Source organism: Xiphophorus hellerii, unplaced genomic scaffold (genome assembly GCF_003331165.1).
Source record: "Xiphophorus hellerii strain 12219 unplaced genomic scaffold, Xiphophorus_hellerii-4.1 PGA_scaffold_83__1_contigs__length_249999, whole genome shotgun sequence".
Classification (NCBI taxonomy): Eukaryota; Metazoa; Chordata; class Actinopteri; order Cyprinodontiformes; family Poeciliidae; genus Xiphophorus; species Xiphophorus hellerii.
In genome coordinates this window covers 1-72089 of record NW_022587658.1, presented here as the reverse complement: position 1 = coordinate 72089, position 72089 = coordinate 1, and the positions used below count along the sequence as shown (strand labels likewise).

The 72089-nt window shown below is 38.9% G+C and overlaps 1 long non-coding RNA gene across 1 annotated transcript; it reads left to right on the top strand.

The window, feature by feature from the left end:
- Window positions 1-49097: 49097 nt before the first annotated feature.
- Window positions 49098-59222, top strand: LOC116716721 (uncharacterized). The gene is made up of 3 exons (XR_004338606.1): window positions 49098-49601; window positions 58199-58275; window positions 58399-59222. It is a non-coding gene; the product is annotated as an uncharacterized LOC116716721 (long non-coding RNA).
- The last annotated feature ends 12867 nt before the right edge of the window (window positions 59223-72089 follow it).

Here is a 72089-nt window from a genome sequence, read left to right as displayed (position 1 = left end):
TGGCTTATCAACAAATTTGTGAAGGATTTGACCAAGATAGCAAAAAAATGCGAGTCTTAGAAAAGTTCCTAGCTTCGGTTCAGAGGAACGGCCACACTAATTTAGATAATTGGGATGAACTATAAGAGATGTACCGGTTAAAGACCAGAGAGACAGACATCGTCTGCCCAATCTAAGGAGAATTTGTTATACTGAATCTGGCTCCCTGTTGCCTTGGCGGCTAACTCAAATCTCCTGGAGTTATTGTAAACAAACTGCTCACTCCCATCTCCTCACCCTCCTAAAGTCACCTGTGGAATCTTATGGCTGAACTCTCATGGTACTTCTCTTGATTTTTCCACCTTTATCAGAGACTTATTTGGGAGAACAGGCGGTGAAAGACATAGGCTAATCTGCAAGCACGTCATAATTACAGACAAACACACACTCTTTGACCTCAACGCCTTTGCCAGCATGTCTTTGATTTTGTCTTGCTTTATGTGCCATATCCTACCCAATGTTGTCTTTTCATCCTACTTATTTTTATTTTTATTCAATTACTTTTTAGATTACTTCTTAATTTATTATGCAGAGAGACTCCTATTTTTGCAATTCAGAAAAGGAATTAGAACAAACCTAGGATCGAGAAAAACTACTTCTAGAACTGGAACATTTAGTCTTTATTTTTACTTAGAATTTGTAGTGTACTCACTACTTTTACTAATGTAGAATATAGTTAGAGAGCCCAGAGAATACTTATTTTACTTTTTAGATTACTTTTTTGTATGGTTATGCAGAGAGACTCCTATTATTGCTGCACAGAAAAGGAATTAGACCAAACTTAGAATACAGGAAAACTACTTCCAGAACAGGAACATTTAGAATATTTAGTTTTTATTACTACTTAGAAATTGTAGAGTACTTATTACTTTTACAAAATTAGAACATACTTATAAAGTCCAGACAATACCTACAGTACTCACTTTTACTTTAGCAACCCAGAACAAGGACTAGAACAAAGTTAGAATCCAGAAGAACTACCTCAGCAACTCAGAACAGGAATGGATTATCAACATTATTGTCATGTTCCGTGTTTTTCTGTGTGTTTATTTTGAGTTTCCTGTGTCTCTGTGTTGTCCTGTTCTCCCCTCGATTACTCCCAGGTGTTTCTAGTTTCCCTAATTACCTCCTGTGTATTTAGTGTCACCTGTGTGTCTGTGTCTTTGTCGGGTCCTCGTCTCATTTGACTGCTAGTCTGTTGTCTGTGTACCCAGTCCTTCGTCTCGTCTGTTTCTATTATGGTTGCTACCGGCGTTGAGCCCTGGCTTCCGCTCGGCCATGCTGCCCGTTTGTTTTGGACCATGTTGGACTGTGTTCTGGACATTCTTCATTAAAATCATTCATTTACTTCAACCTGGGTCTACAGCGTCTGCCTCACCACCTTCACCACCACACCTCATGACAATTATTAGATTCTCTTATTTCCTTTTTAATTCATTTAAAGCACTTTGAATTGTCTTGTTGCTGAAAATGTGCTATATAAAAAAATTACCTCACTTTACCTTATTCTTGCATTACTTTGGTGCGTATTCTTGTATTCTTATTCTTCTGTTGCAGTGCACATCTTTTTTCTCCACCAGACTGTGATGGCTCTACTATAATGATATGACATGAATATACAAACAGATATTGGACTGCCCTGCAAACATAGTCAGAAGCCATTAAGTAAGAAGTTTTGTTTAGGGGTAATTCATGATCATTTTTATGTAATGTAATATGAATTGTTCCACAAAAATCTAAACTTACACTATATAGTTATACCATAGCCAGTGTGTCCTGAGTTTTCTATCTGCCTTCTGTTCCCTCATGGCTGTCTCCTTGTCTTCATCTAATTGCCTCTGTATTTCCTGTTCTTTCCATTGCCCTTATTTCTTTCCCTCTGGTCTCTCAAGGTATTTTCCATTCATACAGCTGTCAGAAGGTCACTTGACTTATTATCTTGATATGAGATATGCCATGTCAGCCTTGGGTATCTTCCTCACCCACATAACATCAGCCTTCTCTTTCCTCATCACTTTCTTCTTATATCAGGTAATGGGTGTATTGATCTCTGGCCACCTCAGTGGCAAAGTGACAGCGGGGTTAGGAATTAAGTGATCAATTGGCATTATTAGCATGTTTGTACTTTTAACATCCTCTAACTCAGTGGTTCCCAAAGATTTTCTGGGTCCCCCTATGGATTACAATGAAATCCCCCCCAAAAAAGAAGAAAAATCAACTGGGCTCACACATCATTCAACCAGACATAAACCTATACACATATTTTGTTTTCAAACTATACTAAAGTTTATTTCACACTTCAGGTTGCAACAAAACACACTATCTATACACATCGTTACAGCGAAACACTTTTGTGTAACTATTTTTTTTTTTTTTATTCATCCGTACCGCTTCCTGCACCTCCCCCTCCCCTGCAATGGCCCACATTTTGGGAACCACTGCTCTAACTGGTTTGAGATTATACAATTATACATCTATACAGATGTTTGTATGTACTTTTTATGTACAATCTTTAGAAATACCTTAAAATTTGTACATTGTTTCTATTCAACTTTCCATATGTGAGCTGAAAATAAATAACAATCAGTCTGAATTATTGGAGCTGGACCTTACTTTAGTTCACATTGTGTGGGACAATTTGAAGAGATGGAAAACAACAAAGGTTTGCCTCAGATGGCAACTGTCTTCACCAGGGAGGCTTTCATTAAGCTTCCTTTTATTCCTCATTGTTAACTGAGGAAAGGACACACTGATGGCAGTTCTGAGGTCTAAGTGTGTATTAGATTCAGGCTGCCAATGTCTAAAAAAAAGAAAAAGTCTAAAAAAAAAGAAAAAGAAAAAAATAAATTCAGCTTTAAGAAAAAAGTGTGCTTTTTCAAGAGGCTTTCAAGAGTTGGCGTGGAAACAGTAGGGACGATGACAAGTGCTTCCCCGAGTGTCTGCTACGCGCTGGGAAGGAAAATGGTGATGCTTTGCAAATGCAGGCCCTCAACGAGAGAGAGACGCATTTCCAAACACAAAGTGCAGGCCAGTCTGCCTTCTTGGATACAAATGCCACAGGTTTTGTTTTTCATTTTTTATATAACTGTTGCTATTTAAATATTGAAAATAGCGGTTTGAAAACGAAGGTGCTCACTCCCTTTGAGCATTTCCAAGAATGTTAGGGTCTACTGACAGCAAATGGCAACAATGGTAAAAAAAAAAAAAAAAAAAAGGAATAGACCAATCAGCAAACAGAAGAAGTTGTGAATCATGATGTTAGTTTTCTGCCCTGTTTTAGAATTGTACTCTGCCTGTAGTTTTAGCAATGGCAGCGGAGGGAGAGAACAAAGCCAACAGTCCATGTTGGTCACGCTTCCAAACATTGAATTAATATTAACAGCCGCTTCGTTTGGCTCTTTTTCCACTGTGAAGAATGATTGTTTACAGAGCAAGCAATATCCGATAAGTTTCACTGCGTCAAACTGGATAATTACATATGTAACAGGCAAACTTCAGCAACTGAATAAAATTTTAAATGTCAACATGGTCCACGTCTCCAGGAAGCTGAGAGCCGAGACCCTCTGAGCGCAGAATAATGGACTGCTTTTTATCAAAGTACAGTGGAGGGCTTGTGGTCACTGAATAGTGCGCACATGGCACATTTTTTGCACACATAAGGATAATGCACACATGAGGTGAATTAAAATATTGCTCCTGTCAAGTTTGGGCATAAATTACTGAGACATCATAGTGTAATCTTTGTCTCAACCTGTTATTGATTTCTCTTAATCTGCCACTACAATAAAATGTTTTTTGCTAGTCTGTTGTTTTATTTTTCTTCTAATTATGTAAAACACTTTGAATTGTTGCTGACAATGTGCTATACCAATAAAATTGCCTTTCCTTGACTTATTTCAAAATTAAACCTTTTCAGATGATTTGCCTGTAGTTTTAGCTACAGGCAAATCTGAGCAGGACTCTTGACTCTTAAAACATACCAGACATGACATGTCTGGTATGTTTTTTGGGATGCGTCATCTGATCCTTTTGCAGATAATATGACATTTTATGACATAGCAAAGAATTTATGTGTACTTTATGCACTTCTGAAATCCATCCCCTGTTATTTCATAATAAAAACACAAGTGAAACTATTTATTTTTTCTTCTTTTTGTTTAATTCCCTGGAGAAAATCAATAGAAATGAGCATTTCCCAAACGAAGGGATGATTATGTTTCCATTCTTTGGCTTCCTAGATCCTGAACAATACAGATTCCAGTGAGTTGTTACAATGTCTATCAACAGCTTACTCTGTGAAAATGGCAGTTAGTTTTCCTTTTCTGCTGGAGCTTTTGCTAGAGCAGTGGAGCTTAGGTTCACCATGTGACATGTCATGCAGGCTGAAAATACCATTCCAGATTGCTTCAGGTCAGTCTGAACATTCCAATGTTGTATTTGGTGCTTTTCTGAATCAGCACTAACCTTCATATCAGAGAGTTCATTCTTCTTAGTGCCAAGTCCTCAAAGCAAAAGCTAAACTATTCAAGAAGATTATTGTCCAAATTACTGTTAGAAATTGGGATTTCAAAACTGTTGAGTTTTTATTTCACATCATGTCATTTTGAATTTAAGTTTGTCTGCAGCAATTATATTTTTCTTGTTGCCACCATTATCTAGTAGAAACTAGAATTGGTTGCCCACTTTATACCGAAACTGTCATGATGGACCAATCAGCAGACAGGAACTCAGGAGATGCATGATGGAGATGGAATTTAATGAAGCATGTTAGTTAATGAGAACTGACAGGCTTTATTAGGTGCTGTTACGGCCAGTGACCTTGTATGTTTTCTTTTTTTTTTTCTTTTTCTTTATGGCTGCAGCTTTTTCTGCCAATTGACTCCACTGGGAACTGGATGCAGCCCTCCTCCTCCTGTGTCCCTCCCTGAGGCCTACAGCAGAGCTCATTGGCTCCACCTGATGAGGCCTCCCCTTTTAAATCCAAAACTTCCTGGGAGAAGGCGCAGCTGGTACTTTGTTAAGACATCTTGCCACTTTGCTGGGTGTTTGACTACTGTAAATAGCATTGTCTTTTTTTGTGACCTTCTGTAAACTTTGTTGACAGCTACTATAGCTTTGTCCCTCTGGGGTTTTATATGTAAACTTCTAGTAGCCTACTAGAGTTTTGTAGTTTGATTGTTTTTGTTTAACTTTAGACATTTGGTCCAGATTTAATTGGTTAAGATCTTTGGTTTACAACCAAATTGTTCTGTGGATTTTGTGTTTTATTTAGTACTTTTGGTTGCAAGTCGATAACTTTTAATTGTTTTTTATTTTCACCTTCTTTGTTTTGTTAAACCCAAACAATAAATCTTAAACTGTTAAACTCTTAACATCTGGGTTTCTTTAATGTTACTTTTCCTTCCTCCTGGTTGAGTTGTGTCGTAACAGGTGCTGTAAAGGTTAAAAATGGACCACATTTTGTCATTTTTCTGAATTTAAACTTCCAAAATCCAAAGTTTATTGCTGGACTTAAATGTTGAAATATTCTAAAATAATAGAAAACAAATTATTTCACAACTGAATTCTGAAAATCTTTTTTTCTGTTACTTAAGCATGCCTATAACTCTGAGCAGGACTGTATCCATTTTATTCTCTATCAACTCTGACAACAATCCCCTCACCCACTTTCACTTTGACATCCCACATGGCAATCGCCTTGTGTAATGGGAGACCCACTCAGCCAGCAAATGGGGCTCCAAGGAGCTCTTAGCACAACAAAAGATGGCTGGTGTCATTTCAGAGACCATGTCTCCAATGCTGTCAGTGTTTGCCCATTAGAAACCTGCTAATGCCAATACATCCACCCACAAAAACATAATGGAGAATGTTGATGTATGGAAACTTATGTATTTCTGCATCTGTATTGCTGGGTGGTGCAAAGGAATATTTAACCACAGCGGCTCATGCATTAAGCCTTTAAGTTCCATGAAGTGAAAACCACAAAGAGTGACAGAATTCTGCATTTACTCTTTCACTGTCATATTAGATCCACGTCTGTACTGTCTCTTCTAATCAAGATCTACAAAGGCATTCCATAATAAGCACACATACACACACGCCTACACACATGACAAGTGAAAACAGTATATGCTGCGGAACTTTTTGGTGTTCTTGAAAAGGAGAATTTCTGCATTTACTTAAGCATTTTTTTTCTAAGTATTATAGTAAAATTTAATAGATTTCTTTATCTGCGATCCCTTTCTAAAAGTTTCTTAGTCAAGTGCTTTATAGAAAAAAACCCAGAAAAATTAACATACTTCTCAGACAGCAATTTTTATTTTATTTTCATAATTTGTGAACAGTCATCTTTGAAACTAAATGGTCAGAGATATATTTCTTTGGAAATAAACATCAGCAGTAATGATTCAAAGATCTAGGTTTCAGGTTGATTTGTTGTCTTCAGTAAACTCGATGTGGGGTACAGCCTTACATGTTTAAAACTGATTTGGACTTCTGTGATCCATGATGGATGCTAATAAGGACTTTCAGGCTCAAACAAGTGACTACGGTATACAGTAGATTGCTTCAGCAACTGACAACACCATTTTATGTTTCAGGATTCAACTCCACAAACCACTCAAATATTTCCCACACAAAGAACAGAACATTCACTCTGTTGCACTAGTATGGTTTTAGGCTTAATGTTTATTTTTCGATTATTTATAAGTGATTGCTGTGGTAGATTATAGCTACCGCTGCTATTAGCTACGCTAACAGCAGTTTGCAAGTTATGTTTCTTTTCTGCGTTCTTTACAACTGTAGCCCACAAAACGCACATTTCATTTAAAACTATGTAACCAGGTGAAAGAATGGGTACATGTCAGAACTGTATTTTGTAAACGCTGTTTTGCTTTGTTTTGCCAACTGGTTGCAATTCTTGTTTTTGCCAGCATGTGGTGCTGCTTTACAGAGAGGTCAAAAGATTTCAGGAAGTAGAAAAAAACCTCTTGTGTATGTATCGTGGCATTCTTAGAAAAGCGGAAGAGAAGGACATTTTTGTGTGCCGAGACCTGGTGAAAAGGATGACTACATGGCCACCTAAGCCGAGAATCCAAGTGTTCGGTAATGTCGAAGCTGAATTATCTTCCGTGAACAAAGTTAAGGAGAGGATGTTAATGTTATGTTTTTCTTTGTTTGTCCTCTAGAAGTGCCACTGCCGTTTATTACACCCTTTGTAAGAGTTTAGTTTTGTATATGAAGCTACGTTGCTACATGTGAGCCCGCCATTTTCACCGAAGCTGAGGCTTTATGTTGACAGAATACGGGTCATTTACATTTGTTTCTTTGCAACTCAGAAAGAGAGAAAATGTGTTTTTTTTTTCATTTAAAAAACAATAAAGGACCCATTTTATTTGAAGCTCCGTGTGCTGCATTACTCCCGGCTTCAACTAAACCAAAAAATGTTATTGCCATCTTACCTTTACTTATAAACTTAGTTCATGCGCCGCTCATTCTGCACAAAAATATCCGTTCATCCAAATCCAAGTCTATTCTTGACACAAATTGAGAAAAGATGGCAAGGAAAGCAGAAAAGGCAGTTTCTAGCAGGACTTCCACAAAGCCAGTCTTTTCTTTCCATTTGAAAAGAACGGGTATTCTTCTGTCTCATCTTCTGTCTTAAACCAAAAGTTTCAGCTCGGGTGTTGGCCTTCCTTTAGTATTAGGTCCTGCTTCGATTGAAAATCCAGTTTAGAAAACTATTTAAGTGTAAACATGTACTCATCCATGTTGACGTCGGAAGAGAGGAGAAAACAATAAATATATCACTACACTTGATGTCATGGTGGGAGCAACTCACTTGACCCACATACAGAACACATACAGGCAGGGCCGGCCCAAGGCATAAGGAAACTAAGTAGCTACTTAGGGCCCCAAGGCTACTAAGGGCCTCCTCAGTGGAGCTAATTTTTTATTTATTTATTTTAGTAATAATTTCTATGTCATTATAATATAAAAAAACCACAAAATGTTACTATTAAATGATTTGTTTTTACAATAACACATTTGATAATGTATGTAGAAATCATTATTTTATGGATAAAAAGAAAAATAAATTGCTCTTGGGGGCCCCTGGTAAGTAGGTACCGCACATTTCGCCGGTAACATGAGCTGCTGTGCAATGTGCAGAGCTCATCCAAATGTCCAAAACTCTGGTCAAAAGTTAAGTTAGCAAAACAATATCTCAAAAAAGGACTTATCCTTCAGGGAGGGAGAAAAGAAAGAGGAAGAATAGAAAAAAGGAAAGATAAAGGTTTGTTTTAATGTGTCTTAGTAATGTAATGTAAGAGATTTGTAAAGCTGCTAATAGAAAACTAGCTTGATAGCGACCTGGAACGGTTCAGATCAACAGCCAAACATTTATGCTTTGTGTTTGTGTGAAACTGAGTTTAAACTTTAAATGAGTTGATTCTCATGGTTGGCTCTGTATATTTCTGAGGTATTTTTAGCTTCAAAGCGCCATGTTTGATAATGTTTGATAACAATAATTAAAACGTCTCAATGTTTGGCATTGTTTAGCAAAATGTTTTTATGTCAGGCTACTTAGCTGCTACATCGACGAGCTATGCTATGCTGCAGTTGAGGATATGTTGTTTACTCCTGAGCAAAATCATTTTGTGGCAAAACGAACATTATTTTACACAACTTCTAAGTTAAGTGAAACTTCTGTTAAAATCATTTGAAGGCTCAGAATCAACCCGGTACCTGTACCGATCCACATTCTCAGGGGAGAAAGACTCACCTGGTATAAATTAAATTTTTAGCTATTGGAGTAAAGATTAAGAGAAATTTATTTAATCATAGAATGTCATGAATATGTGTGTAGGGCTGCACCGACTGCAGTTTTCTGGCCGATCCCTGGCTACCGATCTTTAAAAAGCCTGACCTGCCGATTTTGATTTTGGCTGATATTCATTTTTTTGTCTGAAATGTTGCTAAATATAGCAAGAAAGTGACACAGTTGGCAACAGTGGGGTGAATATTGTTAATTGTAAACGTTCAGACCTGACCTGGTGGGCTGGTCTGTCAGTCAAACCTCTCACTGCAAAGCAGAAGAGGACAGAGACTGATTTTTAAAGCTTTGCTACGAAGATAAGGGATCGGCCAGATAAGATTAGGGGATAAGATCAGTCTCACGTGTAAGTATCGACCAATCACGATCCCCCAAAATTAGGGAAATAGGTCTCAGAAATCAACTGGTCGATAAATCAGTTGGCCAATAAATGTATCCTAGTATACATGTATATAATGTAAACAGCACTGCCAGAGATTCAATAAGTTTATAGCAGGTGTGTGAATGATCTAATGATCGGACTGCTGTTTGCAGCCAGTCCACATTGTTAGCAGAACTAGAGGGCCCCATTTCGCTTTGGGCCCCATGGAGGCTTGGGCCGGCCCTGCATTCAGGAGACCATAAAATCAGTTAAATAAAGTTTACTTTTGAACAGAACAAGGGAAAACCTTCAAGGAGGTCAGAGTTAAATTCAGGTTGCAATAACACTGAGAAGAAAAACCTTGAAGACAAAGTTCAAAGAGGCCCTACAAGGCCAAGACTCCAGTTCCCAACACTTGACTTATTTACTGTATGGCTTGCTCGCTGTCATTTAATCTGCAGAAGTAGAGTCACAAACCAACGTTTGGGATCATGAGCGCCCCCTTCCATGCAGCAAGAAAACTGCCTGCCTCACCTCAAGTGTGTTCTCTGCTGTTTATGATCGCTCCTTAGCACACGAAACACGTTACACACACACAGTTGGTGACAAAACACACTGTACATTATATACATGAGCTAAATAATGGAAAATTCCATTATTTTTAATGTTTTTTAACCATTTTATTGGCAACATAAAACAGTCCAGGACAGAATTGACAAGAGCTCCTTCGGTTCCTCTGCAGTTTGTTTTGATGATTCGCGGGGACTATCTTCGGCGTCAGAACACCGCAGAAGCTGTTTGCGCCTCCAGCTCGACATGCGCATGGCATAAGCCGTTTCACGCCTGTTTCGGATCTTTTCCCCCATGACGAGGAGATACCCGTTGTTGTTGTTTTTTTTTCCTACCTCTGTCTGTTCGAACCTCTCGCCAGCACAGCTAGCGAGAGGTTGCTCAATCCAAGGCTCAGCTCAGCTCGCTACACCTGTATGTTTAAAGCATTAGATCAGCCAGTTTTCTGAAATAGCGCAAAGGTGCATCTCAACTGTCACCCACTGTCTCTTTCATCCGCCTTCACCTAAGCATACGATCTTGGCCTGAGTCCTGATATGATCACAACATTCATGCAAGTGTTTTGTTTATGCATGTGTTAAATGATTGTTTTCAAAAAATCATTTCTGATCTCCCAAAAAACTGAATCCTAAATCAAAAAATACCTCTGCCTTTACACCTACGTTTGATGTTCATAGATGTAACTTCACCCAATGGAGGATCACAGACTGATTTTCCAAACTGACTGGATGATCAAACTCCTGCTAAGGCTCCAGTCAAAAAGGCCAAAATTCCAGTGGGTGATAGTAGACTACAAATTGGTGCATTGCTAACCACCAATAAAACATTAACAGATTTTACTCTAAAAATGCAAGCTTGTTTGATTGGCTGTGACCAAGGTGGGGTTGGGTCTGTTCCCTTTACACACATGCAGATTTTGTATCTTCATCTCTGTTACATCTAAAAAGGGCACAACATATTTGAGGACACAGAGGCAAAAATGAGGGTTCAAAGATTATTTTATTTTAAAACTTTTCTGAAAGAAAGACTTTTCTTTTGGTTCAGCTGCTTTGATTTTCTGTGAAGAAAAAAAAAAAGAGAGAATTAAATACACTCCCCTGTGTCCCAAAAAAGGAGAGGGAAAAACAAAACCCCAAAAGTATTAACAGAAAGTTGGACCTGGTGAGCCGATCAAAAAGGACAAAACAATACAGCAGGGGGCCAACCCAATACAGGGTCGTCGAAGCCCCTACTAGTACTGGGCTAAAGCAAAGAGATCTACTGCAGAAGATTGAAAACAGGACAGCAGGTCCCACCAGGCCAAAATCACAACCAAAAAGCAAACAAACAAAGGCTAACAAAAACTATCGCATGGCAGACTGGAGACGTCAGATGTGGCCTACAACTACTGGAGACGTGCGCACAGCGTCAGGACACATGCCCAGTGGTGATGGTGGAGTGAGCGGAAGTGAGCGGAAAGGCGGGTCTTTTCACACACGTCGAAATCCAGCCTAGGGTTAGGGTTAGGGTGGACCAATAGCCACAACTTAACATAATCAAATTAATTACCAAAAATAATAAATTATCCAAACTCCAAAATAGTAAGGAAAACAGAAAGTCACTCAACTAAAGTCTATAAGCAAAACAATCTAGAAAAATATACAAAAATAATTAGAATGTGCCGGAAGCACATAATCTCTCACACAACAATTGATGTGTGTGCAGACAAACTATGGTGACAATCCACAACTATTGCAGACTGGTGCAGAAACTGCCAAACTGGTAATATTGGGTAAAATCTGGCAAAAATCTTTCAGTCTTCAGAAAGAGTTTTGAGAACTATCACCAGGTGTGATCATCATAAACACATCATAAACTTTGCAAATAATGAAAAGCCTTGTCCAAAACGGTTTTTTAAATGATGTATTAAAGTATATACAGTTGCCATTCAAAGGTCTGTTAAAGATTTCTACTGACACAATTTTACTTCTATACTGCCAGCACAAACGAATCTTTACTCAAACATAGCCCTGGGCTAAAAAACACAAGCAAGCTGTTAAGCAGAAAGGATGGAAGTGAATGCTGAAGAATATTTTTCTGCATAATACTGTGAGCAGACTAAACCAAACATATAAACTGACTTTTTATTGTTCCTGACATGTTCTGATCTTTTAGTATATTTACTAACGAGCCTATTTAATTTCTTACACAATAACCCTGACTGGCTGTGGATCAGTTGTCTTGCAATCAAAGTTGAAAGTAATTTTTTCTACTTCATCTTCCTCCTCTCATGCGTTGATGTTTCATTTACTGAAAGGGGCATGTTAAAAAATAGCAGTGCTGAGATCAATTAGTGAGGTCATTGATTATGTGAAAAAATAGATGTTAAGCAGGTGACCTTTACTTAAGGATCAAAGCTACTGACATTCCATATACCAGATGTGCATTTGTCCTTGAGAAACAAAACTCCTTCTGCATGGATTACTGCGTCATTGCAACATGACATGGAGGAGAACTGTCTATGGTTCTCCTGGTTTCAGGAAGCCCAGATGGCCTACCGCCTGTCAACAAATTACAGTAAAAATATAAATGTGAATCTTGTCCAGTCTCGTCATTGAACCCCCACAATTACAATTCTTGTCATCTAAAGTTTAGCTATAGTTTACAACAAAACACTGCTATATTGACAACATGACCAATCAATTTAACTGTCTTACCCATACGCAAACAAACATGGACTTGTCTTTCAGAGACACTGATACGGTAACTGAATCATTTATTTGCTTTTGAGAAATGAACCAAGAATTTTGAGAAAGAAACTGGTTTTTGCAGGTAATTCATGCGGTTATGCTGTTTGTACCATTTGTTTTGAGAAATTCACTTTCTGTTTTGATAATGTCAAAAATGATTTGAAGATATGCACCAAAGTATCTGGGTATTTCTATACCTTTTGAAGTTTTTTCCCCCAGTACTTCTCCAACAGTATAATTGACTCTGTCTTCTATCTGTGTGCTGCCCCCTCTCTAGTGATGATCTCTCCTTGTTGTAATCTCACCCCTAACCTGATCACTGAGAGAGCAGGATTAAGCCCCTCCTCCTGGCTCTGATTGGTTGTTTTTGGTCGTAGCGGTTCATTTCTTCAGACAGGAACAGCAGCTCAGGGAGGAGGTTGTGGACATCCATCTTTTCAGATTATTTGTCTCATATTGTACTGTCATGACATGGTGACAGGTTTAATATAAAAATATATTCTATATTAAAGTTATGGACTGCACTTTTAAGAGGGCATATTCCGTAAAACTGTCTTTTCGGAGCTTTAAATAATGTTACTATGTTACTGCCTCATCAAAAATATATCTGGATATTTCTTTTGATTCAAGGAATCATTGAATCTCCAGTGGAAACCATTCAGGGGTGTCTAAACGCTTGCTCTTACAAAGCCATGTCCACAAAGCTCCTCCTCTTATTGTTCTGAAGTAAAATTCTAAGTTTTTTGACACTAAATTTGGAGTTTTCGTCAACTGAAACCATAATCATCAAAAAACACTAGAAAATAAACATCCAATATTACTCTGAGCATAATGATTCAGATTTTGAAATGAACTCCTGAAATAAATGAGCTTCTTGAGCTATATTCTAATCTTCAAACAGACATCATTTGCTTTATGCTGTGTCGAGTGAGATTTTGCTGACCATTTTTTTCTCTGTCATCAAGGTAGTCTTTATTGCTAACTGGCTTTACTGTCTGTTATGTATCGCTGGATACCATATCAGCACCGAGGACAGTCATTAGTGGCATGTTTGTAGTACAAATGGACACATCAGCAGATGGAGCAAAGTGTGTGAATGAATATTGGTTAAAGGACTTCACCGCAAACTCTGTCTGCACAAATAGATTTACTGAAGTGTTAACGGACCAACAAGGGGAAGTATGTCTGACTGTGTTCTGTTCCTGTGAAACTTACCCCTTTCATGGATGAATTATGATCCTTTGTGTCAGGATTTTTTTTTTCCAAATTTTTTTTAAATTTTCTTAAGGCATAAAAAAAGCTAGGAAAAACAATTTTGTAAAAAAAAAAAAAAAAAAGAAAATATATATATATATATATATTTTAGGTGATCAATTGTAATTTCTCCAAATACAAAGTTGTTATTTGAAAAATACATCAGTAGTATTGTTTTTTAGGGGTTATCTGATGTCACAATATTTTTTTTTACCTGGACGAGTCATCTACAGTAGAAGGACGGACAGGGTTGGTTGGCATACATTTTTGTCTTTCGGCCATATCTGATTCAACAAAAATAATTTCTTGCATTTGCAGCTGATGGCTAGTAGTTGATAGTGTATTTTATGATGCATTAGTGTCCACTTCGGTGGTCTGTGTGCATTTATAACATAAAAATCCACAAGAAGCACAAGAAAATGGCTTTCAGATAGCTGTCCACTGTAGTGACCACTAAGTTAATGTCATTAACTTTAGGTATGTGCAGTTGTTTCTGAAGTGGAATGATCACACAAGCAACAAATCTAACAGAAAACAAGTTTTTATTCCTTGTGGATCTATTCTTGGTCAAAATTATAAACATTCTAAAGACTCAAGTATACAGTTGAAACCAGAAGTTTAAACATACAGAATTAAAAGTCACTTCTTTTTTGTCACTGTCAGAAGGTAAATCAGAACAAGCTTCTCTTGTTTTAAGTCAGTTAGAATTATGATTTATAGTTACACCAAAATATATTCATCTATAGGACAGAAAATTCATCTCATTAAGATGACTGAAGATTTCCATGCATTTTAGACTTTCATATAAATGTTTCATTTGATGAATGTCTCATCTTCAAACATCTGGAAACTGTACACCAGGATGAACTAAACTTCACAAGATTCATAATTCTTTTCTGATGTCCCGGTTGATATCTTTAGATTTTTCATAATGTGGCAGAAAGAAGCAGAATGTTTGAGGAACTCCTTTATTTAACTCAAACATGAATCATATGCTTACAGAGCCATAGTAATCTTGGTGTGCGCAAAATTGAGAAAGGAATGGAAACAAAATGCTCTCCCTGATTATTCTGGAATTTACTAAACAAAATGATTTTGATTATCTAAAGTGGCCTAAAGTTTTGTTTGATGTAATATTAGTCAGTGAGGACAGAACAGTTTTGCGTGTTTTTATCCATGTATAAATATCAGATTTTAACTCTGCTAACACCAGTGTAAATCTCCATGTGTGGCCAGACTTAAAGACATTCAAAATAAGAAGCAGCATTATCATTTCTCCCAGAGATAACCAGGGTTTGTTTATAAGATAAAGACATGTCCCTTTGTTCAGAAACAAAGTCTTGTCACTGTAGTTCATTAATTTAATTTTTTAGATGGCTCAAACTTACATTAAGGACTATGCCAATAGAATACCCAGAGCTTTCTACTGTAACACTTTAGCAGATCAGAGAAATCCTCAAAAATGGCATCTCCACCTCAGGAATGACCGTACCTGTCTGCTAGGACCTGAAATAAATTTGTAGTTGAACACAGAGCCACATGTCAACCGTACAAGGATAGATGATAAATCCTCCCAACATAAATGTCAATCTCCTACTTACAGCTCTTACCCTCTTTTTTATGTCTTCAATTAATCTTTATTTTCTTCTCTAATATTTATTTTTATATTCAATTCAAAAATACCTTATTGATTCCACAGAGAAATTAAATGTTGTAACTCATTAATTCAAAAACTCAAATTAATTCAAACATAATTGCAGAAGAATTTACTAAAGTTCCTGATTTCCCAGATTTTAAAATAACATTTCTCCTAGACTCCTACAATTCAATGTCCTTCAAAATGAACTTTGAGTCCTTGTTAGAACATAATAATATACTGCTGACACAGTATAGTGGTTATGTTGTCAGGGCAGTATTTAGAACATTTAAATCTACGCAGTGTCATTGGTTGATAATAATGCTTACATTATAAATAACAACCTCTATCCAAGACCATTAAAATGTAATTGTGTCTTAGCCACGTTACAATCAAAAGTCCAATTCTCTTGGTAAAGCAAAAGTCACTGAGAGACATTTCTGGTTTTACTCTGAGTGGTATACTGTGTCACCTTTGTTCTTTGTGTGAATGCAGAAATGATATCGCTTTCATGAACTTTTACATTCATCAGAGGGAATTTTCCCTTCCCTCTGATAGCCACAGAGGAGAGTGAATAACATTTAAAAAAAATGTTGACAGAGGGCCCTGATTCGGGGAGCGTGGGGGACATGTCACATCCGTACCCCGCATCAGTTACACCCATGCACACATCCATTACCCAACACACCTGAATTAAATGAAGGATTGGTGGCCAGACCTCTGCAGAGCTGGAGAACTGGATGCTGAGAAGGGACTTCAGTTCTTTGATTTGTGTGTAAAGATCAGAGAAAGAGATGCTATTTTAGATCATCATCATCACTGCAAGGCGGGTCAAGTGCCAGGTCAAAGACACAATGATTGAGACGAACCAACAACCCACCGGTCACAGGACGAAATTCTACCTCCAGAACCTGCGTGGCCCTGAATCACTGCAACTACTAATTTACTATAGACAAATCATAATCCAATGGATCGGCGAGTCCAGTTCTCCAGTTTGCTTGTTTCTGCCATGTCTCTGATAGAAAGTGAGAGGGCAGAGAGAGGAGAGACATCCAGATCCAGAACAGATAGAATTGAAGATTCACTTCACAACTGCCAGAAAGAACAAACGTATTGTGTGATAATTTCACCCAACAACAAACAATGAGGGAAATCGGTTTTGTATTCATTCTTTGAAAAAATTTGTAAAAACATCACACAAGAGTAGACTTATAAGCAGTGTGAGGTGTTTATGGTGTTTTGTATGTTTGTTTTTTCCAAGTTATTTTTAGGCATATAAGAATTTTGGCAAATGTCAGACATGGATAGAAAAACCTCCAAATCTTCATCAAGCTACATGAATGTTGGGAGGCTGTTTTCTCAGCTGTTTTTCCTGGAACAAACACAGCACACAGATTTAAGGAAGACCTTAAGTCTTAAGGAGACCTTAAATGGGCTTACATGTCATTTAGAACCCATTAACCTCTATATGTAGCTATATGTCATCTGGGATGTTTGCAGATGAGCATGTCCTACAAAACAAGAGGTCACTCAGAGGAGGAGCCACATTTGCATCTGTCTGATTATTGTTGACTTGACTGGGGAGTTACCTCAGACAACGCTTAGTTTGACATCGTACTGATTCGTATGAGCTCTCATTGTGTGCCTATCTCATCTAAAGAAAACAAGATGGGTTCTGCTTCCAGTTTTTATTTCTGTTTTCAGTCTCTTTGTTCCCTGTTTGGACTTCAAGTCCTTCATGGCTGGGTGCCAGTACCTTACATGATGAAAGCTAGAATTACCTGTGGAACATCTTGAAATAAGTGTGGACATTTAAGATTCTTCAGAAAATGAAGAATGAACAACCTTGAACATCCTCTAAATCAGACTCTTATAAAAGTAATGTCTTTAGACAGAAGATTTTTAAGAACCACTTCAGACTGCTACAGGAAATACACTGAACTCACCATCCCACAACAACTCTTCAAAGAAACATGGATAGTTTGAGTTACAACCACATTTCATTTAACTTCTGGATTAAAAACATATTTTTGAATTAAACTGAACTGAAGTGAGTTGAATTGAATAGAATGGAAAACCAACCATCCTGAAATACATAGTGTTTATTCTGTGCTATTGAAATCTAAGGGTGTGTGTTAAGATAACAGCATTGTGATATCAATTTTGCCAATGAGGCCATTCATCCTGTGAACAAAGTGATCCTTATTTCAGATTGAAGGTAGTAAATGCTTTACATGGTGATTATAGTGAATGTCTCTGAAAATACAGACATTTATGACTGGTCATGGCAAAACCAGGAGCTAATCTCCCATTCACACGCCCATGGGTCTACAACCCCAATTCCAACAAAGTTGGGATGTTGTGTAAAACATAAACTAAAACTAATCATTTTCAAACCATATTCAACTGAATTCATAACAGCAATAAGATATTTAATGTTCAAACTGTAAACTTTATTGTGGTTCTGCCAGCAGTCACGCGTTTAGAATTTGATGCTTGCGACGTTGGATTTACTGGCATCTTTTTATGTATAAGGCATTAGTAAGACTACTTCATCTTATTTATAGGAAACCCATAGAGCATCACCTGAACTCATGGGACTTATTTTTACTGATTGTTCCTAAAGTCCATGCTGACTTTTTATTTCGCAGCACCTTTGGTTTGGAATCTGTTTCAGGATTAATTATTTTGAAGGAGCTGGTCTCATTTTATTATTTCAATGGTTTTGGAAATGATTCAGCAGAAACAAAGTCTATATGCCACTGTTTATATTGACTTTAGGAGAATGGTTTTTATTTAATGATATTATTGATATTGTACTGTGGTTTTGTGACTAAATGTTTTAACTGTATGATGATCAGGACACCCTTGTGAAAAATCTTTGATCTCAAGCACAAACCAAATCTGATTTTGGGATGGAGAAAGTAGGCTAATGTTAAACCTCTGGAATGGCCCCAACCATGGGTGAATTTCATGGGTGTTCAGTACTTGAAGTCCACTGAAATAGAACCAAAAATACAAATTGCAAAATCTATTTAAGCAGAAGTGTTTGAAATGCATTCAAATTAAAGCAGTACAATACATTTAATCAGTCAGTTTTTACTTCTGAATAAACACAAGTTCATATTTCTTTGACACAGGTTCAGATTTCATGCTTTCCACAACATTTAGTCACAGTTTTATTAAAATTTGTCTTTATATGTATCTTCGTCATCTAAGTTCTAGGAATGTTCCCAAACTGAATGCCTGAGGAGTTGTTTCCTTATTTCTATAATGCTGTCAGTGGAGCTTGTTTGTTAATAGAGCCATGAGTCAGTTTTCAGCACAAAGCTGTAGGAGAAAACATCAGAACTAACAGTGGAAGCTGACAAACATCAAAGTGCTTTAAAGTAGTGGATAACTGCCACGCAGTAGGACTCCAGCTGACTCCAAGCATCCAGTGCACTCAAAGCAAACAAGTGGAGTTTAATGCAACATAACATCTCGACTTTGATGGGTACACTGTAGTTAAAGTGACAGCATGTGGGATGATATGCAGTTCCTGAGGATTTTCATTTATTTCACATGTTTATGATTATATATTATAGATTAAAAAGGGATTAAATCTAATTAACCACTGAATTAACTGAATTATTTCTGAAACCGTGTGACCCACTGTCCTCATATTGAATTCTTTAAGATTTGGGTTGAATCTTATTCCACACTTGATCTAATGGTTTTAGAAAATTTTAATAGCAAGTGTTTCATAAGAGTCAGGAGTCATTGATGACATTTAGCTGTGATTCTTGGATAAATTTAAATTTAAGAGTTAACACTTAACTCTAATTTTAAATGTATTCAGTAGCTGAGAAGAGTGGTGATATTTCAGATAGACAGTATGGATTTTTGCTCAGGGTGACAGATAACTGAAACAGGAACACTTTTGAGTTTCTGTCGCTAAGTCTGTAGGGCTTGGGCTTGTTTTTTCTAAAGTCAATTGCAAATTTAATGAGTCATGAGTTGCGATGTTTTGGGCTTGCATTTGAACGTGAAGTTGCTCAACACTGAAACTGAACACCGGGGCAGGGTGAGACACAAAAAAAATGTTTTACCATTAAATAATTTCCCATACAGCTCAACCTTAAAAGTGGAGATATATTGTTGATGTTATAAAATAACTTGCAATTAAGTATTAGCAAAGTTCCATGTAAGGTGGCAGAGGGTTGTTGTCAGCAACTGCCAAAAGTAACTAAAAAAAGTTACTTGTAAAGTAACTTAGTTACTTTCCAAATCAAGTAAACTAAGTAACTTTTTCAAGGAGTAATCAGTAATCCAATTAAAGTAACTTTTTCAAAGTAACTATGCCATCACTGGGTTTATCATATAGAGGAAGAGAACATGTAAGGCTTAAGTAAAATCAGCCAGAACCCAATATGCAGCCAAGACAAGATACAAGATAGATTACCACACGTTTTATTAGAAATAATGAGATAGTGTTGAATGGCTTCCACGGGGTGTGGGCAAACTGGCAGGTCTGGAACACAAAAACAGAGGCGAGATGAAAACCAGGGAAAATTCAAAAAGAGATTTACCAGGCAAGGGGAATACACAAGGGCAGAGATTCCAGGCTTGGGAGGGTTGAGAGAGTGGACAATGAGAGGGGTCTCAGGGGATTCACAGATGACAGAGACAAATCACCCACTAGCCATAGGCTCAATAGTCAAAATGGCCCAGGATCGGGCACAGGAGGGTCTCAGGCAAGGAAAATCCAATATTCAGTAGACTGGAGGCAGGCAATGTTCAGCAACTGGAGGTCAGAAACTCTTCTCAAAGCAGTAAAAACTAGGCAAAAGCAGTGGTCAAAAACAGGCAGGGTAAGAAAACCAGAAACTCCTCGTACATGAATCAGGGCTTGAAAACTGTGAAAAGGGCAACAGACGATCTCACACTGAACTATTGAGGAGCAGCTGTTTAAAAAGGGAGCAGCACAGTCAAGGTAGAGCTGAAATCATGACAGGACATTTAGTTATTAGCAGCAGTAGGTCAGCTGATGGCTCCAGCTGGCAAGGTCTCACAGCTGAACAAACTGCATGTTTGATACAGTGACAGTCTGCCGTCCTCTTCTTTGAGCTATTTCTCTTCCTGACTTTTACACGGCTGCACTGGCGATAGAGCAGAAAGTTCATTTTCATACGGTTGGACTCAGCACCAATTCATGTGTTGCATTTCTGGCCTCAAGCACATCCCAGGCCAGACCTATTCAGCCTCACTATGGCAATTAATGACACACTCCATTGGTGCAAAGAAAGAGGTTTTCATCTAAATACAGACATCTTGTTTCTTTCTCCATAACGTTCCCCCAGAATCATGTTAGGACTCTCTTTTAAAGTCTTAGTTATTTACCAGTTGATTTACAGCAGTGTCTTCAAAGTAGCATGACTGACTGAGGTTGTTTTCTGGTGATCTAGCACAGGACTACAGTCCAGTCGAGAAACAATTATGTATGTGGGTAATCCTTCAGGGTTGCACACAGGTTACAAGTATTTTTTAATTACTTTTGGTGTTTTATCTGTTCTGCTATTGGAGACAGAACTCGTAAAAACTAACCTTGAATAATTAGAACCAGAATGGAAGATAACAATCATACAAGCTGAGTATATGGAACTTTTTGTAGATTGTAATAAGACTAAAGGTAGCATTTGCTATAATAATAATAATAATAATAATAATAATAATAATAATAATAATAATCTTTATTGTCATTATAGAAAGCTTGTAATAAAATGACATGGACCATAACAAAATTGGGTGATAAATAGTGCAAGGTGGCATTTCCATAAAAATGTAATTATTCCAAATAAACAAAACACTGAATGAACTAAGAGGGTAATCTGCAGGTTTTCCTGTTTCCTCTCAACATTTTAAAACATTCATGTTTGAGTCTGTTTGTGTTTGCCTCTGGTACACCACAACACGGGAGACATGAGAGACGAAAATGGAAAATGAGCTGTTGCTGTTAAGGGAGCTGATAGTGCTATTTGTTGTTGTTGCTTATGAATTTATTTTATCATATTCATCTTAAATCTTGGAACAAAGTGGAGTATATGTCTTTTTCCAATAACTGATCATGTTACTTTCTAATCAAATTAATTGCTGGGAAAATAAGTATTGAAAACATAGTTTTCCCCACCAGATATATTTGGAATGACACAAACTGACAAGAAATACACACCATGTTGTGGAGAAGGACCCAAACATACCCATGAAATTGGCTTTTCTATTAATTTTAAATTTAATAAAGGCTTGTGACGCGTAAGCTGGCAGCAGAAATTCAGTCATACATAAGTAACCTGACAGAGTAATATGAGGATCTGACAAAGAAGGAGTAAAACGAGATGCTTAAATACAGGGGACTGTTGGAATGCAGAGCAGGAGAATCTGTGGAAGCAGCAGGGAGTTGAAGAGAGCCTTAAAGAGGACCTTTCAATGGCACTATTGATAAACACACAAGAGAAGCCAGGATCCTTTACACTGATGTAAAGATGGCAGCTGTTGCCATCAAGATTGGCAGAAACAGACTGTTTACGAACAAATTACCTGGTTTGGATAGTTTTTTTCTGAATAAATAAAATAATAATTTCATACAGTATTTTGTATTTATTCAGGTTATATTTGTCTGATTTTGAAATCAATTTCAAGATCTGAAACATGTAAGTGTGGAAAAAAGCAAGAAGATATACAGTATACAGTACAGACCAAAAGTTTGGACACACCTCTGAAGGTGCAAGGCACCCACACATTTCTTTAAGAAAGTCCTGCCTGTTATTGCTGCTGATCTGATCCAAATAGTAAACTCATCGCTCTCATCAGGCGTTTTCCCCCAGGCTTTGAAAACAGCAGTAATCAAACCACTTATAAAAAGAACAATCTGGACAAATCACTAATGCAGAATTACAGGCCGATCTCCAACCTCCCATTCATCAGCAAAGTTATTGAAAAAGCTGTGTGTAAACAATTAACTAGCTTCCTAACTATAACCAACCGCTTTGGCTCCTTCCAGTCTGGTTTTCGTGCTCACCACAGCACAGAGACCGCCCTCGTAAAAGTGTTCAATGACATCCATATAAATACGGACTGTGGGAGAACCACAGTGCTGGTTCTGTTGGACCTCAGTGCAGCTTTCGACACTGTTGACCATGACATATTACTGAATTGACTGGAGAGTTGGGTCGGACTCTCCGGTCCAGTGCTTAACTGGTTTGAATCCTACATAAAGAACAGGGATTTCTTTGTTTCAATTGGAAACTTCTCATCAAAGAGGTCAAAGGTCACATGTGGGGTACCCCAAGGTTCAATCCTAGGACCCCTCTTATTCAATATTTATATGCTCCCACTAGCTCTGGTTATAACAGGACATAATATTAGCTACCATAACTATGCAGATGACACACAGCTCTACATTACGATGTCACCAGGTGACTCAGAGCCCATCCAATCACTGAACAGATGCTTAGAACAGATAAATGTGTGGATGTGCCAAAACTTTCTCCAGCTGAACAGAAACAAAACTGAAGTTATTATTTTTGGACCTAAAGAGGAACGATCTAGAGCAGTGGTTTTTAACCTGGATTCGATTGAACCCCAGGGGTTCGATGAGTTGGTCTCAGGGGTTCGGCGGAGCCTCTGTCGCGGAGGTAAAGACACACTTGTGTAAAGTCGTGATGACACGCCCCGCTTGGCCATCACTTGCTGCAGAGGATCATGTTACATTGCTCGGCCAATCACTGCAGCGGGGAATTTAGTGCACGCAGTATCAGCGGCTGTCGTAGTTGTATGTTGCGTGGTTTCTTTCTTAATATTTTAATCCATACTAAATACACTGCCTGGCCAAAAAAAAAGTCGCCACCTGGATTTAACTAAGCAAATAGGTACAAGCCTCCTATTGGATAAGTACTGCATAGGCGATTATCTTTCAGCTGGCAACAAATTATTTAACCCCAGCTGATGCAATGAGTAACTCCTCATTTCTTAAACAACCATGGCAAAAGACACATCCTGTGGTCGTGGAAAAGACGTTAGTCTGTTTAAGAAGGGTCAAATCATTGGCATGCATCAAGCAGAGAAAACATCTAAGGAGATTGCAGAAACTACTAGAATTGGGTTAAGAACTGTCCAACGCATCATTAAAAACTGGAAGGATGGTGGGGAAGCATCGTCTTCCAGGAAGAAATGTGGTCGGAAAAAAATCCTGAATGATCGTGATCGGCGATTACTTAAACGTTTGGTCAAATCAAATCAAAGAAGAACAACAGCAGAACTCAGGAGTATGTTTAATTGTGAACGCAAAAGCATTTCCACACTCACAATGCAAACTCAAGGGATTGGGATTGAACAGCTGTGTAGCCATAAGAAAACCTCTAATCAGTAAGGCTAACCAGAAAAAAAGGCTTCAGTTTGCTAGGGAGCATAAAGATTGGACTCTGGAGGAATGGAAGAGGGTCATGTGGTCTGATGAGTCCAGATTTACCCTGTTCCAGAGTGATGGGCACATCAGGGTAAGAAGAGAGGCAGGTAAAGTGATGCACCAATCATTCCTAGTGCCTACTGTACAAGCCTGTGGGGGCAGTGCTATGATCTGGGGTTGCTGCAGTTGGTCAGGTCTAGGTTCAGCAACATTGTGTGCCCAAAGAATGAGGTCAGCTGACTACCTGAATATACTGAATGACCAGATTATTCCATCAATGGATTTTGTCTTCCCAAATGGAACGGGCATATTCCAAGATGACAATGCCAGGATTCATCGGGCTCACATTGTGAAAGAGTGGTTCAGGGAGCATGAGACATCTTTTTCACACATGGATTGGCCACCACAGAGTCCAGACCTTAACCCCATTGAGAATCTTTGGGATGTGCTGGAGAAGTTCTTTGTGCAGTGGTCAGACTCTCCCATCATCAATACAAGATCTTGGTGAAAGATTAATGCAACACTGGATGGAAATAAATCTTGTGACACTGCAGAAGCTTATTGAAACAATGCCACAGCGAATGCGGGCTGTAATCAAAGCTAAAGGCAGTCCAACAAAATATTAGAGACTGTGACCATTTTTTGGTGGTGACTTATTTTTTGGCCAGGCAGTGTATGTCGAGCATAAAAAGAAGAAAATGAACAGACTTTGGCAAGGCAAGGCAAGGCAACTTTATTTATATAGCACCTTTCAGCCAAAGACAATTCAAAGTGCTTGTACAAAGAAGTTAAAAACAACATACAACAGAATAAAAATAAACAAAATAAACATTACAAATTTGAATATAGTTAAAAAAAAATAAATAAAAATTTACGAATAGGCAGCGTCAAATAAGAAGGTTTTTAACCTTGTTTTAAATAAACTCAAGGTAGGGGCAGTCTTACAGAGAGCAGGAAGCTTATTCCAGAGTGTTGGAGCATAAAAGCTAAAAGCTGCTTCACCGTGTTTAGTTCTGACTCTCGGAATGGTTAGAAGGTTTGATTCTGATGATCTTAAAGGTCTGAGTGGTATATATAGTTGAAGAAGATCAGAAATGTAGTCTGGGTTTCTATTATGAAGTGCTTTGTAAACCATTAAGGAGATTTTAAATTCTATTCTTCGAGCAACAGGCAGCCAGTGAAGTGATTTTAGAACTGGATTGATATGTTGATCTCTTTTTGTTTTAGTTAGGACTCTTGCAACAGCATTCTGGAGAAGCTGGAGCTGTCTTATTGCTTTTTTTTTGATAATCCAGTAAAAATTCCATTGCAGTAATCGAGTCTACTAAAAACAAAGGCATGAACTAATTTTTCAGAGTCTTGTGGGGACATGAGTCGTGTAATTTTAGCAATATTTTTTAGATGGTAGTATGATGTTTTTATGATAGATTTGATGTGGTTATTAAAGTTCAGATCAGGATCCATGATCACCCCCAGATTCTTGGCTTCGTCAGAACATTTTAATCCAATGGACTGAAGGTGGGTGATTATATTTAATCTATACTCTTTTGGCCCAAACACTAATATTTCAGTTTTATTTTTATTTAGTTGGAGGAAATTTTGGCCCATCCAGACATTAATCTGCTCAATACATTTAGTGAGTATTTGAACCTGACTGTAATCTCCTGGTGAAAGACTGATGTATAGCTGTGTGTTATCGGCATAATTGTGGTAGTTTATGTTATTATTTTGTATAATTTGAATTAATGGAAGCATATAGATATTGAAAAGAAGTGGCCCCAGGATGGAACCTTGGGGTACTCCATATGTAATATCATTCAGTTTGGATTTAAAATTGCCTATGGACACACAAAAGATTCTATTGGACAGGTAAGATTTAAGCCAGCTGAGTACTATACCAGAAATGCCAACCCAATTTTCTAATCGGGATAATAAAATATCATGATCGACTGTGTCGAATGCAGCACTCAAATCAAGTAAAACTAATATTGACATTTTATTATGGTCAGTGTTTAGACGGAGGTCATTGAAAATTTTGACAAGAGCCGTTTCAGTGCTGTGATGCTGACGGAAGCCTGACTGATGGACATCAAAACAGTTGTTCAAGGCCAGACAGCCATTTATCTGCTGAAAAACAATTTTTTCGAGTATTTTAGACAAAAAAGGTAACTTTGATATTGGTCGATAATTGCTTAAAATTGATGAGTCTAGATTATGCTTTTTGAGAAGTGGTATAACTACCGCAGTCTTTAGAGCCTGAGGAAAGACTCCAGAGGAGAGTGACTTGTTTATTATTTGTAAAAGGTCCGGAGCCAAAACATCTGAGACCTTTAAGAAAAAATTGGTGGGTATGATGTCAAGGGAACAGGTGGATGATTTCATACGATGTAAAGTGTAACTCAAATCCTTTTGAGTGATCAGGTTAAAGTGGGTCATCAAAGGTAAGTTCTGTTTAGGGGAAAACATAGTTAATTGTTTCCCAACAGCAGACACAGAGGAGTTTATTGTTTCCCTTATTTTCACAGTTTTATTTATAAAAAAAGTGGCAAATTTGTCACAGGCCTCAGAGGTGTAAAATTCACGGTTAACAGAGGAAGGTGGATTTGTCAATCTGTCAACAATCAAGAACAGAGCACGAGAGTTGTTGATAGAGGTAGAAATGATATTTGAAAAAAAACTCTCTCTTGCATTTCTTAGTTCAGAATTAAACATTTTGAGTTTGTCTTTGTAGATATCTAGATGAGTTTGTAGTTTCGTTTTACGCCACTGACGTTCTGCTCTCCGGCACACTTTTTTCCCTATTCTAACCAACTCAAAATTTCTCCAAGGTGGTTTACGTTTCCCGGAGATTACTTTTGTAGTAACAGGAACAATGCTTTGCTCTGAAGATGCACTTGCCAAGGTGAAGCCACGCCTCTCTGAACTGGTCTCCCAAAAACAATAGCAGAAGTCACACTGATTTGCAGGTATGTAATTTGTGCAATACTTTATTCTGGCCCCAAAAAAGTATTTTGTGGATTCAAAATGACAAAAAACAAACTAAATTTAAAATTAAAAAAAATTAAGTTATTAAAAAATTTGTCATTCTTTGAAAAAATCCAAATTTATTTTTAAATTAATAAAATAGTATAAAAAATATTTTGGGGGCTGAAATTCTTTTATGGGGCCAAAATATTTTTGGGGGCCAGAATAAAGTAACACTGTAACTTGCTGTGAGTTCATTCCTATGTCTTGAATTTGGAAAAAAAAAAAAAATTATTTATCACTAAAGAAGGGTTCAGTGAATGCGCATATGAAACTGATGGGTTCGGTACCTCAAAAAAGGTTAAGAACCACTGATCTAGAGTCAATGCACAGCTTCAGTTATTACAACTAAAAACCAGCGATCAGGCCCGAAACCTGGGAGTAGTGATGGACTCTGACCTGAACCTCCAGAGCCACATAAAGACAGTTACAAAGTCGGCCTTCTGTCACCTGAAGAACATTTCCAGGATTAAAGGACTTATGTCTCAGCCAGATCTAGAGAAACTAATTCATGCGTTCATCTTCAGTCGTATTGATTATTGCAACAGCGTCTTCACAGGTCTGTCCAACAAATCAATCAAACAGCTGCAGCTGATCCAGAATGCTGCTGCTCGCGTTCTCACTAAAACCAGGAAGATAGAGCACATAACACCAGTTTTAAAGTCCCTCCACTGGCTCCCTGTAGCTCAAAGAATAGACTTTAAAATACTGTTGTTAGTTTATAAATCACTGAACGGCTTAGCACCACAATACATTAAAGATCTGCTGTTGTTGTATCAACCTTCCAGACCTCTCAGGTCTTCCGGTTCTGGTCTGCTCTGCATCCCCAGAACCAGAACCAAACGAGGAGAAGCAGCATTCAGCATCTGTGCACCGCAAATTTGGAACAAACTTCCAGAAAACTGTAAAACAGCTGAAACACTGACTTCTTTTAAATCTCAACTAAAAACCCACCTGTTAAGAATTGTATTTGAAATGTAATCAATTACAAATTTATTGATGGAACTTGACTTAATGTCGTGTTTTGATTGTTGATTCTATGTTGCTTTGTGTTTCTGTGTTTGTAATGATGTAAAGCACTTTGAAATGCCTTGCTGCTGAAATGTGCTATACAAATAAAATTTGATTGATTGATTGATTGATTGATATATTATTGGAAACATTGTTGAAAAACCAATAAAGATAATGTTGGAAAAAGAAACTAAAAAGAATATTGAAGCAGTTGTGGTTGTTTAGTCCCCATAACCAACTAGAGACTAAAGTCTAGAAAGTGTCATGTATTGATTTCCCTTAAACAGGTACAGAAGAATCTGTCATTACCTTTCTTGCCTACAGAGTTATAAGAGCAGAAACAGAGGGATTTGCGGGAACTGTGAGAGAACTGAGTGGAGCTTTGGGCCCTCTGGACCCTCCCCCTCCCCAGAAGCACAGGAGGAGCTTATGTTTATTTTAATGAAAGGATGAGATTGTAAAATCTGTAAGCAAGTGCATAGAGACTGCATTAAAATCGACCTCCAAGGAAAAGGTTGCATTGACAGTTTACCTGTTGTCCTCTCTGCACAGGCAATGTGATCTCAGCATGAGAGGCAATTTTCTAAGAAGAAGCGAGTTCAAATAATTTAGTGTGGGGTGAAATGTGAGTGCAATCAAAGAAATAGAAAAAGGTTTCTTGAAAATGTTTCAAGACAGTGACAGAAGCAGAATACCGATTATTCTCTTTACTTCTCTTGATCTTCTGTTTCTGCTAAAGCCCAATTCTTCCACCAAAATTTCTGTTATTTTCTAGTTTCTTTCATTCTTCATCTGGCCATAATATCAGGGCATATGATTTGCATTATAACAAAACTTTAATACTTCTTTCTCTGCTTAACTTTGTCTTTTTATTTATCTAAATTTAAAACCATCAACAAGTTGAAGAAGTAATTACTTTTATTTATTTCTTTTCTGGCTGAAACATTGCTTTTTGGACAATTTTTTACTCTGGTTTGGATGTTGCAAAGTTGGAACGATTTTCACTGATCCTTTTTTTTTACATTTGAAAGTTGCTAAGACGTTTAGCCATAGCAACAGTTCTAAAATAACATGGACAAAAACTTACTGCTAACAGTTCATTGTCTGGTCTGCAGAGATGACTCCACAGTAACATGACCTTCTGTTGTTTACAAGCACTGCTAACCCACCTCCTTTGCTTTTGTTTCATGTCTTTAAGTCTTTCTTGATTAGAGAGAAAGCTTAGCAGAGAGATGTTGGAGTCGAGGAGATGATCCTGCAGTCATATCTCAGCAAAACAATTTAGGTCTCATTCTCAGTAATCTCAGGACACAGCCCTCAGCTGTGTCCTGAGGGCTCGAAGTTCATCCATTTTGTTTGCCAATAACCTCACGTGAACAATGGAAGAGTTTAAACTTTGTCCTTATTCTCTGTACTTGTTTTCAGATCATCTGGAAATTAGTGGTGTAGTTGAGGTATCATTACAGTGTTGAGAAGTTAATCAGATGCTTCAAATAAATGAGGAGATGCTGCTTACTCCCTTTACCTCTGTGTCTGTCTGTAGAAGTCAGGCTGCAGGTCCAGATGGTGTCAGGCCCAGACTTGTGAAGGCTGGTGTAAAGCAGCTCTGTGGGGTTCTGCAGCACCTCTTCAACTGTAACCTGAACCAGGAGAAGGTTACATCACTGTAAAAATTATCCTGCATTGTTCTGGTGCCACAAAACGATGCAGGATATAATCACTGAGCATCCATCAGAGCTCAGTGATCATATATCTGTCTTTTAATTATTTGTTATTTGACCTTTATTTATACTTTAGCATAGGTAAACATTTACATTTTAAGAAATCAAATGTGACTTATATTACTCTTTTATTTTCCTTGCTGAATTATTGATGAAAGCATAATTAAAATCTTTAATCAGTTAAGGTCAAGACTGAAATATAAGCTTCTTTACTGGATTTTGGATTTGTACGAAATCTGACTCCTCCTGCATGTCACTGATATATAATTATATATAATTCCTAGTACGCCACACCAGTAATGTCTATCATCCAAATCTGCCAATGGGCTCCTGAGAAACTGCCCTGTGTTATTTTCTGTCTGTGTGCAGTACTGAATGCTTTCACACACAGCACTCAGACTGCACATAGGAGTATTTCTAACTCATTTCATTCTAAAGACAATTGTTTTAAGGTAGACTTACTATTTACAAACATAAGGAACAAACCTAAGAAATTTCAAATGGGACATATGGTGCCAAATTTTTACAAATGGCTAATTTGGAAGATTCACTTAGATATTTTAATTAATTTCTCTCCAGAACATCTATGCTTTACTTTTTTTTTGGATGAATCTTGGTCCAGTAAATGGTCAGAGCCTGTACTGTGGTTTAGAGTTTAGATCTGTAGCCTCAGCCTAAGCGGAACCAGACCTGGAATTCAGGCCAAAATTTTATGGATGGTGGTTGGACTCAGGCTTCTGTAGTGGTTTTTTAATAAGCCTAAAATACATACAGCACAGAGAAAACTACATGAGATATACAATATGAAATTCTAATCAACTTATCATAGTTTAAATAAAGGAAGAGGGAGTTAGTTAAGAAAACAAGTTGAAGAACGTATTTGACTCTAACTAGTGCAAGTCAAATACTCCTAACTTTTTGTATCATAGTCAGCTGTCAGTTGTGATGTTGCTTTTAGCAAAAGTGAGTTTTAATTTTAAAGTATTTCATCTGATTCATAATAATTGGTTGCCATTGCAAAATTAAAGTTAACTTTTTGAGATAAAGATGATATCCTTTCTTTAAATTCTTTTAATCAAAAAGATATCTTGTGTCCCTTCAGCTCTGTACAGGGAGGAAAGCCAGCAGCTGTCCCAGTGCTGTTCACTGAACAACCTGGTTCTCAACACCAGCAATATCAAGGAGGTCATAGTGGACTGCAGGAGGTCCAGGAGGACAGTGCACCCACCTATGACAATTCAAGGGGAGGTGGTGGAGTGCGTGAACACAATCCACCACCAAATACATTACCTTGGACTTGACCTGGTTGCTGAACACCTCTTTTCTGAAAAGGAAGGTCCAACAAAGATTCTTCTTCCTCAGGAAACTGAAAAGGGCTTGACTTCCTGCTCAGTTTCTCAAGAACTTCTACAGAGTCGTGATTGAGAGTGTCCTCTTCCAGTATGTGGTGCAGCAGCTGCACAATCCAGGACAAAAAAGATTTGGCCTGGGTGGTGAAAACTGCCCAGTGGATTGTGGGGAGTCAGTTACCAAACCTGGACCTAATATATACTGGCAGACTGCAAAGCATACCTGTCAAGTCTCCAGTTTGGCTGGAAAACTACCGTTATAGGTGAGGGACCAGACAAAGCGCAGCCCGAAGACCCCAATGATGAGCGGCACCATTGGACTTCGTGTTCCCTCGCCTGGACGCGGGTCACTGGGGCCCCACTCTGGAGCCAAGCCTGGAGGAGGGGCACGATGGCGAGCGCCTGGTGGCCGGGCTTTTACCCATGGAGCCCGGCTGGGCTTAGCCCAAAAAGGAAACATGGGCCCCCCCTCCCATGGGCCCACCACCCGTGAGAGGGGCAAAAGGGGTCGGGTGAATTGTGTGATGGGTGGTGGCAGAGGGAGGGGACCCTGGCGGTCCGATCCTCGGTTGCAGAAGCTGGCTCTTGGGACGTGGAATGTCACCTCTCTGGTGGGGAAGGAGCCGGAGCTAGTGTGTGAGGTTGAGAGGTTCTGGCTAGAAATAGTCGGTCTCACCTCGACGCATGGCTCTGGTTCTGGAACCAGTCTCCTTGAGAGGGGCTAGACATACTTCCACTCTGGAGTTGCCCAAGGTGAGAGGCGTCGGGCAGGAGTGGGCACACTTGTTGCTCCCCATCCCGGCGCCTGTACGTTGGGGTTTACCCCAGTGAACGAGAGGGTAACCTCCCTCCGCCTACGGGTGGGGGGACGGGTCCTGACTGTCGTTTGTGCTCACGGGCCGAACGACAGTTCAGATTACCCACCCTTTTTAGAGTCCTTAGAGGGGGTACAGGAGAGTGCTCCTCCTGGGGACTCCCTTGTTCTGCTGGGGGACTTCAACGCAATGACAGTGATACCTGGAGGGGCGTGGTTGGGAGGAACGCCCCCCCCAATCTGAACTCGAGCGGTGTTCTGTTGTTGGACTTCTGTGGTCGTCATGGATTGTCCATAACGAACACCATGTTCAAGCAAAAGGGTGTCCATATGTGCACTTGGCACAAGGACACCCTAGGCCGCTGTTTGATGATCGACTTTGTCATCATTTCATCGGATCTGCGGCCGTATGTCTTGGACACTTGGATGAAGAGAGGTGCGGAGCTGTCCACTGGTGGGGGAGGAAGCCGGTCAGATCTGGCAGGCCCAAATGTGTTGTGAGGGTCCTATTTCATTTTATGTTTCATGTCTCTCACCTCCTAACCCCCCACCCTCCCGGATCTTGCTGTACTGACCCCAGCCATCCAGGACACAAACTGATTAACTGTTTCTACCACTGCATTCTGGGAAATGGTACAAATATGTAAAGAGCACAATCACTCAACTAAGGAACAGCTTATTCTCAAGAGCTGAGAGCTGAGAAATCTATCTATCCACCTTCCGTCCTGCCCCCTGCAGACACACTCACACACATTTACTGCATCCTCACGACTGATACAGACTTTATTTATTTATATATATATCACTGAGGGTACCACTCCAATTTCATTATGTTCTACAAACATAATGCCAAATAAAAAATGTTATGTCTTATGTCTATACCCCTTAGGTACCAGAGGGGCTGATAGAAGCGTCAGATAAAAACTATTAACATTTGAAAGGCCAAAAAAAGAACAGTGCACATGTCCTTGATGCTGTGACCCTAAATAGAGCATAATTATGGAATAAGTGAGCTGGAATTCACGGGGCTGCCTAACATACCAGAGTTAGTATCAGAACCTTCATTTTCTTGGTGATCTAGGAAAAGAATGATGGAAAGGTTAATTAAGGGGGACAAAAGTCAGACCTTTAAAACAACAATAATTTCCTTTCATTAGTCTAATGGCTGGTATGTAATTATACTATTTGACCACAACAAATATCTTTCATTTAATAATTGTCAGACAGCAAATTCTAAGAATCAGAAAAGTCAGTAAAGCTGAAAATAGTTTCTAATATAGACCAACAACTTCATAATGATGACTGAACTGAGTATTATTTTCAGTTTGAATAATATTGATAAAACAAGATGACAAACAATAAACAAACTGAACAAAATTGTTGTGTTTGTGTCATTATCAGGGGAGAGGGCTGTTTCACAAAAGCCAGATTATGAAATCCAGTCTTAACATTTTGAGAAGGAGGGTATGTATTTTGAATCTTATAAGAAGCAGTCCTCTTTTTACAGTGAAGAAATCGACGGCAGGTCTTGCTTTGTCTCAGAAGGACGTCCCAGACTTCTGTTACTGGCTCCTCTTTATTAACATGATGTCACATCATCACAGAGTCTTCCTGCTGAAACTGAAGATGGTAAATGGTTTGTTCTTATAAAGGTCTTTATGAAGTCCAGAGGGCATTCAGTCATTCCCATTCAAACACTCCAAAATGAGCAGAAACAGATCACAAACAGACACACACAGAAAAATGTATGACAAAAAGGAATTAAACCGTATAGAAAATTTGTCAATTTCCTATGCTTTTTTAAAAAAGGAAATAAGAATTTGTATAAAATTCTATTCCATGGAAAATAAAATTGTATCAAAAATTTATGTTTACATATTTTGTGTTCATGTGTGGACACAAGTGAGAGGGATAATGACTGAATTGGCACTGCTAAATGAACTGAATTGAATTTGAACTGGACTTATATTTCTTAAATGAATTTGTATTGACTATGAAAGGATGTGCTACCACAGCAGACCTTAGTGGGTACTTTGTTGTATTTGACGATGAAATGGATTGTTTGCATTTAATTGTGGTAAAACTTTTATGGACATTATCATGGGATGTGGCAGACGGAGACAATTTAAGAGCCACTTATCTTTGGTGCAATACAGTAGAACGACACACACAAAAAAATAAACTGAAAACCTTTTGTTTTTTCTTGGTTGTTTGCAGATTGCTGGCTGCCTTAAGGGATAACAGTAAAGATGTGGTTTTGAAATTGACTAAAAAGTTTTTGCAGTGCCACTGTTCTTTGAAGTGCAAGGTTTGTTCCACATTTTGTTTGCGGAAACAGAAATACACACACACAAGCGTATGCATAAACTATTATATACACATTACAGGGCACCTGGATAATGAATTCGTGCTGACAACTCACACCCCCTCTTACTCGTTCAAAGAAATCCTCACACACAGCGGCATCAATCACAAATGGAAGCATTTTTATTTCCATTAATTTGGCGGTGGATTAAAGCTGACCCATTTCTGCTAATGGTGCCTGCTTTGGACAGGAGAGAAGGGGGAATGAGGACAAACTGGATTAATAGTTATTATACACCTACATAACAGACCTGGGGACCAGAAGATGCTTCTCTGACAACAGGTTCATACCTGTTTTTGTGTTTGTATTTCAAAATTATTCACTTATATAAACTGGAGCCAGCAGAAATTTATTTCACAAAATGTTGGTAAACACTTTTGAATTTTAGGTAAGACAAATATGTCACAGAAACATGATGGTGAAAATGAAAAGGTGTGCCATGTTTTAGCATTTATTTGCAAATTCAGTTTTTATTTTTTATTTCAGTGCCTATATTTAAACGTGATCTGTCAGTGTCAGAGATCCACAGTATTTAAAGCAAGGATCAAATGGCACAGTGCAATTTTGGTGTCAGGGATTACAGGGATTTGTGATTGTCCCAGCAGCCGAGGCCTCATTTCTCTCTAGCAGTTCATCTTGACTGTGGAATGTTTTTTAGTCTATTTGCATGTATTTTTTATTTTTTTACTTTTTTCCAGGGTGATAGTGATTTCACAGTGTTGAAATCAGAGATTTACAAACACATGGATTTTCTATCTAGGCAACACTGTTAGACCTTTTATTGTAATTTTACAGTAAGTTACTGTAATTACCATTCTACAGTACCCTTACTGTTATGATATTTCACAGTTAATTTTTACTGTGAGTGTGCTTTACAGTTATAACTGCTTTACTGTAAATGTAGTTTATAGTATAATACTGTAATTGTATTTTATAGTAAAGCTGGTCTACTGTAAACTTGTTTCACAACATAATGTCAGGTTTACTGTAAATTAAAGTTTACATTTTTTTAATATAAGAATATTTTACCATAAACCAAAAAATTTCATAAAAGAAATTTTAGTCCAAGTACTGTGAATAACAACAGGTATTTATTTTCAGCAGATTTGTAGAAATAAAATCCATTTACCTTGATAAAAAAAGCTATATAAAGATAAAAAAAAGCATATGGCAGCCGGTGGCTGCCCATGTTGCCACCACTGGAAACTGCAGATATACCCATGTGGGACTTGCAGATATACCCATGCAGATATACTGCAGATATGCCCATGTGGGACCCTTATTTTTCCTACATTTATCCCAACCTGCCTGGCTCAGTTGCAACCTTTTCAGCAGGTCTTTCTACAAACGTAGGAAGTTTGCTGTTTTTTAGGGCTTTAGAAGCATGCTGACATCCACTCCCACATGTAGTTTGTCGGTTAACTTTATTTCAAAAGGACTTTTTGGCCAGCCTAAGATAGAGTTTACTACCAGCAGCGAGTATTAAAATAATGTTTACCATGTAAACCTGTTGTAGAAGACTGCGTATGACAAGGGCAAATGTCACTCCTTGTCATATGCAAATGTAAGCTCAGGCAGTTTTGTAAAGAGGGAGTTTTCTCATGACAGAAAAAGGGAGGGAGCCGTAGTTTAAGGAAAGTGCGACTGATGATGTTTGTACATTTGAAAGTATAATGCAGCACTGTGCAACTCTCCCTGTATTGTTAAAACTTGACAGCTTGAAATAAAAATATAGTCAACAATCAACAAGAGAAAGAAAGTCATTGGCTTCTGGAACAACAAACCAGTTATGTGTTGTTCTGTGCCGTGAAGTGAAACGATAATTCATCCTCTCTTTCATGCTTGACTGTCAGCAGCATGCAACAAGTGAATTGTGGAAACGACGTTGCTTCAGCACAACACAAATGTAACCTGTAACATGTGACTTTGATTCAAGATTTAAGTTATAAGCCTTTTTTATTTAAATGATCCTGTAGTTATGGTTCAAAAGACAAAGCACTGATAACACTGCAGTTTGGAAGGCTTATGACGAAGTTAATGTATAAATAAAGTTTGATATGGAGTGAAAATAAATATCTGGGAGGAATTATGATGGATTGTGGCTTTAATTCTGCAATTCACCACTGAGTCTCCTGTTTCCCTCATCTCCAAATGAACTTATGTATGAGTTAGAATCTGTGTGAGGGAAAAACACATCCTCACCAGGTTTGTGTTTTACAGATGTGGTGACATCAAAAAGTTCATTTTTCAACCACTTCACTTACTAAAGACTTTGGTTCCTTAGCTTGAGGAGGACAGATGCAATCCAAATATCAAACACAAATGTTTATTAATACAATAATTTAGTATCTAATGACAATCAGGGCCTGCCCAAGCCTCCATGGGGCCCTAAGCGAAATTTGGTTTTGGTGCCCTCTAGTTCTGCTAACAATGTGGACTGTTGTAATCAGCAGATTGATCATTAGATCATTCACACCAGGGACGTGCGGTGAGGTTCATAGCTGGTGAGGCACTGACTTAATCATATTCAGATTTACAAATATAGACCCCCTGCATGTTATTGTTTATGTAAGGAAATTGCGCGCATGTGGACAACGCTGGAGGGCAAAAAGACCATTTCCGTTCACTCAATCAAACTTGGACATGTAGATATTATTCATTTCGTGCTGTGCTCCACAGCGAAGGGGAAACCCGTTAAAGTACAACTCAAAACCACGTCTTTTGTCGCTCTCGGTATCAGCGCAGCTACGCACAGACTCGTTGCCACAGCAACTGACAACAACGACACAATAAAAAACACTCAAATATTTCCCACGCAAAAAGCAGAACATTCAGTCTGTTGCAGTAGTATTGTTGTAGTATTATTTTGCGATTATTAATTAATTGCTGTGGTAAGAGGAGAAAACTATAAATATATCGCTGCACTTGACCTTATTGTATGGCTAGCTCCATGGCTAGCTCGCTTACAGTATCTTACTCTGCAGTTGTGGAATCACAATGTCTGGGATCATGAGCGCCCCCTGCCATGAGGCAAGAGAACTGCCTGCCTCACCTCGAATCTGTTCTCTGCCGTTTTTGATCGCTCTTCAGCACATGAAACACGTTACACACACAATTGGTGACAAAAAAAACACTGTACATTATATACATAAGTTAAATTATGGAAAATCAGTTCATACATTAAATGTTTTTTTAGCCATTTTATTGGCGAACATGCTCTCAGAATGGCAGCCAGTGCAGTTAGCGAGAAGTTGCGCAATCCCAGGTGAGGCTCAGCTCGCTGCTGCCTCACCAGCTTCGCTTCCGAGCATTTGAATGGGAAAATGCAGAAATTCAGCGATTTTGAAGAAAAAATAATCTGAACTTTTTTAAATTAAATGAAAAATAGGTATAGTACAAACCACAGGGTGAAAATAGCAATATAAATGATTTTATCATTATTATTTTTCCATGATTACAGGTGAGGCTCTGCCTCACCTGCCTCCCCTGACCGCACGTCACTGATTCACACACCTGCTATAAGCTTATTGAATCTCCAGGCAGTGCTGCTTACATTATGTACATGTATAATATAGGACACATTTATTGGCCAACTGATTTACTGTACAGCTGATTTCTGGACGCCAATTTCCTTAATTTTAGGGGATCGTGATTGGCCGATACTTACACATGAAGCCCATCTTATCCCCTAATCCTATCTTCGTCATCAAAGGTTTAAAAATCAGTCTCTGTCCTCTTTGCTCTACAGTGACAGGTTTGACTGACAGACCGGCCCACCAGGTCAGGTTGGGCCGGTCAACCTGACTGGCAACATTGCGGCAGGTTGCAAACCTGCATTGCAACCTGTTGCAACATTTGCAGCAACATTGCTGCAAATGTTGTTGCAAATGTTGCAACAGGTTGCAGCAATGTTAACTGCAAATATTGTTAACATTTGCAGTTAACAATATTCACCTCACTGTTGCCAACTCAGTGACTTTCTTGCTATATTTAGCGACATTTCATGAATGTGGGCCGGCACCGGTTCTGGACTGATTACTTTAACGAGCCAACCATGAAAATCAACTCATTTAAAGTTTAAACTCCCGGAAGGAGAGAGAGAAAAAGTCCTTTTTTGAGACATTGTTTTGCTTACTTAACTTCTGACTGGAGATTTGGAGGCAGGGCCGGCCCAAGGCATGAGCAAACTAAGCAACCGCGTAGGGCCCCAGGGCCACTAACGGACCCCCTCAGTGTAGCTGATTTTTTTTTTCTTTTAGTAATAATTCCTATGTCATCATAATATCAAAAACACACAATTTCACTATGAAGTGAAGTGATTTGTTTTTACAATATATATTTAATAATGTATGTAGAAATCATTATTTTATTGACAAAAGATATTGATCTTCAGGCCCCCTGGTGGCAGCGGTAGGTACCGCACGCTTCGCTGGTGACATGAGCTGCCGTGCAACTTGCAGTGCGCATCCAAACGTCCAAAGCTCCAGTCAGAAGTTAAGTTAGCAAAACAATGTCTCAAAAAAGGACATATCTTTCAGGGAGAGAGAAAAGAAAGAGGAAGAATACAAAAAAGTCTAGATAAAGGCTTGTTTTAATGTGCCTTAATAATGTAATGAAAAAGATTAGTAAAGCAGCTAATAGAAAACTAGCTTGATAGCGACCTGGAACGGTTCAGTTCAACAGCCAAACATTTATGCTAGGGTCTTTGTGTGAAACTGAGTTTTAAATTTAAATGAGTTGATTCTCATGGTTGGCTCTGTATATTTCTGACGTATTTTTAGCTTCAAAGCGCCATGTTTGATAATGTTTGATAATAATAATTAAAACTACTCAATGTTTGACATTGGCTAGCAAAATGTTTTTATGTCAGGCTACTTAGCTGTTACATCGACAAGCTATGCTATGCTGCAGTTGAGGATATGTTGTTTACTCCTGAGCAAAATCATTTTGTGGCAAAAACGAACATTATTTTACACAACTTCTAAGTTAAGTGAAACTTCTGTTAAAATCATTTGAAAGCTCAGAATCAACCCGGTACCGGTACCGATCCACATTCTCAGGGGAGAAAGACTCACCTGGTATAAATTAAATTTTTAGCTAATGGAGTAAAGGTCAAAAGAAATGTATTTAATCAAAGAATGTTATGAATATGTGTGTAGGGCTGTCCGGTTTGCAGTTTTCTGACTGATCCCTGGTTACCGATCTTTAAAAAGCCTGACCTGCCAATTTTGGCCGATATGATTTTTTTTGTCTGAAATGTTGCTAAATATAGCAAGAAAGTGACACAGTTGGCAACAGTGGGGTGAATATTGTTAACTGCAAATGTGCTGACCTGACCTGGTGGGCTGGTCTGTCAGTCACACCTCTCACTCTAGAGCAGAAGAGGAAAGAGACTGTTTTTTAAACCTTTGCTGACAAAGATAAGATTAGGGGATAAGATGGGTTTTATGTGTAAGTATAGGCCAATCACGATCCCCTAAAATTAAGGAAATCCAGAAATCGACTGGTCAATAAATCAGTTGGCCAATAAATGCATCCTAGTATACATGTACAGTATATAATGTAAACAGCACTGCCAGAGATGCAATAAGTATATAGCAGGTGTGTGAATGATATAATAATTGGACTGCTGTTTGCAGCCAGTCCACATTGTTAGCAGAACTAGAGGGCCCCAAAACCAAATTTCGCTTAAGGCCCCATGGAGGCTTGGGCTGGCCCCGTTTGTACGTTTGGATGCGCTCTGCACATTGCACGGCAGCTCATGATACAAAGCTTGCGGTACCTACTGCGGCCACCAGGGACCCCCGAGAGCAATTTATTTTTTTTCTTTTTATCTATAAAATAATTTCTACATACATTATCAAATATATATTATTGTAAAAACAAATCACTTCATAGTGAAATTGTGTGTTTGATATTATAATGACATAGAAATTATTACAAAAAAATAATAAAAAATCAGCTCCACTCAGGGGGCCCCTTAGTGGCCTTGGGGCCCTAAGCGGCTGTTTAGCTTGCTTATGCCTTGGGCCAACAATGATGACAATTAATGATAATTAATGAGCCTTACCAAAAACACAAAGGAACCTAAGACTTACTGACTGGAGTTGGTGTCAAAGTAGGGAATTGAGTAAACGATAGAGGAGACATCGCTCACACAAAATAAGAAACGCATGAGCTACAAATTTAAAATGAGAGGAACACACAGAACACAATCATTACCTCTTGGACTACCAGCTCTACAGTCAGCCTACAGGTCTGAAAAAAAATGAACACACACACTTTCCAACGGCTAAATAAAAACATATATTATTAAGCAAATGCATCAATCCCAAAGAAAACTCAGAAAAATAAGAGAGCTGAGATATTACCTCAACAAAATCAACTTAATTAACAAAAACAAAACAGACCTCAGACATTACCCACACAGTTCCCCTTTGCCAAAGGGAGGTAAAAAGAAACAAAAAAAAACAGTCCCACAATTTCCCATTCAAAAGAAAGAAATAAACCATAAGAAATGCAATTATAGCCCCACTTGCTCATACGAACTAATACCCTTAAGCACATATAGACACACAATCCCAAAAATGTCTGCTAGTCCACCAAAGCAGCATGACCAGAATTCCAGAGCACACGCATCAGCAGCAGCTGAAGCAGCTGCAGCAGCAGCAGAAGGAGCAGCAGAAAAAGCAGCAACAGCACAGCAAGAAAGGCTGCAGCATCGAGGCAACTATGGCAAGACAGTTGTAGTTCAAAAGGTCTCAGTCAACTAGCTGATCCAAGGGGGTAGGGAGGAAGAAAATCCACTGTAACTGATCAGCCGTCTCACATTCTATGACTCTATGAGGTCTATGAGGCAGAATGTCCTTCCAATTTGATCCACCTGGAAGCCATCAGAACGCCTGATCTAGGTTTAGTATGACCGGTGGGTCGCTGAAACTGGAAATGCCAGTTTCAGCAAATGTTTTCTGCATACACCACCTTTATAATGATGGTGTGCCCCTTTGTTTTTTGATAATTTGGGATTTAGATAAACAGTAACTAAACCCCAAATTAACTTTGTTTTTTTTTAAAAATAAACTGAAAAAATTGATCAGTTTGGGTGCTATCCTTTTTTATTGTGCAAATTGTGACATTTTTTTCATGAATGAATTCAACACTGCAATATGTAATCTAAAACCATCTTTGGGGTGAAAGGTAATTACTGCAGTTGAATTTTCCAAACGGTACAGCTTGGTCGATGTTTATGTCAAACAGCTCCTGTTTGTGTCTAAAACCTGCTCACTCAGACACGCCCTCATTTAGAGGTTGGAATTGCAATAGTGATCAATTGTGTTTGCACAGGCCTGAGTTTTTTGTAATGTGGGTCTCTTCTCTTTTCTGCTGTGCTGCCGACAACTGTGACACTGGCTACAGAGCTCAGTGTCTCTTGGCTCCAACCACGTTAGTAGAATTTTACTAATTTTATCTTGGGATGGCGTTATGCCTCCCAAGGTTTAGTTTAGTCCCATGTTAGTTTATTGACATGTGGTGAGTTTCCTGACTGATGCTTCACTGAATCAGAGTATATCGCAGTTTTGACCTTGATTGAAACATTTAGTTATTTTAACTGATTTTAACTATGCCTTATTTTGTATCATAATTAAGGCATAATTAATTTCATGCTGTATGGAATTAATGAAAGTATCCATACTGATGCTTTGATCCATACTGATAGTAAAAAGAGAAAACAATATCTAAGGTCAAATTTTGATGTTTCAAAATAAAATTTCCCCCAGTTGATTTATCTTTTCTTATTAAAATTGAAGATCTTTGATTTTCAAAAACTGCATCTTACTTTGATTTGTATATAAAGTCCATGTACCGATCCTTCTGGATATCTCTGTCACTCTGTTGCAAAAATGTGTTTATCTGTTTCCATTTATTTTTAAAAGTCTGGCTGCTGTGATGTAGATAACTGCCAGAGAGAGAATCAACCTGCAATAGTTATTTTGCGGCTGCATTTTTTACTTTTTAGCCTTTTCAATGCGTAGAAGAAGATCAGTTATTACACATTTAGCTAATCAAGCTCAGAACTGCCACCTATTGGTGAGACATTGTACTTTCTGCTTCACCATGCGTATTTTTATTGCGTATTTTGGCCAATCAGAAAGACTAAATAAGTTACATACCTCCATGTAATATACTAAACAGACTATGGAATGTCAGAATGTGTAGTACAAGGGTGATCAAGCATGCATGATGGCAATATAAAGAGAAACAGCAACGGTCATGGCCCAACTGTCAGCTTCATTTTCTCTGTGACACAGCGCCTCCTGCGGTAAGACACGGCACTGCACTGCCTCATCTGGACTTCTATACTTAAACAGGCAATGAGTAAATTAGGCAATTTCGGCCATAAAGAGATTGAAATCATGCAAAATGGATATATCAGAGAACAGTCAAGAGGTGAGATACTGACAACACTTCACTTGTTAGCTCCTCTTTCAATTCCCAAACAAGAATTCCTGTAGATCTTGGGAAACATTCAGAGTGCCTGGAGAAACCTTGCACAGTCACAGAAACTTTCCTTTTATGGACAATTTTGTCCTTTAACATTATTCAATACAAAATAATGTGTTAAATATTAGTTCAACACATTGAACTAATGTGTTCAATGTGTACAATTGTTTGAATTGTACAATCCAAACAATTTCGCTGTTTGGATTGTAGAATGAAAGAGTATGTTTTAGATCTCAGCACACCCACAAGAGAGAGACATAGACAGTTAAATCACAATTCTGTGGGTTCTGTTTTGCAATGTGAGTGAGTTAGCCCTACTGTTTGTATGTAGGAGTCAGAGCTCTGGTCCATCTGCCAAAGTGTGACATTCTAGCTGTTTGTAGGTCTTGCAAGTACACTTACAGTGCCCTAAAGTGGTGTGTGTATGAGTTTAGTTGTACAATTCATACGGTGCGAACAGACATATGTGTAAATGGCATGTGACTCACAGACAGTTTTAGAATGCCTTGGTGTGATTGTGCATACTTCATTGAGACCTTTTTTTTTGTTTTAAACAAGTTATGTTGTCTATTTGTTGCTGTTGGAACATATCAGTATCATCTGAGATACTGCCTTAGTGCTTCCCTACAGAAAATTTCTGTTTGGAAAGAACTAGTCACACATTACTTGCACTAATCCCCCCACACACTTCTAGGAAAAAAAATCCAAAAAAGCAATTTAGTTTAACTGTTTTGGTAAATAAAAAAAATCATCACTACATTTTATTAAGATAGAAACAAGTTGATAAGGTACGTTTTCTTGCTCCAGATTAGTAAAGGGGATGAAAGGAGTAGTTTACTGTAAAAGTAACAGCTGCAGCATCTAATTACTGTGCACTCTATGTTCCTTTAGCAACACTAGTTTATTTGCATAGTATGGCACAAAGATTATCAAAAGTGCTTTGCATGATAAAAACAACAACAAAGACATCCCCAGGTCTCAATGGGAAACCTTTAAGACCATTCATCCCATGCCGACCCCCAAGTTTCAAGCTCCTCCGGAACCAAGCTCCTCTGCCCTTCAGCCTCCAGACCAACAACATCGTCAAGAATCTGGGTCCCAACAGCCGAAAGGCTAACCTCCATATGGCCTTTGTGTGTCCTCTGGTCTCATGGTCGACATCTAGATCGTCTTTGTGGGTTCCATCAGTCGACCTCCAGACTTCAGGATCTGTAATGGCGACGTCCTCACTGTCTGATCCTTCGTCGCCTGCTCCTTCACTGTTGTTAAAATAAAAACTACTTACTGCAGGTTTAAGGAATTGCAAAGCTATAATATCTGCTTAATACTTTTAATCTGTGAAGATTAAAAGACCACCCATATTCTAATTTATTGAATATGATAAATGCCTTTTTGGTTGAAGTACACTTTCTCTCCCAAAAAAACTCACAAGCTCTAGTATTTTGTTAGACTGACTTAAGCTTTGATTACAGAATGCAGTCATCGTAGCATCTTTTTGATGAAACTTCTAAAATGTCAGAACATTTATTTCAGTAAAGACTCACATTTATTTTCATCAAGCTCTTGTAAAGAAGATGGAAGAGACAGAACACTGTGCAAATTCTTCTCCAGTACATCATAAAGATCCTCAATTGGTTCCATCCTGGATTATGTGTTGATCAAACCATGTGTAAAAAAATACCTTCAAGTTTTTCCGTGTTGAAAATTTAAGCATGGCTCGTCATGGATTGTCCATAACGAACACCATGTTCAGGCATAAAGTTGTCCATATGGCACCAGGACACCACAGGCCGCAGTTTGATGCTCGACTTTGTCGTTGTTTCATCGAATCTGCGACCACATGTCATGGACACTTGGGTGAAGAGAGGGGCGAAGCTGTCCACTGACCACTATCTGTTGGTGAGTTGGCTCCGGTGGTGGAGGAGGATGCCGGTCAAACCTGGCAGGCCCAAACATGCTGTGAGGGTCTGCTGGGAATGCCTTGCAGAGTCTCCTGTGAGACAGAGCTTTAACTCCCAGCTCTGGGGGAGCTTTGGACACTGAGTCTAAGTGGACCATGTTCCACACCTCCATTGTCAAGGCGCCTTATTGGAGCTGTGGCCGTAAAGTTGTCAGTGGCTGTTACGGCGGCAACCCTCAAACTTGTTGGTGGACACCTTCGGTGAGGGATGCTGTCAGGTTGAAGAAGGAGTCCTATCGGGCCTTTTTGGCCTGTGGGACCACAGAACATGGGTACTGGCAGTCCAAGTGGCATGTGGCTTCTCCTCCCACACCCAAGTTTGGGTGTGGGAGGAGTTCGGAAAGGCCAGGGAGAAAAACTTCCGCACGGCTTAGAGGCAATTCTGGTCCACTATCTGGCATCTCAGGAGGGGGAAGCAGTGCAGCACCAACATTGTTCATAGTGGGGATGGTGTGCTGCTGACCTTGACTTGGGGCATTTTGGGCTGGTGGGTAAAATACTTCAAAGACCTCCTCAATTCCACCAACATGCCTTCCATTGAGCAAGGGGAGCCTGGGGACTCTGGGGCAGGCTCCATAATCTCTGGGGATGAGGTCACCAAGGTGATTAACGAGCTCCACAGTGGTAAGGCCCATGGGGTGGATGAGATCCACCCGGAGTTCCTTAAGGCTCTGGATGTTGTAGGGTTGTGTTGGTTAACGAGACTCTGCAATATTGCATAGACATCAGGAGAAGTCCCCCTGAATTGGCAGACTGGGGTGGTGGTCCAGAGGTGTGCTCCAATTACAGAGGGGTCACAGTCTTAAGCCTCCCTGGCAAGGTCTATTTGGGGGTCCTTGAGAAGAGGGTCTGTCGGATAGTCAAACCGCGGATTCAGAAAGAGCAGTGTGGTTTACATCCTGGTCGTGAAACACTGGACCATCTCTACACCCTCAGCAGGGTGCATGGGTGTTCACTCAACTGCTCTACCTGTGTTTTGTGGACTTGGAGAAGGCGTCCCCGGAGAACTCCCGGGGTTCTCCGGGAGTATGGGGTACCAGGCCCTTTGATACGGGCCGTTAGGTCCCTGTATGACCGGTGTCAGAGCCCATTCTGCATTGCCGGCAGTAAGTCGGGTTCGATTCCAATGAGAGTTGGACTCTGCCAAAGCTGCCCTTTGTCACCAATTCTAATTTCTAGGCACAGCCAAGGCATTGAGGGGATCAGTTTTGGTGACCTTAGCATCGCATCTCTTCTTTTTGCAGATGATGTGGTCCTGTTGGCTTCATCAGGTTGTGATCTGCAGCTTTCACTGGAGTGGTTTGCAGAATAGTGCGAGGAGGCCGGGATGAGGATCAGTGCCTCCAAATCCGAGGCCATGGTCTTGAGCTGGAAAAATATAGAGTGCCTTCTCTGGGTTGGGGCTTGTCATGCCCCAAGTGGAGGAGTTTAAGCATCTCGGGATCTTGTTCATCAATGAGGGAAAAATGGAGCGGGATGGATGGGCACACGTTCTGCAGTGAAGCTGGTGCTCTACCGATCTGTTGTGGTAAAAAGAAAAACTTTAGATTTACCGGTTGATGTACGTTTCTACCCTCATTTATGGACATGAGCTTTGGGTCATGATCAAAAGAACAAGGTCACGGATACAAACGGCTGAAATTAGTTTTCTCCCAGGGTGTCTGGGCTCTCCCTTAGAGATAGGATGAGAAGCTCAGTCATCCGAGAGGGACTCAGAGTAGACCCACTGCTCCTTCATTTTGAGAGGAGCCAGTTGAGGTGGGTCGGGCATCTGGTTAGGATGCCTCCTGGAAGCTTCCCTGGTGAGGTGTTCCGGGCACGTCCCACCGGGGGGGAGACCCCAGGGAAGACCCAGGACATACTGGAGGGACTATGTTTCTCAGCTGGCCTGGAAACTCCGTGGGGTTCCCCCAGAGGAGCTGGAACAAATGGCTGGGGAGAGGGAAGTCTGGAACTCCCTACTTAGGCTGCTACCCCCATGACCTGACCCCGGATAAGCGGAAAAAGATGGATGGATGGGTGGATGGATGGATGGAAAATTTAACGAAATGTTATTGTTTTTAAAAATCCTCCATTTATTGTTTGATGCAGAATACTGATGTGACCCTTCTGAAACAGACTAAAGTTTTTTCTATGACCACAGGATGCATCTTTCTGACATGGTTGTTGAGGAAATGAGTTGCTGCTCACTCTGTTAGTTGGCCTCACATCATTTTTGCCACCTGAAACATAATCATCCTTGCAGTAATTATCCAATGGGATATTACTGCATGGAATATTTCTATATTTCTTTTGTTAAAACATTGCCATGACTGTTTTAGACAGTCAATATACTAACACAGACCAAGGACCATATGAAACCCACTCTGCTGCTATCTAGTAGGTGTCAGTTTTGTCCAATCATGCCCAGCTATGCTCATTTGCATTATAAATACCTCATTTATGTTTTGTTTAAAAATAATTTGATCTTGGTTTAGAATCTGTTTCTCAGCAGAGACACACAAAACATATTTTTTTACATGACAGTAAAGAGTTAAGGGAATTGAAATCCAGATAGTTATCGATGTTCACCTTCACTAACCAGATCAATCACAGGTTTCTATAGGAAGCATGTCTCCATGGCAAATAATTTACTAGCAGGTGTAGTAGAGTGACAGAAAACAAACAGAGGCAGTTTTCTGTTGTGTGGACCAGTGGGTGGGCGTTAGTGTGGAATTCAGTTACTGAGGTCAATATGTAAAAAAATCAAGTGTCAAACATGAGGTACTTATTAAAAGGATGGAGGCAGTAGATTTTGTTGATGCTGGTTATTTTGCATTTCTCTCTGACCATTGGAATTATAGGAAATTAAAACAAGGAAAAGAAAATTATAATTAGAATGAACAGCAAAAATCCTAAAGGCAATCAACCAATCATTTTATTTGTATAGTAGCTTTCAGCAACAAGGCCTTTTAAAGTGCTTTACTCATAAAAATACAAAAATATAAAGTCATAGAACACATAGTCAACAACTGAAGCATTACATTTTGTCAAGTGCCATTGTTGCACATCAGAATGTTGATTAATTTTTCATTGATTATGTTTCAAAAGTGAATCTAAACAAGTGGGTTTTTAGTTTTTAACCCTCTATGGCATGACTTTTTATTTTTTGGGGGAAAAAATATTTTCCTGCATTCTTTGGGAGCTTGGTGGTCCCTAATTACATGTCAATCATAAAATCGGACTCTGACACCTCCTGGAACCAGATTTGGGTTTGTTGCCTCAGGGTAACATTGGTCTAGAACACCAAGATTTTCTACACTGATTATGAGAAATGAAATACAAATCAAACAAAAACTATATTCATAAAAAAACTTTTTTTTGGACAAAAATATGTCAAAAATCATGCCCCCCAAAAAATAAAATAAAGGAGCAATGTGAGGTACAGATATGTGGTTTGTTGCCTGAGGGCAACGCCATGCCATAGAGGGTTAAAGGCACTCAGTGTTTAAGCTGTTTTGCAGTTTTCTGTAAGTTTGTTCCAGATTTGTAGTGCATATCAATCTCTAAACTTAGAAACTTCCAAGTTTATTTAGTTTTCATTTTTTCCTATTTTCATTGTGGATGGTGATGCTGTGGGCAGTAGGGATCTCCAGTAGCAGTCATGTGGTAAACATGGTAACAAATGAGAAGCCTCTGACTAAAGACACCGTTGCTGTCCTGACATGCTAACAGCTCAGTTTTTAGTTTTCAGGCACCATAGACAATATTGCTGGATGACACCACTATTTAATTTCCCTTTGGGATTGACTAAATATTTTTTAACTTGAATTTGAATCATTTGTTGGCTCTGCTAATCCACCTCATTTGCTTGGCCACTTCTCAAAGCCAGGAAGAAAGATTGTCCAAACATCCTGCAATGTTTTAAGCAAAAAAGAAAACAACTGATATAATGGTGAGCCCCTATGCTACCACCAAGAGCTGGAATATTAATTCTGTTTTAAGATTATTTTTGCTCATCTGAATAAATGTACTTGAATGAAGGCTGAAATTGTGTCTAAGATTAACTTGTTTCATTAAGTTTTACCAACAAATCTGCCCACTGCTACATGATCGCAGTTAGTTAAAAAATACCACCTAGAATAATTACATAGAAGTTACATTTTTTAATTATTAGATTGTCTGTCAGGCTTTAATCTTTTTAATAAATTATGTGTTTCTATGTAATCCACCTGAGCAAACAGAAAATTTATTATTTACTTCATTCTCTTATTTTTTTCTACTGCATATTTCGTTGCACAATATTTTTAACTACATGGATTGTTCTCCATGAGGCAGAAGAAAAAATAATAAATCTCCCACTTCCATGTTTCTTTAAGAGCGCGCTGAGGTGAGGGAGGGGGCGGAGGGAATCTCCTGGCCGTGGTGTTCCCTGAGAGGCCGCTAGGCGCGTCTCTGCTCCATGAAAGTCTGCGACAGAGACCGTGGAGCTGGAGGAGAGATGGAGGGAAGGAGGGGGAGAGGAAGCGAGAGCGAGAGAGAGGGAGAGAGGACAGCGTTTTATCAGCCAAGTGCAGCCTGAATCGTGAGGAGCGGACGATGGGGGGAAAAAAATCCCTCTCCTGTTTCCTTTCCTCCAGCATCACCTTTATTAAGATGTAGACCGGTGCGCTTCCAGAAACCCGGAGCCTGCTGGTCACAGGAGAATCCTTCTTCCAACAGTTCTTAGTAAAAAACCAAACACATTTTGGATTTACGGCTCACTTGTTCTGAACTAAAAGGGGGCTCCTTCATTTCTTTCTATGCGTTTGGAGGTGTTGGACCGCATCTGAGCTGAGTTGTTACCTCTGGAAGTGCACCAGTTTGATTTCCAAACGCTGGAACGTCAGGATTCTCTCTCCTTATGGGGCTTTTGGGAGGACTGGACCTTATCCTAACGGGACGTAACGCGAACAGGAATATAGTGTGAAGGAAGAAATAAAAGCGCAACGAATGGGATTCTTCTTTAACGGTAAATAAACGTCTAGACTCAATTCTGTAAGCTCCGTGAGGCGTTAAGTCATTTGGCTTTGGGGCTCTGCTCAATTCCAAGTGAAATCAAGCAACTACGATGGAGTGGGCTGATGTTTAGTTCTTGATTTTTCACGGTAGAATTATCCCGGAGATGTGTTGGTGAGCGGTAAGTTCAGATGAACGCTGCCTGGCTTTACAACATGAAATGAAATCACATGTCTGTTTTATTGGGTTTTTTTTCCCCATTGTGGGTGATGGAAAGGTGGAGGGGGACGGGAGTACGGGGGCCGGGGGGTTCGTGGTGGTCCTTGTTGAGAAGCATAAAGAAAAGTCTTCTTTTTCCCTTTCTGTCAGCCACTTTTGACTCCCTCTCTCTGCGCTCCGAGCGCATAGACGCACAGAGTCGCGCACTCTCGCCGAGCGAGCTGCGCTAAACAGCCGCGTTAGAAATCCTAGCGGGCGTCTGAAGAGGCTCTGCTGGGAGTTTGCTCCCAGAAATAGGATTTTACAGCAAACAGAACGCGGATAAATCAGCGTGTCCTTTACCACCTGCGGAGTGGGAGTCTTCTGTCACTGACCAGGTTCTGTCTAAACAAATTTTTAGCCACCCTTCTTGGAGTTTAATCTGTTTAACATTTGGTTTTCAGTGGAATATGTGTCTTTACAATCTTGCTGTTATGCAGAATGTGTGTCCAGATGAAGGTAGAGCTCCCAGCGGGCTCAGTGTGAGGCTTCAGGACTGAGAGGCTTCTGAGTAACTATAGAGGTCTCTCTATCTTCTTCCAGACTCAGAAGGGGGAGGCGGAGGAAAGTTACGCCTGTCGGCCACTGCGGGGGCACCATCACCATATAAAACTGGATGAATGCGGTAGTTGTGAGAGTGTGTGTGTGCCTATCTGCGTGTGCGCACCTAAGGACTTTTGTCACACAAAAGAAGTGAAGATTCCAGGTGCTTGGATATCTGGTTGCCACATTCATTCTTTAAGGACAGAATCTCTTAAAAAAAGCTTTGTGTGACATTCAGAGAGTCTCAGTGGTTAGAAATGTTTGCTGATGTGCAGAGCCGGCCCAAGCCTCCATGGGGCCTTAAGCAGAATTTGGTTTTGGGGGCCTCTATTTCTACTAACGACGTGGATTGCTGCAATCAACAGTTGGACACTTAGCTCATTCACACACTTGTTATGAACTTATTGAATTTGATGTTGCTGTTTACATTATACCCTGTATGCATGTATAATATAGGATGCATTTATCGATCGGCCGATTTATCGGCGCCGATTACCTTAATTTTGGTAATCTGCCGATTTTGGTAACGGCCGATACTTACATGTGAAGCCAATCTTATCCCCTAATCTCATCTCCCTCAGCAAAGGTTTAAAAATCAGCCTCTGTCCTCTTCTGCTCTGCAGTGAGAGGTGTGACTGACAGATAGGCCCATCAGGTCAGGTCTGCACATTAACGATAATAATAATCCCCCACTGTAACCAGTTCATCAAAATTCTTCCTATATTTAGCGACATTTCAGACATAAAAAAAAAAAAAAGGCCAAATCAAAATCGGCAGGATGGGCTTTTTAAAGATCGGTAACTGGTGATTGGCCAGAAAACTTCAATCGGTGCAGCCTTACTTAAGATGGAATACATACACACATATTCATGATATACTTTGATTAAATGAATTTCTCGTATAGCTAAAAATTTACTTTATACTAGGTGACTCTTTCTCACCTGAGAGTGTATACCTGTACAGGGGGGATTCTGAACCTTCAAATGGTTTTGAAGGTATGTTGAAGAAGTTTAGAAGTTGTAAAAAGTTTTGTTTTAGCCACATAAATGATCATGCTCAGCAGCAAACAACATATCACCATCTACAGCTCATAGCTCATTAATTTAATGCAGTCATGTAGACCAATGTAAAAACATTTTGCTAGAAAATATCATTGTTTTAATTATTGTTATCAAATCTTATCAAACATGCCGTCTTGAAGCCAAAAAACATCAAACATTTCCGGTCCACCAGGAGGATCAACATATTTAAAGTGGGCTAGAGCCAGTTTTGGTGCCGACTAGAAAATAATTATTTTCCTAATGCCAATTACATTAATAGGTATTCCTGTACTTCAGCAGGTATTAATTGATGCATGCTAGGTTTAATAGGTCCACTAGCCAATAACTCCCTGTTGTTCTTAAAGAAATCAATTATAACTTTAGAATTTTCAAATATTTTAATATGTCTATTGTAGGGTGCTGTGGCGGTGCAGGGGTAGCACAACTCACATAAGAAGACCTGAGTCCTCTACGCGGCTGTCACAGGTTCGAGTCTCGGCCTGGTGAACTTAGCTACATGTCTTCCCCCTCTTTCATTACCATCTTTTCTGTCTGACCACTCACAAATAAAGGCTGCTAGAGTCAGTTAAATTTTTTGTAAAAAAAGAAAAGAATTGTTTACATTAATAAAAATCCCAAAATAATACAACTCACATGATTTAGACCTATGAGTTTTATGTAAAGTGTAATGTTTGCAAAATACACATCCATAAAAAAAGGAAAAAGTTACCCTCTATGTCCCCCATCCCCGCTCCTCCCCCAAAAATAAAAGAATATTTTCCAACTCCTGCCACAAGAAAATTAAATAAATAAAATTTTTCCTCTGTACCCTACTTCCATGTTGTTGGGAGCTGTTGTCAGCTCATGGATCCAGTTTGTGTGTGGGAGCCGACCTGAGCAGAGCGGAACCTTCACATTGCATAAAGAAATGCAGGATTTGATCCTGGATCGCTCTTGCTGAGAGGCAGAAGTGCTGACCGTTGTAATGCTCCACTCCTTCAGAGCTAAAATATTCGGTTAAAAAAAAAGTAGAAAAGCAAAAGCCATGGCAACATGTGACATGAATGCTATTCCTGGCGGTGTGATGAAGACGAGATCTGCCACTGACCTTTTTAATGAACTTTGATTTTTATGTTATTTCTTCTCCTTTTGCATTTGTCCTGTGTGGATGATCTGGGTGTGTGTGCATGTGTGTTTGTGTGGAAGGAGGGCCCCGTGGGCTCTGCTCTACATGTCTCAGAAAACCTCTGCTTTCCTCATCGATGTCTTCCTCGTTTTTTCTCCCCATTCGGTAGCGCTCCCCTGATGCAAGCGCTCCCTCCTCTCCCCCTCTCCAATCATTATCCACCATTTCTATACTTAGGATTGTGCCGCTTTGTAAATTATACACTTCCAGTTGACTTATGGTGGTTTATTGTTATTTCTGAAGAGCTCTTTCCTTTTTACTATTGTGTTATTATTGTCGTTGAAGCTGCTCTGTATTTATAGCCGGCTTGTGAAATTGCTGTTTTGATACATCATGCATGGGACCTTCTGGCTGTTTTCAACCAGTGATGCTTGCCGTAGCTTGGGTAAATCATTCCCTACCTGCCCTGCCAAAGAAGTATAAAGATGTGGCATTGCTAGCAGCCACCTCTCCTTCTGACTGAGACGATCATCGCGGATGATGTGGCCTCTACCTGCAGACCTGAGGTGGCCATAAGCTTTATGCAGTGTCACTGAGTGCACGCTTTTACTTCCAGCTCGTCACATACGGCTGCTCTGTCAGCTCCAGCAGCCCTCAAATTGTAATACGCTGGCTTCTCTTTACTGCATTTTCAATGCGCAGCATTAACATTGTAATAGGCTGTATATTAAGCCAGACTATGATCTCCTCCCTCACTTAGCCAAATAGTTTGGGCCATCCTCTCAAACCAAAAAGGTAATAAGAAACAAACAGTATTCTGACATAACCCTTGAACTGCATCCTTAAGGCAAAACACTGGTCTTAGCCTCACAACTTAGCCCGTCACCAGTCCATTTCCCTACTTATATAGACTCTTTATAGACTAGCGGCTCCTGCACATTTCCAGCATACTGGCCTCTGGTGTGAGTTGCTGCTGCTGCTTGTGTGTGATTCCTCAGACATGGAAGGGCTGCCTCCCGCAAGCAAGGGGCTTGGGATTCTTTGTGCAGTAAGATCAGGCATTTTCTGCCATAGACTGCATATTTGTTTACTTTCTTTGACAAAGATGTGACACTAGACTCATAACCTTGTTACTGTTGGGGGATGAAGATTATCACTATTTTGACTTTTACCAAAACATCCTATTTTGTTACAGACAGTTTGAACTCGGGTGTTTTTACAACTTATAGGCATGTTTCTTACAGAAACACTTCCCTGGAGCCAGAGGAGTTTTTGTTTGTTTCCTTTGTTTAGGATAATAACAGATTATCAGGATGGAAATGTATTGAGGAAAAAGTCCCTATACTAACTCTGTCAGATTCCTTTTGAACATCCTTGTCTTTATGCTTCGACTTTGTAGCCATCACTCCTCTTTTGCCAGGGCTCATCAACTTCTTTTGACTTTTTTCTTCTGGCTTCAGAGGCTGAAAAAATGTTTTGCTATTTCCCCTTTCAACTAAAAATGGTCTTTTTCTGAACCTTCTAGCCATTTAGACTTGCTTTAAAAGTCCAGCAGTTAATATACTGGCTTTGACTCCAATCCTAGGAAAAGGTTTTTAACTATTAACTCTAACCATAACTAAAAGGTGGTAAGTGATGGTTCAGTTAGGTTTGATAATTTACCTGTCTTTATATTTGTTTTCTTTTGAGGGTTGAAGCTGAAATTGTGCGGTTTTGGATCAGTGGTCTATAAACACTGCTGAATGCTCTTTATTTTAGGATCTAATTATACTGTAATCAGGCAGTGAGGAAACCATTACAGTAATTGAAATTTGCATCTTTCTTTACTGAGACAGCAAAAAAATAAATTAGGTATTGATAGTAAGGACATAGATGTTTTTACTCAGCTACGCTGCCTTTATTCTGAAGGGGGAAAAAAGCTTCTTTCCTCTTTATTTCTGGTCACAAGCTGTTTCTGCTTAGATTCACTGCATGCTTTATTGGACACTAATCAGGATAAAAGAAACTCAAAGTCAAAATATATCCTGGTAAAGAAGACAAAACATATTAAAGCAGCCATAATATTAGACATAACCTGTCATATAATCAGGTTAGTTGTTACTTCCTGTTAGGTTAGGTACTCAGGCTCTCAGTCAGTTATCATTTTGTTGAATTTGTAACAAGAGTTGCAAAACAAGAGCATATAAATGATGCAAAAAGTCAACATAATGAAGGGGCAAGTTTAAAAGTAGCAATTCCAAGAAGATCGCAAAATCTGCTTGGAATTGCTTTTTAAATCTTTTAAACTCCTGTGAAAATTAGTTATAAATTTAGATTTACCTTCCAAATAAAGGAACCACAGGTTGCAGGATTTAAGTAACTGTTGCCAACCGGTTATGACACCTATTGTGTCTGTGTGAAACAAATAACTTTACTATAGGTAATGGTGATTAAATGATTAATAATTTTTAATATGATGACTTCAAGAACTGAGTGTGTCAGACAGAGGGCCCTAAGTTGCTGAACTTGTTTCTGCATAATAATTTTTCTGCTTTCATTCTGGTGGTTGCTATTATTAATGACTTGTGAAGGTTCAAAAAATGTTAATTTCTCCTCATCAGGTTTTAAATCTGCAGCTTCTCCTGCTAGGCCAAACACAGGCACCTCAAGGTACCAACATTACCAAAATGTATGAACTTGCTGCAATTTTACAACAATACGGAATTAAACCTTTTTGCAGAATCTCATCTCAACTTGCTTACCAAACTTTGTAATTCATTTTATCTTGGGGAAACTTCAACCAAACTATAAAATTTTATGAACATGCCACAAAATTTTCACCATTTTATTTTCCTCCATAAATAGGTGGAATATACATACAGTATATATGTTGTTCTGAAAGAAATCAATTATAACTCCAGAATTTTCAAATATTTGAATATGTCTATTGTAGGGGTGCTGTGGTGGTGCAGGGGTAGAGCACAACTCACATAAGAGCTGAGTCCTCGACGCGGCAGTCGCAGGTTCGATTAACAGTCTGCAAAACCTGGTGACCTTAGCTGCATATCTTCCCCTTCTTTCATTACCCACTTTCCTGTCTGACCACTCACAAACAAAGGCTGCTAGAGTCAGTAAAATCTTTGTAAAAAAAATATGTTACGTGTTACTGACATCACTGCTTGTGGATAAACTTGAGAATATTTATAAGTTTTTAAGAATATGAACAGTTCATATAAGTGGTATTTGGACACAAATTTTGGTTAGATAAATCTGGGATAATTTAAAACAGTTCACAAGCATAAATAATTATTGCAAGAGGTAAATTTTTCAACCAAATAATGACCTAGTAAGCATTCTAGAAACCGTCAAAATGGCGAACATGGACAGTCTCATGGACTAGACATCCTTTCTTTCAAAAACTGTTCCATGACAGGATTTTGTTATTAAACTTATTAGGTCCCACTAATACCATGTAACTTGGATATTGAAAAAATGCACATTAAGCAGAAGCTTGGTTCTCAGCCTGGTCATGGTTGCATAACTTTACATGCATAAAATAGACGTCAGTATATCCAGGATGCAGTAAAATAACCAGTTACATGTTTGTAACTTTTAAGTACAAGTATTTGTATGTTTTTTTCTTATACAAAAAAGAACAAAACATGCATTTTAAACCTCTCCCAGGTTTAGACAGTGGAAATTAAAATTTGTTTCAAATGCTTTGATGCTTAGAATGGAAGGCCATCAAGCTTTTTGCTCTCCTTTGTGTCTGCCTGTTTCCCCTGAGGGTTTTGCTTTTTAAAAGGGTTCAAATCTTTTCACACATATCTATCAGCTGAAAACTCACCTGAGAGAATGAAGCCAAAAGGCCCAGACTGTTCTGTTAGGCTTATAGGGCTGTAGAGGGTGGCTTTGTGTACTACAGGTTAGCATGACGGGGTGTTCTGTAAAATAAAAAACAGTAATATCAGAAAACTGAGAGTGTATACACAAGACAATGTTAGTTATTAATTATTGAGATGAGGGAGAAAAAGACTTCTAGGAATGACAGTGTGTGGATGACAATAACCATAATTACTAGACTCTAGATTATATAAATCTATCTTTAAGCAAACAAAAACATCCATCTCATCTTTCTTATTATTTACTTAATAAAAATTAAGCACAGCAGAAAAGCAGTGTGTGTTAAAACACAATCAATCTGTGCAGCTGACTGGATGAATGGTGGAAGTTAACCTGGTGGAGGCCAGTGGAATTTACGATTGTCCATGTGGTGGCTGATCTGATCTGAGGACGGAGCTGAAGATGGAAACATAGGAGGGCAGACAGACAGGTCGCACTAGAGGTGATCGCAATGAGAAACATGGCAGTTATCAGCTGTAGAGCGATGACAGACAGACAGACAGACAGGACGTTGAGTGAGTCTCTCTGAGTAGCTCTCAGGTGGTTCCTCGTCACTCAGCCTGGTATCTGTCCTGAGGGACGCGTCTCCCACTGAGGTGATGGTAGCGAGGAAAGCCATTTTCATGCCAACCTATGACTTCACTGGTGATCTTCCTGGCAACCAGGCACAAAATATCTGCCAGGTGAAGTGAACAGAAGTAAACTTGGCTCATCCACCACCCACACACACACACACAACGTCGGTCACTTTTCACTTTATGTAACGAGAGTGCTCTTTAAACAAGCCTGCTTAATATGGACGCCTCCAGACTGTGGCACTGCTACAAAACATCCGGGCATTTAATCCACTCAGTGCAGATGATGGCACAGAACAAAATACATGCAGTTTGGTGATTATTATACTCATCTTCTCTATCACATTAGGTTACTGCATGTCCAAAGAATAAACACTTTAAACTAAATCAGCTGTTTATTAGTCATGACCGTACTATAGGTAGGTAGACTGGATAGAAATAGTATTTTCCTGCTACAAGGATGAACTAGAAAAAGATGGGTAGGCTTATGAGACAGGGACAGGAGTATGAGGAACAGAACATGCACATCCTCTCAGCACACATTCAGTCTGTACTCGTATACCTTACCGTTCCCTAGGCTAGCTTGTGTGTATTTGTGTGTTTGTGTGCGTGGGCTTTGTGTGATGTGCCCTAGGCTCTGTGCTGGAGTTAAACTCTGCTTGTAGGAGCCAAGGGCCCACAGCACACTGATCCAGACTGACAGGCCAGAACACTGGCTGCGTTCCCCAGTCAATAGCCTGAACAACAGTCAGCCAGCCTCTTTCACGACACTGCTGCCTCAGGACCAACAGTCAGCAAACAGCCCGCAAAGAAGAATATTTACTGCCAGAAAGTATAAAAGAAAATGACAGAGAACTCTACAGATATATGCATTTTGTTGGTGCTTGGATCTTCTTCAGGGAAGTTTTGTGAGAACCTCCTGCAAACCCAAAATCCACAGATAAGTTCATATATTACATTAAGCATGCATTATACATGGAGTCACGCACAAGATGTTCCGGTGATGAAAACACTTTTTTTTTCATAGAGAAATAAAGTTGCTTTCTCTTGCAGTAAATGTGTGTGATTTGAAAAAAATGATTCCTTGCAAAGCAGAGCAGTATGTCTTTAAGATACCAGGACTCAAAGGCAAGCAACAACTACTGAACACACAACGCAGTTTAACAGATTTATTGAATTTGTTAAGAGCAATGGAGAGAGGTTGGAGAGGTGTTGATCTGCGGCAGCAGGGAGGAACCGGGTCGGAGGAGGAACTGAGAAAAGGTGAGCAGTTAAACTGGGGAGTAAATGGAGAGAATGATGGTGTAATCTGGTGATGGCTTATAGTCTGAGGATTGAGATGAGCATGGGTTTCCCAGCAGTTGGTACAGTTGTGGGTGCTTCCAGGTGGAGGAGTTCCAGCAGGAGACTGAGGGTGGACAGGCAGCAGCTGGGTGGTACTCGAGGAGGTATCCAGAGAGGTATCCAGGGGCGAGGCCTAGAGAAGCAGTGAGGATCGGGTAGTACAGGTGGGTATGAGCACCAGAGACTGGTCAGAGCTGGTTCTATGAGGAAGGAGTAGATGGGAAAGAAGTTTAAACACTTTAAGCGCAGCAATGAGAGCTAGAGTGTACCACTGTTGAAGCGGAACCATTTGGCGTCTGCCTCAGGGAAACTGCTCCTATTTAAGGCCCTTGCTGATTGGTGATGATGAGCACCAGCTGGATCCCATCAGCCTGCCCCCTGTAGATCCAGAGAAAACACAAATCCACTCTCCTGCAGAACCCAACATGTAGAGAGTCCAGAAGAATTTCAGCAGTGGTGGGCACCTCTGACTAAAAAGTTAGCTAATAGACAAATTATAAGACTAAAGCGCTATACCAACATGGTATTTAGCAGAAGCTAATGCTAAAGTGCTAAGTTCAACCATTTTGACACCCAGCTAAGCTGCAGCCTGTAGCTATACAGCGATTCATTTTGGGTACAGAATAAACATAATTTGTTGCATCCCATCACAAATGGGGAACGTGAGTACAGAAAAATACTGCGTTAACAGTTTTCACTTGATAGCATGAATATAAACATCTGACTACTTGAAAAATTAGCATGACCTGCACTCTGCCTCTATCAGGAAGTAGAATAAACCTCTGACACACAAACAGTTTTATAATGGTAGAGATAGTGAAACTCAGCCTTATGTCTTGTATGTTTTACTCTTACAGTATCTAGAAATGCTGCCCCCTCTAAAATGAGTTATGCATTTCAGGCTCATAAGCTGTTTAATATAATAAGTCATTAAATCTGTCATTTCATTGACATGTTTTCATCAGACATAGTGCAAATTTTGATGCACAAACAATTTTAAGTGAGTTTTTTTATTCTGGTTTCATTATTTAGAAATAAAAATTGTGTTACAACTGAGAAAACGTACAACCACAAACTGCAAATCTTGCATCAAAAAAGGTCAAACTTCGGAACTAGCACAAACTAAACTGAAGGGTTCTGTCCTTCTAGTTGAAAAACAAACATTAGCGTTAGCCTGTGTTTCAATGTCTGAAGAACCTCTGGAGGAATCCCGAAGCTTCAATCAGAAGCCAACTTAAACATCTGCTTCATCCACAGGTTTCATAGCCGTCAGGTTATGAAAAAACTGACGGTGAACTTTTGTGTCCATGAGAAACACGTTCTGTCTGAGGGGCCACACGAAAAATAATAAAGTCAGGGGTTATAGCACTATTTTCTAATAAAGCTGCTAAACTTCAGCTCTCTGATAGTCATAGGTCGCTATCTTTGTAGCAGCTAGAGTAGTTTTGAGCTATGCATAGTGTAATGCTAACCAACCAATAAGTTGAAGCCTTAAAATACCGGCCCACCTCATTTGCATAATGAGGCATAAATATAAACACATCAATGTATGTATAAGGAAAGGCAAAACAATATATATATCTTACTGCTTTTATTTTTAATGATGTCAGTTTTGGTCCTTCACAGAGACAGAGACAAGGTACTGAAAGACTGTGTCTCACTTACACAAAAAGACTGGTTTATCTAAATGTCATTGAATGAGTGGAGCTGTTGGTGATGAGGAGGGACAGAGGCTTCTGTTCATTTCCTGTTTGACCATGTTGTTTTTATTTTGCAGGCTCTCTTACAGCATCAGAAAAAGTTGGAGTTTCATGAATTTGAACGTTAGAGAAAGACATTCTTTTTTCCCTTTAAAGCTCTACAGAGCATTTCTATTGTGTCAACTTAATACAGACCTAAGTTAAACAAAAATACTAAGAAGAAATGTTTTTTAAAGTGCTTTAAATAAACAATGTGGTGTCTTTGTCTTTTTGATTTCAGCATTGTGCTGCTTTGCTGCATTGGATTCTCACAGCAATCTTACTGGCTGTAGACAGGTTAACATTTATAGCTGACCTTAAGCGTGGCAGATTTCTGAATTGCATGCTGTCATATTAACAAATGGCGCTCTCGTTGGCAATGGCTCTTAATTAAGCATGCTATGTGCTTTCCACAAGATTTCAGAGCATTGCATCATCAAATACTGTAAGTACCAGCACTGTCCAAACTTTCCTTTTGCATTCTCTTCTAAACTATTCAGGCGATTATGTGGTGGCCTGTTTTAGCATGAATTCCATTTTACCACAGATTCTCTTTTCGCATAAACTCTGTTTTAGCATAAATCAGTTTTATACTTAACTGATTTATACTAAACTGCATTTTGATGACCCTTCAGGGCCACATTAGGATTCTTATTGTAGTACCTGGACCAAATGAATGGGGAAACTATGCTGTGTTACATATTCCACACTAAAATAGTCAAGTATAGCGTGTGTTGGACTGACCCATATCAGCAAACAGCTATAAACACCTAACCTAAGCAAAATATATGCTTTCTCTAAAACTGACTCCTCATGAGTAAATCAGCTGCTTCTGTCGCTCCACCTCTTCAACAACTTTTAACATGGACCATAGTGAAATTTTGCACTGATCCGTTCAACTACCAGTATTTTACACCTACTGCCTGCTTGGTATTCTAATGTGAATTGTTATGTAAATATGACATTTTCTTGTAAGAAACATATGACTCTGTAAAGCACTTTGGCATTCTTCATCATGGTCCAAAATTGCACAAATACCAAATATCACATGTGTACACTACTCTTTCTGTTATTGTCATGGGGTGTGTTTGAAAGAAGGTATTATTAATATTAATGTGAATGTGTTTTCCCAAAACCAAAACACTGACATGAGAAAGTTGAGGAAATTAATAAAAGCCATTAAAGACAGTTTGTGTAAAGAATCAACAGTTGAAAAAAAAAATCTAATTGATACCATGCCCTTTATGAGACAAAGAGGAAAGAAATGGAAGTGTCAGGTTAGTTTAGCTCAAGCCGTTTTAATTAAGATACTGACTGGCAAAGCTCTGTTTGCAATGTCAGCAACATGTTAGTAGAAAGTCCTGACAAACAGAAAACTCTAACATTTCAAGTATAATACACTCAGACCAACTGGTCTCAGAGCAGGAGAGTTGAATCCGGTTAGACCTGCAAGGTATCCCACCAAGGGTCATGATAAATCCCTTCTGTAATCCCTGGTGTGTGTGCGCATGGGTGTGGGGGTGTGTGTAAGAGAGTTTGTCATACTGTAGGCGGAGGTGAGATGAGATGCTTAAAACAGGGTAAGACAATTGGATGGAGTAATGGCAAAATGTGAGGATGGGGAGGTTTTATCACAGTGCAGCAGCTGGAGGAGAGCTGTATATAGATGGATGATGGAAAATAGAATATGGATATGGATGAGACCATCCACGGCACCGGCTGATAGTGTTTAGCTGAGTGACTAAGCTATAAGTCTCCCATCTCTTTCCCTTTAACTGTTCTCTCCTTCTCCACTTCCTTTGTTTAAAATAACAGCGCGTTCCATGTGTTGACGCGCCAGGAGGAAATGATTGGCTCTTAGATTTCCCCGACTGCCCTCTCAGACAATTACTGCACCCATTGGATCCTGCCACATACTGACTCCACTTTATTAAATGCTATAATTCAGTCTATTTTGTGAGTGTGGGTGGGTGTCAAAGCTTTAGCGAGTGTTCACAAAATTTTGAAAATGGTGTAATTCATTAACTTTTTTAACCGTTTACATATCTCACTAACTTAAACGTGTGTGGAACGTAACTAAGTTGGTATGATGTCATTCAGAGATTCATGTTTTCAATTTATTTGGACATTTAACACAGTAGCGCTGATCCTTAGTTCAGTCATTCATTTAAGTTCTGACTTGTTTTTTTTTTGACATTTTCTCCAATCTAAGCTTCTGATATGGTCAATATCAATGACTTCCTTTAGGCTGCTGGCATATATTATCTCCATGTTTATATCCATCCATTAGCTAAACCCACTTATCCTTGTAGGGCCCAGGACTTGGTCAGGTACCGTAAACTGGGTAAAATCTATATTTATATACTGTATGCATTTTATGGACACATATGGCTGATGAACTGGTGATGACAAATAAGCTAGAGAGAGATGGCTTTTGAAAATGTGGAATACATAGATTGTCAAAGAATGTTAGGGCTTCAGTGGTCCTGACCCCTAAACAGTCAGAAACATTGGTGGACATCTGGGTTCAGAGTAACAATGTTTGCTTGATGTTTCAAAGGCTTGTAAATTCTATGTAGGAAGACCAAATGATTAGGATGTTCTTTCTGCAAGGTGATAATGCTAACAGCTGTTCCAATGTAGCTGCCACCTGCAGTGACTTCATCAATATAAATAGCAGGTTGATTGCACTAACAAAGGGAGAATTGTACTTGAATTGATTTTCTTCTTTTGCAAGCTACAGTTACCTTCAAATAAATAAGCCATCCCAATGATGTGTCGATTTTGCCAAGCAGCTGAGGTTCTTCACAGTACTTTCCAACAACACTGCCATTAATAAAGAGCAAGTACCAGCATTTTTCTCCAAAAGTCTGTAAGGACACTCAGTGGGGACCCGGAAATTCAACCACACACAGGAGTTTGTAAAGGAAAAAAAAACAAGTTTAATTAAATTTTCAGACTCTGGTTCCTGCTCAGGATGAGGTTGTCAAACACAGCACTGTAGAGCAGTGGATGGGTGGAGCTGAGAAACCAAGGGCCTGACGACAGGGAGGTTCAGAAAACCAGGTAGAACAGGCTACTGTGAAAGCAAAGATCTCCACAAGGAGATCCAAGAAGCAACACCCAGAGACTTTGATGACAGTCAGGCAGAGGTCATACACAGGTGGACAGAGAGAGCAAACTTAGCTTGAGGGGCAGGCAATACTTGGTGGTCGTGAGGCAAAGTTTGGGTCAGGGTCCAGAAATCCAGAACAGAAGGAATCTGTGAAAGGCTTGGCGGAGGGGGGGGGGGGTCAATCCATGGACAGAAAAGGACACTTGAAGGCTTGGAAGAAAACACTGGATCTCTACTGGCTCGTGGCTGTTGATAAACTGGCAAGGACGCAGAGGCTGAGAGGTGTTTAAGTAGGGCGGGGCCCAGGTGGAACAGGTAAGCAAACAGGCGTGGCAGGTGAGCTGAATCAGTGTTTAAGCACAGCATGGACAGGACAGAACATGAATCATGACAAAGTCTAGAAATAGCTTTGTAATCTATAGTTTTTTTCAGCAAGAAGGAGTAATGTATCATAAGGCAAAAGAGATAAATTAGTGGCTCCCCAAGTCTTAACACTATTGAGAACATGCAGTCAAGTCTCAAGAAGCAGGTGAAGAAACAACATCCAACAAAGTAGGAGCAAGTCAATACTCTAGCACATAAGAATCAGAAGATGACATCCTGTGAGGGTCAGTGAGGTACCAAAGTTATGAAGAAAAACGGTCAGATGGGACCATTGATTCTTCTCCACAAAGTCAAATGATTATTGAGTAGAAACATTCTGCTACTGTGGATCAAATAAGTAATGAACACATCTATATGTTAATTAATTCTTAGTAGATTCTGAGGTAGTATGTTTGGAGGAAGAAAGGTTCTAAACATCAATCCAGAAACACTATGCCAAAAGTGAAGTGTGAAGTCTGGAACGCCATAGATAATAGCACATCCAATGAATTCAGGAAGTCTTTTTTAGATATAATCCATTCTGTCCTTTTTTAATTTCTACATGATTTTTCATCTTTTTGAAATCCTTAGAAATATAATACAAAAGATTAAGTTAAACATTATGGTTCTTTCTGAGGAACAAAAAGATTCTAGTTGTCATGGTGTCACATATTACGGATTGATAATGAACTACTGTTATTGTTCCATTACTCCTCACTTGCCATTCCCTGTCTACCAATAGACAGGTGGCACTGAGCGGACAGGAAGCCCCCCCATGTCTAAATCATCCCATCTATAAATCTGGGTGTTTCATAACTTAGCATTCTTTTGTCTGAAATGAAGCCTGTCCATGATGACACCTTTCATAATGGAATTCAAATCCAGGCCACAAACACAAAAGTGTTCCTAATTGTTTTTCTGTAAATGCTTCAGACACATTTTTTTCTTTTCTGTCTAATATATGAAAACTATATTAGACATATAGTCTAACAAAGTTAAATTCAAACTTTATTTTGAAAGATCTCCTTGAGTTGGTGAGCAGACATTTAATGTTTCCACTTTAAGTAGTTCTTAACATTGTGCTCAGGTTTATCACAAACTCTGCTCCCCTACTCCAACACAACACACAGTCTTCATGGGGACTTGCTATTTGTCCCCACATGTCAGTGGGATTGTGTAAACAGAATTATAACCCCGTGACACACACACACACATACACCCCAGCACACACAAGCACACATACATGTCACTTTACAGACTGTCACTGAGCGTAAGTGAAATGGCAGCGGTGAGGCTGTGGGCCGCCGCGGCTGATCTTACTTCATTAGAGCGGTGAGTCAGGCGGAGGCCATTCAGCAGGGATTTGTTACGCTGCTCCACCACTCCTGCCCCAGCCAGGAGTTGAAATTAGGAGAGACGAAGAGAATGATGAGAAGCTGTGAGGAGACAGACGTGAGGTTAGGGGAGCAGAGCAGGAGGAAATTGAGAGCAAAGGGAAGAGCCTGATGAAAGAGAGGTGTCAAAGAAAAGGGAGGGTGGAGCTGACAATGGGGAAAAATTTAAACCTATTGGTCAGGAAGAGAAAAATGGACATAGGAGAAATGACAAGAAAGCAAAGTCAATAAAGAGCCAATCAACTTTAGATATGATAATCAAACTTTTTGAATAATGTAATAAAACAGAGAGGGTAATGAACAGCTGCAAAGTGAATAAGTGAGGGTAAAAAGGTAAAGGCTGTGAGGTCGCACAGGATGTTAGAAAATGGGTGGCATCAGAAAGGACTGCAGAGTGGAAGCAACAAAAGAGCACTGATTCCTCACCTGCAGAAAAAAACCCAACATAATGCACATGAATATAAAGGACAATATGTACAACTTACATTTTATAAGCTTTGAATAGAAGCTTTGTAAATAAAGTAGATAAATCCAAAGACGAGTTTCTACCATAGAAAAAGTTGGTGATCATTTGATAGGAAGCTATCAAAAGATTTTTCTCCTTGTATACATTTCTTGATTTTTTTATTTCTCCACATTCAATTTTGGAGCTACATTAAAAAAAATGAATGTAATTTTCAAGTTATAACTTCATTGATTAAGAGGAAAGGGGAAAGGGTAAAGCAACCTAGTTCTATTGCTTTGGGACTTCAGCTGACCACTGATTGTCAAGCCAATAGAGTCAAGTTTGTTTGTATAGCAAATTTCAGCAACAAGGCAGTTCAAAGTGTTTTACACCATAAAAACCTAATATAGTAACTAATTATGACATAAGCAATAAGCATTACATTTTGACAAATGCCTTCATCAAAATCATCGAGAGTAAATATAAATCAAATATGCTAAAGAGGCAGTACTATGTAAAACTGAGTTTTTTTAGCTTTGTGTTATGTTATTCCCTCATCAAAAACATACATGGAGTGTTGCCTTGAATCTCTCTTGCATGTTTGAGAAATCCTTTAATCTCCATGGCAACTATAACTAGCTGGACCTAACACCGCACACAGAGCAGCCCTCCCCTATAAATCCCCTCTCAGTTCCTTCAGACTAGCCAGCAGCAATTAGCAAACAGATGATGGAACTGCACATCTGCTGAGCTCTTTACCTACATCTATGTGAAATGCTGATAAGAGATGTTGTGATGATTTCCTGAGTTTCAGAAAGAGCAGGAGTTTTTAAAGAGGCAGTGACCCAATATCAAGGTGTTAAATTATGATGTCCAATTTCTTGTCATATTTGATATATATAGCATTTTTATGACAACTGAAGGTAACATAGTTACTTGAGTGCACTATAAGATGGCACAATGTGCCTGGAAAACACATAGTTATGCCACTTTAATCAATCTTTACGGCTGGTATAAATCAGACAACTCTAAACGTGGATTTTTAGCCTTGATTTAAAGGAAATGGATTTGAGAATAGAAGTTCACTGTATAGAAACAATCAAACTTGGCTGTGGTCATCTTATGGTGTGAGACTGCGTCACTGTTTCAGGACATAGATTGCTTTCACTGATGGGACCATGAACTTTGCCCTCTACTGGGAAATCTTAAATTAGAATGCCCCACCATTCATTTATAACCTTAGACTCAAACACATTAATCTTTAAGGGAAGTGCTTTATTACACACACCTTGGTCAGTTTGGGAATCTTTTTCATTTTGGAAGAAAAAAGCCATCTTTTTAAAAGCAAACTCCTTTATTCAGCAATCTTTGACATAAAAATTAGGTTGATGATCTGAATGATTTGCAGATCCTCAACAGGGCATATGTTGATCAAATTCAGGGAATGGTCTTCAGTTGGTGTGAAATACCCTGGTCAAAGTTCCAGAGTTCTTTGGGTATACAAGTGTTCTCCAGTAAAGTTTCTACCAGGCCAGTCAGCGAACAGAAAGAGAAGTTGCGAACAATGACGTTGATTCTCTGCATTGTTCTAGAATTATAGTCTGCCTTTAATATTGAATTAACTTTAACAGCTGTCTCCTTCAGTTTCCAAGACTTTGTGAACTATTTCCAAACAGCAGAATTAGTTTTTCTCAGGTAAAAGTGTTACAGCTCTCATTCAGTCAACAGGTGTTCCAAAGGCCTCTTTTTAATAAAACTTTATTTCATATAAAATGTATGATAGTTGTTTTGAAGTTGTAACTTTTTAAAAGTTTTGCTTTATGTTGATGACTCTGATGCCAGACCCAGTCCTGGTGTACAACAGTGCTTTTAATACTGGAGGAACTGCGTCACATGTTCAGATTAAAAAGCAAGCGCAGCAGGGTGCCAGAACGTTGAGCTCAAAATTAAAGCTTAGCAGGGAAGAAATAGCCAAGAAATAAGGAAATGCAGGTGAGGATGAAGAACAGAGAGGTGAGGAAATGGAGTGAAGACTGAAGGTGAAGATTGAGCAGGGATTTTCCAGTCAGTTTCCTGGTCCCGGCCACGTGTGAAATTTGCCTCGCACACCCAGTGGCATTCAATCAGCAGTCAGTTGAAGCAATATCAGGGGAAGGGGAGAAGGAGTGGGGGATAGAGAGAGCAAGAAAAGAATTAAAACATAGTATGTGCTAATAACAATATTTTTAATATAAAAATTTAAATCAAAATACAGCTTACAACTGAGTGCAGAAAATTTATAATAGATAGATAGATAGATAGATAGATAGATAGATAGATAGATAGATAGATAGATAGATAGATAGATAGATAGATAGATAGATAGATAGATAGATAGGATAGATAGATAGATAGTCATTGCCTTTTAGAGAATAATTTGATAGGACAAAAATGGAACGACGAGAGCAATTGGCAGACACGCACGTACTCACACAGCACAAAATCAGAGCAAAGTGCCGCAGACTGAAGCTACATTCTCCTCTAGTACTGACTAATCTGTGCTCCTCTCATGGAATTATAATCCAGCGCATTTTATTTAAATTTTAGCAGGAGGTGTGCTAGAATGATGCACTGCCAGTGTGACTGGGTGAAGTATGGTTGTGCCACCAAAACAACAAAGGGCTCCATTTTTAATGGTAAATTACATTATCAAGCTAACTGTGTGATGTCAGCCTGGTCAGCTGCGTGGAAGTAATCTGTTCATGCTGTTCTCTCCTCTCTCCATCGCCTTCAGCATTCTGCAAAAAAATAAAAATTGCAATATATTTACAGAAATAGTTCCTGAATCTGTTGAACAGCTGCTCTTCAACCATTTTCCCTGTTTTCCATACGGATGTATCGTTCCTTTGTGTTGGTCTTTCATAGAACAATCTGGTGCGGTGACTTCACATGCATTGCCTACTCTAATCTTCACACAGATCCAGTAGCTATGTCTTATTTATGTCAATGTTGTACACCAGCTAAAATGTCAAAAAGTCTGAGTTTTGGTTCTCACTGGATGCTTAAAACTGTATAGTTTTTTCCTACTTACTTAACATGCAGGCTGCTTGTACAAACAATTGTCAAAGAATGGATTGCTCTGATGAGTTCAGTGAATTTCATCATGTACCATAATAGAATATCTATGTAGAGTTCCAATGTAAAGAACTCTTATGTTTCAGGAACTTTTCCCAATGTCATGCTCCAAAGATTGTGGGGACAGTTTGGGGATGGCCCCTTCCGTTTTTCAATAAGACTGCAAACAAGTTCACAAATCAAGGTCTACAAGAACATGAATAATGAGAGAATATTATGTGGAGGGAGATGTCTGTTCAGTCCAGACCTAAGTCTGAAAGGTCACCATCACAAAGCACAAGCTTTGTTTAAGGCATTCTTCTCAACTGTGCCTCCTGAAAAATGGCACAAAAATTCACAAAAACACACTTTCTAAACCTGGTAGAAAGCTTTCCGAGAGGAGCTGAGACTGATGTAGCTATAAAAGGTGGAGTGATTATTTTAAAACTTTTGTATTAAAATAAATGATCTATGTCATTAGAGTTCGGGTGAGTATCAAGGCAAGTGACCAAGTGAGTTTGCATGTATGATAGTAAAAAAGGAAATTATAGGTTCACTCACTCTCCGACTAATCGCTGAGCCAGTTTTGGGAGGGAAGTAGACAGTATAATGTGAAAGGGAGTGCATCCAGTGAATGCATTCAACACCAATGCAATAAAAAGCTCAAAGACTCTCAAATATCATTTGAAAAAAAAAAGTATGTATGTATGTATGTATGTATGTATGTATGTATGTATGTATGTATATATATATATACAGTACAGACCAAAAGTTTGGACACAACTGTGTGTCCAAACTTTTGGTCTGTGTTGAGTACAGACCAAGAGTTTGGACACAGAGTTGTGGTCTCTTCAGCCTAGTGCCATTGAAGTGGAAATCCAACCACAAGATTTTTCATATCACAACACATCACTAAATTTTAAGGCAATCTAATACCCAATACTCTGAAAGGATTTTATAAAATGCACATTCTTTATCAACTAATTTGGCCACTTCAAATATTACAAATTCTAACTATACTTTTTACAAAATAGAAGGATAGGTTGTACAAAGGAAGATGTAAAAATTCAAGTATAGGCATTTTTACTTTATCCATCATGCATATCATAAATGTAAATTAAATGTAATATGTGTGTTTTGCACAGGTTAGGACCTGAATGTGCTGAATCCTGCACATTGTAATGTAAAAAGATTTAATCATGAAACCTTAACATGACAGTTGAGGCTAAATTGTAGCAATACAACGAATTGAAGGAGTTCTGCGTTTTTACATTATGTGAAGCAGAGTTCCTTTCTGGAAGAGAGGTTTGATTTTTCTGCTTGTGCCTTGAATACTGCAGTAATCACAAGGCCCAGATAACCCATATCTGAACCCTATTTGTTTAGTCAATAAACAAAGCAAAAAAAATAAAGCACGCCCGTTGCAGCTTTGAATTGGAAAACACACTTGGAACTCAGATTCAAATATAATATAATAAACCAATTATTGAGCTGTTGCTATGAAAAGTTTTTTAAGGCTAAACCTTGAATTACCCATGCTAATTAGCAACTTAAATGTAGAATGCCTCTACCTAATATGAATGGTAGATTTGTGGGTTAAGCCAGGTTTCTTGGCACAGAACAAAGCAGAGAAACACATTTCATAAAGGAGATTCAATTTGTCCACTATGTGATATGTAAATGCAAATTCTTAAAAAAACAAAACACTACACCTTTAAAATTAATTAGTTTAGTAAATTTCAATTGCAGAACTTTAGAGTTCTGTAAAGCATCTTAGTTGTTCCAAGAATTACATTTTCTTTTGGTTTGTTCCTGGATTCTGCTGTAGTCAATCCGTTTTTGCTTTGTTGGTTAGCCTTCACCAGCTTATAGGTCTGGAAGCCCCTAAAGACCTTAGTTCTATCATTCTCCATCACTGCTAATAATTCTTCATGTTTTTATTTCAAAGTGAGTCTTCTATTTTGAAAGTGGTTTGTGCAGTTTCCTCTTCCTTCTTAATGCTCTTCGCCTGATCTGTTTACTGTTGAGAGTGATGCAGAGTTACTGATGAAAATAAACTAAATAAAATGTCATGTTCTGCGATGGAATGCACCGCTGTAACCATGGTTATTCAGTAAACCCTCATAAAACTATTTATGACCAGCGATAAAAAAATGAGCAACATATGTCAGAATCCTCAACAATCACTCTCCATGGTGTTTCCCTCTTTACCTGAGGGGACCTCTTCCCTATCCTCAGCAGATATTTACAACATGTCCGGATGTCTGGTTGCAGTGCTCAGCTTAGGGCCTTTTGATGTTTCAGTCATTACTTCATATATATGAAGTGTCTGTAGTAAGATTTTTTTTCTTTATGAACATCATTGTGCAGTGCAGCCTAATCACACCTTCATTTTATAGATTCTACTACAATTTATGATTTAGAAAATTCTGAATTCATCTTTGTTTTCTGTGTAATAGAAATTAAAAGGTCCTGCTTTTCAGTCCTCTTGATTTTTAAAATATTTTTATTACATTTGCCACCCCTTGGAATGAGCTTTAAAGATTAAAGGTTTTTTTTTGTTTTGTTTTTTCGATTGAATCCATTACTTTAATTTTTGTTCAGTGAAACTTAGCAAATGTTATCTTTAAGAAATATTTTACCTGTAAGTGAAGTTATTCCAACAACCCCTGGGAGAAGGATTGTTTTCTCAGAGAATTTGACTTTTTTATTGACTCTATTAGTACCAGAATTAGATGAAAGGACAGAGATAACATGGCCCAGCCAGTGCACCAATACTGAGGAACAAATGATGCACAACCAATACTTTAGTACCTACTTCATGGCAACTGCAGTTCATCTGTCATTCATACACTAATCCTCTTTCCTGTTTTACTCTGTAAAACATTTGAAGGTGGTTTAACTTGAAAATGAAAGTCCACCTGCTGCCTTCAAAAGGCAACTTAAGTCAGCAAGAAAATTATATTGATCTAAACATTGTTTTTAAATTAATTAATCTTGAATTGTGAGTTTGAACTTCATGCTGCAAGTGAAACCAAAAAAAATTTCACAATGTGCAAGAAAAAAACGTCCCACACCTAGTTAAAGAGCATATATTTCTCTAATATTAAGTTAGAATAACTGCTTATTTCACTTTAGAATAATTTAAATTCTTGCTTCAAATTGCAAGAACAAAATTTCTAATCTGATAATGAATTTTATTAAACATCACATTGAATTATGCTCAAAAACAATTGTGAACAGGACATTATCCTGAAGCATTAAAATAAACATTTCTCACACAAGAGTCAGATCAATGAAACACACTTTTATCTCAGGATAGAAAAACATGCTGCTAAGCACTCTGGGAAATAGTTTTCACTGCTGTCTTTTTCTTCTGTCAGTTTTTTTAAGTGCCAACCTAATAATTAAAGTTTATTCAACTCTTGGAGGTTTGACAAAATTAATAAAAAGTTAACACAACTTAACTTAAGTTTATCTTTCACAAACTCAAACATTTAGGTTCAAAATCTAAAATGCGCCAAATTTATTTGATTTAAAGAGTAGAAAATAGTAGACACAACTAAATGTGGCTCAAATGTTTT